The 72,089-nt window shown below is 33.6% G+C and overlaps 3 protein-coding genes and 1 pseudogene across 4 annotated transcripts; all 4 read right to left on the reverse strand.

Annotated features, from left to right (window-relative positions):
- Positions 1-8,517: 8,517 nt before the first annotated feature.
- On the reverse strand, positions 8,518-16,471 carry LOC100305858 (uncharacterized). 2 transcript variants are annotated; one of them, NM_001250827.2, is given in 5 exon segments: positions 8,518-8,974; positions 14,777-14,835; positions 14,944-15,049; positions 16,070-16,119; positions 16,223-16,471. In NM_001250827.2, coding segments are annotated over 5 exon segments (363 nt in total). In that variant the 5' UTR covers positions 16,319-16,471; the 3' UTR covers positions 8,518-8,922.
- Positions 16,472-17,558: 1,087 nt separating this feature from the next.
- LOC100526914 (uncharacterized) lies at positions 17,559-20,122 on the reverse strand. The gene is made up of 4 exons (NM_001248981.2): positions 19,992-20,122; positions 18,487-18,613; positions 18,298-18,370; positions 17,559-18,058 (listed from the first exon to the last, which is right to left on the reverse strand). Exons 1-4 carry the CDS (start codon positions 20,017-20,019, stop codon positions 17,786-17,788), a joined length of 501 nt encoding a protein of 166 aa, NP_001235910.1. The 5' UTR covers positions 20,020-20,122; the 3' UTR covers positions 17,559-17,785.
- A 3,883-nt stretch (positions 20,123-24,005) lies between these two features.
- LOC100782930 (uncharacterized) lies at positions 24,006-26,832 on the reverse strand. Its single transcript, XM_003520329.5, has 4 exons — positions 26,677-26,832; positions 25,430-25,553; positions 25,253-25,325; positions 24,006-24,489 (listed from the first exon to the last, which is right to left on the reverse strand). Exons 1-4 carry the CDS (start codon positions 26,723-26,725, stop codon positions 24,226-24,228), a joined length of 510 nt encoding a protein of 169 aa, XP_003520377.2. The 5' UTR covers positions 26,726-26,832; the 3' UTR covers positions 24,006-24,225.
- Positions 26,833-27,983: 1,151 nt separating this feature from the next.
- Positions 27,984-38,014, reverse strand: LOC100811276 (2-alkenal reductase (NADP(+)-dependent)-like; annotated as a pseudogene).
- Positions 38,015-72,089: the final 34,075 nt, after the last annotated feature.

Below are 72,089 nucleotides of genomic sequence, written 5' to 3' on the forward strand. Positions count from 1 at the left end.
AGTGAAATTATCTTGAGAAAAGTGAAATTGATGTGACATTATTTGTGTTGTAAGCTGTGAATTGTACAATAACCCGACTAGTGTTATCTTGAGAAAAGTGCAAATGCGCAGTGTTAAAGAGAAAGTGTAGGTTTCCTAGTTAGGAACCAGTGTTAAAGAGAAAGCGTAGGTTTCCTATTTAGGAACCAGTGTTAAATTGTAGCACAATATGTTGTACGTGTTTAAAACACGAGTGTGAGGTCGTGGGTATTGTATAATTCACGAGCAGTGTCTGTGTGCTAAAATGATTTTAGGGGTTGGACCTGAATCAGGAGGGAGAGGCCTTGACGGACTCTTCGAGTGTAGGCCTTGGGGGTCACCGGGTTTGAGTGCTCCTTTAAGCCTATGCTAATCCCATATGGTTGGAGCATTCTCGCAAAACATCGTGATCCTGACTGGTCTCCCTATGACCTTACTTAGTGAGAGTGACTTGACAAACCTATTGTGTGGTGTGTCTTGTTATGTACTCCTAAGCGCCATAGGGTAGTTTTTCACTGACATGGTACCACATTGCATATAGGCTTGAGTCTTAGCATAACTGTCTCATGCGCTTACTAATTGTTTATTATGAAATTGATGTGTTATTATGTCTTGATCAAAGCGTGTGATTCTTGTGTAATGTGATTGATGATTGAAAAGTGTGGTTGATGGATGAAAAGTGAACTTTGAATGACAAAGTGGTGGAATTACGTGAATTACGTGTAAGTAAGTTTTATTTGGTTTATATGATATGTATATCTAGTTGTCTTGTTTCTCTATTAGTTAGGAATGTGATAACTCACTCCCCGTGTGTTGTTTGTGTTTGAATCATGTGATGATCTTGAACTTTGTGTTCGGGGGAGCAGATGACTAGCTGAATTGCTTTAAGGAACCTTGTGCTGAAGGACGTCGAGACACAACGCTCTGATAGGATGTGGTATTGGGGTATAGGGTTTTATATTAATTGTATGAAGTTTTAGACGATCTTGTTTGAACCGAGATGACTTTATTATTTATTTGGACAAGTTTGAATATGATGTAGAAGAAAGTGAATGTGAACCTTTTATCCCTTTGAAAGACTTGTATTTAAAAATGTAAAAAAAAAATACTTTTAATTAATATTTGAATTTTTATTCCTTTGTTAGTATATATGTGAGGGGTAGAGGGTGTTACATTTAGTGGTATCAGAGTAGGTCGAACCTTTCGGCCAGTGTATTATGTGCTTACCATATTATGGTGTGCATTCTGTGTGGTTACTTATGAGTACTTTTGTTGAGCATGCTTGAATTATTATTTGTATTTTCTCCTACATGATTAAATGAGACTTAATAATAATGCTTGTATGTGCCTTGCATCCTTAATGTCTGCTATACCATAAATCCACTGTTGAGTCATAAGTTATGAGACTGGCCATCTCTATAATTTGCGAAGTGCGGTTGGGCATTATGGCAAGCCATTGGGTGATGCAAGTAGTCTTGATATTGATTGATAATGTGTTAATGAACCTTTATCATCCTATGTGTATGTTGTTAGTTAGCTTATTTCTTCCTTGATGCGTGGATTAGTGTTGCAAGAACCTTTTGGACCATATATATATCTTGGATGAGTGTGTCTTTCTTGATGTGTAAACGCATGACTACTTAACTCCCTTTATTTTGTGTGTAATTGTGAATGTAGTTATTGAAGCTTGTGATTCCTTAATACATCCTTATTAATTGTTTAATTCTTACTTCTTAAATGTATGTTATATACTTGTTATAGGAACCTTATAATTCTAAGTATATATAGTTGTAGTATGGTGTTCTGCCTTAATTGCATAGATAGTATGGTTGTTTGTGATTTCTTGTTCTTAGTGATGCTAATAATCTATAGTTGGATGACTCATATCAAGTTATATTTCATAAGGAATACTCTTTTGATCGTACCTTCTAATTCTAGTGCAACCTATTCTTTGTGTTGTGTGCTTAAGTCTAATAAATTGATTACACTTGAAAGCTTGAGTATAATTAATTCTTTATGTTATGAGCCTACATCAAACAATTGGATTACTGATGTTTCTGTCACAATCAAGCAATTGTTAATGTCTTCATATGGGTGTACATTGTGGTCATGTCTTTGTTTCTAGAATTCATTGAAATATTGTTGTTGATTCTGAATAAGTGATCATTTTTTTATTCAAAATTATTATCTCCTAATCAATCGAGCCTACATAATTTTTTTATATATATTAAGTATTTTTTAAATTTTAAATGATTCTAAATTATAAAAGTCAAACTTAATTTTTAATGCAAAATTAAGATTAGCATTTCACATTAATAATTTATGGTGTGCGATTTCAATTGTTAATGACATTAATTTTGAATAGATTGAAAGATCATTTTGAACCATATTAAAAATATAAAAAATTAAAATGAATCTTTTAATAGATAAAGAACCAAGAAGATCAAAGCTAACACATAGGCCCGAAGGCAATGAGGCCCAATAAATTGCATCAGGACCAATAGCATAACACCAACAACATTTATATGTTGCACCCTTATTTCACATCTTGCACCTCCCAAAAGATTCCAACGGACAAAAATATCTCTTTTCTAAAATGGTTTTTGATTTGTCATTGTCTTTATACTACGTGATTTGCTCTAAGCTATGAGGGTATTTTCTCGCTTTTACTTCACTTCACCATTTTTCAGTTTAAATAAAGGTTTTGTTTGCATGTGCCTGATGATATCATCACATTAGATTTTTTCCTTTGTCATTTTCTTTTGTTTGGTATTTATTTTTACATATTTTGTTCTTTCTTTTCACAAATGGTATGTGATGGCTGAAACCAATTAAAACTTGTGAGATGTAAAATCTAATGTGAGAAGGGTGCAAGGGCTTTGCAAAGTACAAAGGAAAGAGGGTGAAGGAGGTGACACAAAGGTGGAGAAAGAGGCATGAGGATGAAGGAGGGCTTCGCAAGGCTGCCATTGCGCTTCTTTGGTTTGGGAGGTGGAGAATGGGGTGTTAGGGTTGGGGAAGGAATGTGCTATCATTAAGGGTATTTTAGTCTTTAATTAATTGCTTGGGAGGTGCAGGTTTCAAATAACGGAGTGCAAGATTCAAATGCCAACAACAACCTTAGCTCAGAAAGGTTCCCTAGTGTACATAAAGACTGATCCAAGTGCAAAACATTAGAGATTATAATCAGTATCCATAAACAATGAGCACTTAAAATCATGAGATTCCACATGAGTGCACTCCTCATGCCAAAAGGCTGATATAAGCAAAGCATGAATTACACTTAGTTATGGACATTCTAAAATTTACTTACTTTTGTCATCTCTTGCAAAATTAGAAAGTTAAGAGTCTTTGCAAGTTCACATTGAAATTCAGTTTGCAGAATCCCTATAGAGATTCCAACTTCTTTATACCAAATATTCCATTCTCTTGGGCCAATATTGAACATTATCAGATGTCCAATTTTTTTTTATGAAATAAATTAAACTAGGAGTGAGTCTCATGCAAATGCATGGATTTTTAAGTGACAAAAGGCAAAAAAAAGAGAAAAAGAGAATAAAATGTAAAATAAAGGTAAAACTGTTTGGTCATTGGCACGTGACGACGACTGGACAAATTTTATATAGATATAGATAACTAACTTTTCATGTAACTATAATAGCATAACATATCATACATAACAAAAAGAATAAATTAATACATGGTATCAAAATAAGAAGGCAACAACAACCAAAGAATCTTAATGTATATCAAGCGAACCCACAACATGGACAACCAAATCGAGACAAGAACAAAATTTGGGGCTTAAGAATTCTTTGCAGCAAACCAGACTACCTTGTTCATCAAATTTGTAACATCCCATTTTTCGTAAATAAATTAAAAAGGATTTTGAGTAAAAAAAATGAAGTTTTAGAAAATGGTAAGATTTTTATAACTAAATAAATAAAGAGAAATAACTGTATTGAAATAATGATTTGAAGAAAAAAATATATTTAATTTATTCATTTGATAGGAAATAAAATAAAGTTCATTTTCATAAAATAATAATAAAAATAAATAGAGTAAATAATAGATTATGAGTACCCTATCTATAAATAGAGGCATCTTAGGGCAATTTTCAGACTGACGATACTCTCTACGCCTCCTCTTCCTCTCAATTTCGTTTTCCCTTCTCCTCCTCCCAAAATCTTCTCATTTTTCCGCATATCACCAAACCTGTATCAGAAAAATGATGATTTTGGACTCATTCTCCGTTGGATCGTTGTGAAATTTGAGCACCAGGTTCGGAACGCATTTCCGAACATTCTCACTGTTGGGAATTAAAAAAAATGTCTGAGTTAAGAGAAATACCCTTTGCATCATAGCTTTTTCTTTTCTTGTAGAAACTCAAAACTTTCTCAGTAAAACCACGATCCCGGACTCGTTAACCGTTGGATTGTAGTGAAATTTTGATATGTGGTTCGCGTTTCACTTACACATATCTTCACCGTTGGGATTTGCAAAATAATATATGTGGATGGAGCAATACTCATCGCACGTAGATAGTGGAATGGAGGCTTCAATCTCTTCTTCTTCTCTCTAATGTTTGGGAACCCTATCAGAGCAGTCAGAGGAAAAACTTGAGTAATATCAGGAAACTGCTAGAGATGACGCTATTGCTGTCACAATACACACATGAGTCCGCTTAGAGGTAAGGGATGAGTTTATCGCAATTAGGGTTAGAATGAACATGTGTAGGGATCCTTAGAGGATTAAATTGAATTTATTTTGGAATGTATATTGAATTATAATTTTTCCTTTATGATTATAAATACAATATTGTTGTGTTTTACGCACCAATTGATGTTCTGATAAGAATTGATTGTTAAATTTAAGTGCTCTTGATGTTTTTGTGTTTTGACCCATGATTTTGATTAATTGATTTTGATATAATTGTGTGAAATTATTTGAGGGGTTTTACTCCCCATATTTTGATAAACCTTTTGTATAAATTGTTATGTTGAGATTATGAAATGGTGATTCAAATTGTGAGTATGTGATAAATTAAACCTGTGATGAATGGTGAAATACATGTGTATTGAGATGAAATGTGTGTATCGAGTTGTGAGCTATGAATTATGCAATCACACAATTGTAAGACCTTTTAAGGACGATGAGTATTGTGATGGGATCTACTGTGGGAACCCGACGAGTTTAATCACAAGCGTGACGAGTTAAAATGACTTTGAAAACAATTGAAGAGTTGTGTGTATTGCATAGTTCATGGGTAAAGTGTATATAATTCATAAGGTGTGATAACATGTTAAATTGGGATTATACCATTGTGATTAAGACCAAGTGTATGTGATAAATTGAGTATGTATTGACTTGTAATATATATGTGCATTGAGATATTGTGTGCATTGAGTTATGAGCTATGAATTGTACAATCACACGACTATACGACCCTTTAAGGACAACAAGTTAATGGTAAGACCCTTTAAGGGCGACGAGTTAATGCACAACGAGTATTGTGATGGGAACCACTATGGGGACTCGACAAGTTTAATCACAAGTGCGACGAGATAAAACTATTTTGAGAATAATTGAGGAGTCGTGTGTTTTGTACAGTTCATAGATAGAGTCTGATGCAATCCTACCCCGCAAGGGCATTGGATAGAAAAACTCCAAGTAGATTGGGCCAGAGATGCAAGAGAAGGCCCTAGGGTTCTTATGAGCCTTAGGGTAGATTTCGGGCCCATGGGCTAAGTACGAGCCCGTTTATCTTTGTAAATATTAGATTAAGGTTTCATTATTTTTGGGCCTTGTATTTAGGGCTCCATAATGTAGGTAGGGTACCCTTGAAATATAGGATTTTTCAGCCCTTGTATTTTAGGGCACCTAGACTAGTTTTTGTATTAGGGGTAGTTTTGTAATTTCACATGCACTAAGTGGATATTTGATGTGTGTGGTTGGAAATAAATTTAATTGAATTGGTAGAAGCCCAATCCAATTAAATTTTAGAGGGGGAGGTGAGCATTTGCTTACTACACCCCATTGCCACATCATATAGTCACACTTTGTGCATGTCCTTCATGCTTTTCATGCCTCATGACACCTAAGCACACTTAGTGGAGAATCTTGGAATTGATCTTGGATTAGTGGGCTGAACCATAACTAAAATTCACTAATCATAATTAGTGAAATTTTGGCTCCAAAGTTTTACTCCACAAATTCAATTTCAAATTCAAGTGAAATTTGAATTTCCCTCCAATTTTGTGTGACACTTAGGCTATAAATAGAGGTCATGTGTGTGCATTTTTTTCAACTTTGATCATTTGAATATTAAACTTCAGATTTCAAAGCTCATTTGGAGCACAAAATTTCGTGCTCTTCTCTCCCTCTCCCTTCATTCATCTCCTTCTTCCTCCAAGCTCTTATCCATGGCCTCCTATGGTGGTGAGCTTCTTCTAGACTCATCTTCTCCTTGAAGTGGCGTCTCCTCTCTCTCTCCCTTTCTCCATTCTGCTGCCATTCATCTCCCAAGAAGCAAAGGAATCCATTGATGAAGAAGATCCTAGGCCTACAAGCTCCAATGGAGCTTGCATCAGAGTCTGTGTGCTAAAATGTTTTCTGGGTTGGACCTGAATCAGGATGGAGAGGTCCTGACAGACTCTTCAGAGTGTAGGCCTTGATGGTAAATACACCCGGTTTGAGTGCTCCTTTAAGCCTATGTTGATCCCATATGGTTGGAGCATTCTCGCAAAACATTGTGACCCTGACTAGTCTCCCTATGATTTTACCCAATGAGAGTGACCTGACTTGCTAGTGTGTGGTTTGTCTTGTCATGTACTCCTAGGCGCCCAACAAGGTTTTTCACTGACATGGTACCACATTGCATATAAGATTAAGTCTTAGTGTATATGTTGCATAACGCTTGTGCATTGATCAATATTGATTGACTTGATGACATTGTGTTTTGATCCTTGAGTACGTGAATATTGTGAAAATGAATGAAATGTGTTGTGTGATGATGTGATGATGTGATGTTGGATGACAAAGTGGTGAAATGATGTGAGCTATGTTTAAGTAAGTTTTATTTTGTTTTTATGATATTTATACCTACATGTAGTATCGTTACTCTTCATTAGTTAGAAATATGATAACTCACTCCCAGTGTGCTATTTGTGTTTGAATCCTGTGATTATCTTAAACCTTGTGTTCATGAGAGCAGATGAATAGGTGGATGACTATGAAGAACCTCATGCTAGATGACACAGGAACACAATGCTCTGATAGGATGTGACATTAGGGTATAGGTTCTATATTAATTGCATGAAGCCTTGGACGACTTTGTTTTGAGCCGAGATGATTTATTATTTATTTGGACAAGTTTTATTATGATGTTAGAAAAGTGAATGTGAGCCTTTTACCCTTTTGAAAGACTTGTATTTAAATGCGTTTTAAAAACTTTTAATTAATTTTGATTTCTTACTTCTTTTATTATTAGTACATATATGTGAGAGGTAGAGAACGTCACAAAATTCAAAGACCCTTTTCCCTTCTTTAAATTTTAATTGATAAGCATTGATGGATTTTAGGGTAATTTATGGATAGAATGAAAACTAGCATTTATTGATTTGGGAATTCCCCTTCTAAACAATTTAGATTTGCATAGGACATGCAACATGACAAACTAACTACCTTGGTTACTTAGCCAAAACTAAAGAAACATTTTATTTTATTTTTTAAAATTTCCCCAACAAAAGTCAAGTGTTATTTGGCATGTGGGTTGCCACGTAGAACTAGGTTGATACTTAACACCATGGTTATCAAACTCTCAAGTTAACTCACTAACTCTTACGAGTTTACGAATTCACTTATCCTCTGCGAATTAACTCTTGAATAAACTCTTTTTTTAGTAGACTCTAAGTAAACTCTATAAACTCTAAGTAAACTCAGTAGATTCTCGAATTTATCACCGAGTCAATGAGTTAGCAAGTTAAAAAAATTAGACCAAAATGTAAGTCATTTTTTTTTATTGTTTTCCATGTGTTTAACATTCAACATATCTTCATTCAGCATGCTATTCTCAAATACAAAATTCTCACCTTTAATAATATCAAACTCTTGTTCTCTAATAACATCAAACTCTCGATGAGAATGATCTACCACTACTATAACATCTACAAGTTATTGTCTACTAGTGATCTATTATTACTAGACTTGATTATTTAAATATTCTAAACTTTATGATTTACTGTTTTGTTTTATTATATTGTAGAAATATTTAATTAATATGTTATTTATAAATATTTTGTTATTATTTTTATATGAAGTAGACTCTTTCGAGTCTACTAGTCGAGTCTATGGAACTGTCACGAGTCTGCGTAAATTCTCGAGTTTGATAACCTTGCATAACACTTCATTGGAGGTAATTGACACATTAATATCATGATCTAAATTGATAATTTGATAATGATGACTAAATTCAGAGGATATTTTTTTACTTGTAATTTTGGAGTTAAAGACCATATTATTATTTTTTTTTTAAGGAAATTGGTATTTAAAGATCTTCAAATGCATCAACTTCTCGCCCATCCCAATATCCCATCTCAAATATTTGGGGGAATATTAGTATCTCTATCTAAACTCAAACCCTTTACACTAATTGCTCAAAATGCTAATAATAGAGTCTTAAAGGGCTAAAAAACTAAGGCACTCACCTTTAGAGAAGCATTGTTCTGTTCTAGATTGTACTGGATTTCTAAGAGCATATACTTGTATCTGGTTCATTTATAATTAATTACTTGAAAGAAAAAAAATACTCTCAAGACTCTCTTGGACATTTTCTTTAATCTACATTTAACAGGGCATATATAAATTCACCATACTTCCACCTCCAATTCAGAATTTTCGTGTTGATTAGTTGCTAAAGGCACCCTTAACACCCTCAAGGCTCTCTCCCATGGACAACCTGCAAGGTAAACAAAAAAATAATGCTGAGGATAAAAGCTTCATCTACACAAACCATGTTGCTCTCTCAATATATTAAGGTCCAGTTATAATAAATTTCTCAACATGTACATATAGAAATTGATTTTTTTTTTTTTAAAACAATAGCGAGACCGGTAGGCAAAAAAAGAAAAGGAAAATAAAATGAATAAAAAAGGTAAACTAAATCAAACTTTTCTTATAAATTCAACTTATGCACCTTGGCATCTTTCAAAAGCTCTTTTTTATCTTCAAATCCTAACAGTTCATACTTAATGTAAATCTAATAGCTTTCTTGTTTGTCACCCAACAACCAATATCAACACTACAACTAGAACCAATGTCAACTTCAAATTTCTGTCCTGTATCTATTTTACCCAAAACAGCACTGTGAAAACCCATAAAATTTTCTAGCCTAAAGCTTTGGATGAATGAAATAATATCTACTGTAAGCATATTGAAATCCATTATTTCCACTCGAACAAAACATTCCAGTTCTCAGTGACAACCTAACAAAAATCTTAAATTTCTGTTATACATTTGAAGTTAATATTTATTATAACAATTATATCACATATATATTGGTACTTTGCTATTACTAATTAGGCATCGACCTAGGATAAACTTCTTGACAAATACTTGTAGGAGAAGAAAATAAAAAAAGAAGTTAAATTAACTTATGCACCTTAACATTTTTAGAAGCTTTCACATCTAACTTCTCCAAAAGTTGAACTGCATAACTTGATTTTATGTTGTGGGAGAAGCTTTATTTATTTTACCTCCCCCCCTATTTCTTCTCCTATAAGGGCTTGTAGAATGTACAAAGTTTATATAAATTGGACTATTACTTTGCTTATTCAATAAGTTTAGATTTTATATAATTGCTAGATAGTCTATTAAAAAGTAATATTTCGCGATGTTTTAGATTATTGAGCTTAGTCTCGTAGCATTTTATATCTAGAGCTTTCTGATCCTTTTTCATGGCTTCCGTAGAATCTGGTGCAACACCAGTGACCCGATGCCGGCAAACAACTCTAGTGAGACTCTGATTCACACAGTTCCAATGAAGCAAGATGTTTCTTCTTTGTTGTTCCCTACAACAAATTTTTCCCATCAAATCACAGAAAAGCTAAATGATAAGAACTTCTTGCTGTGGTGACAGCAAATCGAGCCAGCGATCACTGCGCTTGGATTCAATCACTTTGTTGCGAGTCCTCAAATCCCTCCGTGATACCTTTCCGACGAAGATCGCGACAATCCTCTTTTCTTGATGTGGCAGAAACAAGATCAATTTCTCCTTGTTTGGCTTTAGTCTACGTTTCAAGCTCGATGCTTGCTTGAGTTCTTGGATCGACACACTCGTATCAGGTATGAGACAAAATACACACGTATTTTCATCACTAGACGCAAGCATAGGCGTGACAGCTCCGATCAGAGCTCTGTCACACGACGCTGGAAAACCGTACAGTTTCCGATTTCCTCTCTCGGATAAAAGCATTTATTGATGTGCCTGCTTTGGTAGCTGATGCTGCTACCTATCGCAAGCATATGGATGGGATTCAGGAAGGACTTCCTAGGGATTTTGACTCGACCATTGCCTCTAATTGAAAGTCGTCTACCACACATCACCATTGAAGAAGCTAAAGGATACATTCTTGCACAGGAGCTACGGCTTCGCAAATACACCAGACTTGAATCTTCAAGTAATTGCTTCATGCCAACAGTAAATCTCACTCAAGTATGTACGTCACACTCCATTGAGAGTGAAAACTCAAATTTGTACTCCGACACTAATATTTTGTATACGAATCAGTATTCTTCAGATTCACGAGGCTCTGGTGGCCGTAGCGGAGGTGGTTTCATGCTTGAGTTGGGTCTCTCTCTTCTCAGCCATGCATCCCTTCCTCTTTCCTTTTGGGATCATGCTTTTCAAATTGTTGTGTATCTTATAAACTGATTTCCCTCAGCTTCTCTTAAGTTTGATATCCCTTATACTGTTCTTTTTCAAACTGAACCTGATTATCAGTTTTTAAGAGTGTTTGGTTGCTCTTGCTTTCCTTTCTTGCACCCTTTCCATTCTCATAAACTTGAGTTCAGGTCCTCTGAATGTGTGTTTTTGGGTTACTCACCCAGTCACAAGAGCTACAAGTGCTTGTCTTCTTCTGGTAGAATTTTTATTTCAAAAGATGCCATTTTTAATGAACATCAATTTCCTTATACAAAACTGTTTGCTACCTTCTTCCAATTCTGTTCCTACTGCATCCTTTTCTACTGTCTTAACTATCATTGAGTCTCTTTCTCATCCTCCTCCCTCTTCAAATTCATCTCCACCTCAAAGTCAGATTTCCTCACCCTCTATTGAGTCTCCCAGTTCTGACATTGCTGTCTCACAGTCACCTGATCCTGCACAGTCTCCTAGTAAATTTGCCACCATAGCTTGAGGAGGCCTAGAATTAGAGTTCTGAAGTTGTGATTCTGATTTTTCTGTGAATTCCAATTGGAAGCAGAAGAATTGCTCCAGTTGTTTTGGTTCAGATTCTGACCCCAATTTTGATTCTGATTCTGATTGTGAGACCAGTTATTATGATTTTCGTTATTCCCATAATTGCCATTGTTGTTGTTCCCATAATTGCTATTGTTACCACCATTGGCAGCTTGATACTGAGGGTTGAATCTATTGTAGCAAGTCAGAGCCGTGTGATTATGATTGACTAACTTGACACAGGACTGAGCTCCGACCGCCACGACCACCACCACGGTTGAAACTGCCTCCGCCACGGCCATTATGGCCACTAGAACCTCGCGAATCTGAAGAATACTGATTCGTATACACAACATTGGTGTCGGAGTATGAATGCAAGTTGTCACTCTCAGTGGAGTGTCACAAACTCGGTTGAGTGAGATTTACTGTTGGCGTGAAGAAGTTACTTCAAGATTCAAGTCTGGTGTATTTGCAAAGACATAGCTCCCACTCAAGAATCTATCCTTCAACTTCTTCAACGGTGATGTGTGGTAGATGACTTTCAATTAGAGTGATGGTCAAGTCAAAATCCCTAGGAAGTCTGTCCAGAATCGAATCCATATGCTCGCGATAGGTAGCAGCATCACCTACTGACGCAAGCGCATCAATAAGCGCTTTTATCCAAGAGAGGAAATCGGAAACTGGACGGTAGTCCAGCATCGTGTGACGGAGCTCTGATCAGAGTTGTCGTGCCTTTGTTCGCATCTGGTGATGAAAATACGCGTGAATTTTGTCCCATACCTGATACGAGTGTTTCGATCCAAGAACTCAAGCAAGCATTGAGCTCGAAAGCATAGACTGAAGCCAAACAAGGAGAAACTGATCTTGTTTCTGCCACATTGAGAAAAGAGGATTGACGCAATCAAGATTGCGATCTTCATCAGAAAGGTATTGCAGAAGAATGAGGACTCGCAACGAAGTGATTGAGTCCGAGCGCAATGATCGCTGGCTCGATTTCTTGTCGCCACAACAAGAAGTTCTTATCATCTAGCTTTCATGCGATTTGATGCGAAAAATTTGTCGTAGGGAACAACATAGAAGAAACATCTTGATTCATCAGAACTGTGTGAATTGGAGTTGGAATCGGGCCACTGGTGTTAACTAGAGTTGCGCCAGAATTTGTGGAAGCCATGAAAAAGGATCAGAGAACTCTAGATGCCATGTAGAAACTCTAGAGACGAGAAAAGGGATTTGTATATTGCATTTAGAGTTACAGAAGCCACTGAGATCTCTTAGAAGAGCAGTATTTATACTTCTGAAATTTAGTTGTAACTGAAATCTAACTAAAGCTAACTGTCAACCAACTACCGTTATAAAGCTAACCAGAGTTAGTTACTCATAGACTTACACATTATGAAATGAAAATTCTTTTTGAACCTTTTGTTTTAATCATCTAATATTATTATTACAATTTGGGATCAAATTACCCAGTTTTAAATTGAAGAGACGACACGCAACATATGTGGATACTAGGACATTTTAGAAGAGACTAAGTCCAGTATACTTTTGTTAATATTACCTTTTTGAACTTTCTAAACATTTCATAAAAATGATACAAGGAATAGGAAATTGCACCAATTTTCGGCGGGGAGACAACCAGGAACTTAGTGATAAATCATGTGGTAAGCATCTAGGACTTTTCAACATTATAACCTAACAAAAGAAGGTTCGCGTCTTGATAAAGTTTACTCCACCATCAGTCCACCACTTAGTAGAAAGGCAGAAAAGAAAATCAAGGGGATTATCAAGATAAATGAACCAAGAACAAAATTGTCTTGCATCAGCAGCAAACATTTTAGTTCATCACTGTTAGAATATTGGACTTAATAATGATTCAGGAGTCTCGTTAAGTTAATAGTTTTATTGGGTTGGGTTGTACTAGTGGTTGAACTAACCATTACTTGACCTATTAGTGTTAGTATGCATCTCAAATCATCACACTAATAATATCTCTCTCTGCACCATAATTTCAACATGGAATCAAAGAAGTATATTAGTCAATGCATGAAGCCTCATTTTGCTGTGTTTTCTCTCCAACAGTGTTTGGAATAGCTTTTACATTCAGTGGTTTATGAGGCCAATATTAAAGTAAGAAAAGTGTCAGTTGAAAATCAGAATTAATATTCTGATTCTATTAATAATTACAGTTTATAGGGACATTATCTTTGATTTAGAGGAAACATAAAATCCTCTAATTATGTACAATTAATGTAATTATCTTATATAAACACGCATCTGATGTGTACTCTGACACATGGTTTCACTCAATTATCCCTCTGTTTCTCCTATTTTAACAGTGCCTTTATTTGTAACAAACTATGATGTTAGAAATCTTCAGTTTAAGGCAAGTCTTAGAATATTTAGATTCTTATGGTTTTAGGAGTCTTTTTATGTTTGTAGTTTTATAGCTCAAGGTCAGTACTATGTTCTGGGTCCTGGGACACTCCAACAGGCAGATACTTTCCTTCCTTTTGGACTTTTCATGTGCCATATAAAAGTGACACAGTTAGTGACTTGGTCATTAGTACAACATCAAAACTCAGGATATTAAACCCTTGGATGACACCCAGGATATAAACAATTAAACCCTTGGATGCAAGATGCACAAGTAGCAGCCAGCAATGAGAAACCTTCTACTATCAGGTAAATGCTCAAACACCCTCCATCAAGGTCCCTTATCAAACTGGTCTTTCCTAGCAACTATAATTCCCTCTGGCTGTACACACTACACAAACAACTCGGGGTCCTTTAATTTATAGTAATTCTCCAGAACCAGACAAAAGTAATGATAGGTGACTTTCCTAAGAAACAACGAACTTGTGAAATCCATTTCTCTCTCTCTCTCTCTCTCTATTTTCATCAATCAATGTATCAACACATGAATCCCAACCAAACACTGATTCATGTTGCAACATATTTGCTTCCCTGGGCCTGACGTTGATTAACTTAATCTCTGACACCAGATGTCAAATATCGCTAAAAAAATACTCATATTGGTCAAGGTATTGGTTATCTACTAAACTGCTATCTTGGGTATTTATCTTTTTCTACTTCATTTTTTAATTTCAATCATACATAGAAAATTATGAGTGTCCCTTTACAGCATCAGGTATTCAATCATTACTTCATTAGTCACAATAACGGAAAAAGAACGGAAAAAGAACCACAACTCAATGTAAAATTGAAGTTCGTGCATTGCAAAACATCAACTCTCTGCTAATGTCATAAAAATTCTGAGCATCAAGTTGCAGAAACTATACATACTTGTGCATGCAGTATTTGTACTCTTGGCTTCGAATAAAGTCCTTTTCTCCCTCTTCGAGCTACAAGAAAAAAATGCAACTCAATTGAGCATGACCAAAACGCAAGAAAAATAAAACACTATTAATCTGAAATCCGTTGAAAAAGGTATCACACAGAGATTGCCTCACCGGGTCACTCTCGTAGATGAGCTCGTAACAAGCTGGTGAAAGGCATCTTAGAGCACAATTCTCCCTTGCTATCATCGTTGATTTGCATGACCAACCCCACAACCCACTGGATACCAAAAAAGAAAAATCATAAATGTGAATCAACAATTTCCAAATATCATACAGACTCTACAACCCAATTAAATTTCCAAGGAGAAAAAGAAAAACAAGAACACTGAACACCAACCAACATCAACATAGCACATAGCACTGGACTAGAAGCAAAAATAGTTCACTTATAATGGTAAAAAAAGAGTCGACAACAACAAATTTGTATCGACAACAGTTGCCGAATACCACTAACATTCTACAACCCAATTAAAAATTTCCAAGAAAAGAAATAAGAACCAGACCCAGAAACTGTAAAACCAAGAACGCCTAGCTAAACATATGAATATAGCTACCGGAGGCAAATATCTTTCAATTATAACAGTAAATTGGTTGATAAAAAAATGTCTTAAATATACAAATCAGTACCTAAAAGATGTTACTTGCTATGGTCCTCCAAAGTTTCCGTCTAAACAAATTAGTCCTCAAAAGTGTGAACTTTCTATCAAATTCATTTCACTCTATACAGTCTACATGAATTCTCAACTAGCTATCAAACTCACTCTACCCAAATCCTCAACTTGCTATATATATTCACTCTATCCAAATTGTCAACTTGCTATCAAATCCACTCTACCTAAATCCGCAATTTTCTATACAAATTCGCTCTACCCAAATTGTCAACCTGATAAGAAAATCCACTCTACCTAAATCCTCAAATTTCTATACAAATTCACTCTACCCAAATTGTCAACTTGCTATCAAATCCACTCCACCCAAATCCTCACTTTTCTATACAAATTCAGTCTACCCAAATTGTCAACCTGCTATCAAAATCACTCTACCCAAATTCTCAACTTTCTATCAAATTCAACCCAAAATCTCAACTTGCTATAAATTCACTCTCCCCAATTCTCAACTTGCCAAAGTTCATCCCTTTGGATACTAATTTGTATAGACAAAACTTTTGGGACCAATACTAACATCATTAAGCATCAAATTCAATCACATTCTACAACTCAATTCATAATTTAAGAACCTGTCAATATCAGCATAGCACTGAAGCTTGTTCTTCCTGACTTGAGCATCCTGCTTGATACCCAGAAGTGGAAATCAATAGAAACACGGAAAGGGTAACTGAAAACACAACACAAACCAGAAAAAAAAAAGAGGGAGATTGATGGATGCGTACGGAGATTGGGTGAGAAGACTTGGCAAGGAGTGTTGTGCAAAAAAGTGAGGATATTAAGATAAGAGATATGAAGGAATTTCTTGTAGCAATCACCATTGTGAAAGAGATTGCTATGTGAAGAAAATCAAAGAACAATTAAACAATTCCAACGAACGTAGATGGAAACCAGCAAACCTAATCAATCACGCAGTGAAAGTGAGTGAATGCGCTTTTGCTCAAACCAGGCTTGATAAATATATTTTTTCCCTCAAAAGATTTTTAAATTAATTGCAGTTCTTATAAACATTTAACATATTTTTAATTTCCAAAAGAAACATGTTTTTAGTCTCTAATAAAGGATTAAAAAAACCATGTCACGTTTAGTAAATATAGAAACTATGTTCTCTAAGTACTAAAACTAATATTTAAAATATTTTAATGATCTTAAAATATATTTAATTCTATTTTTTCTAAGCTGTAATATGATATCTACATCTTGAAGAGTGAACTTTCGCTCTTCTCTGCTCTTCTAATTAGTGGATTTTAATGTCATATTCTCTTTTCTTGTAAAATGCATTTTATAAAGTTTTTTTTAATTAGTTAAAAAAATATATTTCAATTATTTAAATTACTTTTTATTAGCTTCATTTGTATATTTATTTTTTCTAGCTGTCAATATATTTTAATTTAAAAATAATTTTGTATCACGATTTAAAATTTTTTATCCATAGGATTTAAATTATTTATTATTTTAAATTTAAAATATAATTTATGTATTTAAAAGTATTTATTAATTATGAGCTCGAATTATATAATAATTTAAAATATTTATTTATTATAAATTATAATTATATAAAAATTAGTAATTATCATGTGTATTGCATAAGTTAAAATATTATTTATTGCTTTAAAATATGATGAACTAAATCATTTAAAATAAAAATAATTAAAATTGAAACTAATATACATAATTAATTTAAGTAATGTTTGAGGAACATATATTTAATACCGTAAAAAAAGGAACATGTATTAAAACAGAATAAGATATTTAAGATTATTAAAAGATTTATATTTGTTTTTAAATTTTTTTGTAACGTTTAACAAAAAAACTGTTTGAGTATCTATTTTTTGACAGATAATAAATAATTGATTAAGCCATTAAGGAATCAATTTATTCTCAACACAATGTATTTTAACTTTTTTTATGTGCACAAAGAATAGATAACTTTTAATTCAGAAAAAAATAGATAATTTTTCTTATCTATCCTTTTGAGGAACAGACATTATAAAAATAAATTGTGTCTCCGGATAAATTAGTTTGATGACTTTAGGTAAATTGATAATAATGTCAGAAAATAATGGAAAGGAAATAATTTCATATAATAAATTGTATACAATTTTTATTGAAGACAGTTTATTTACATGCATAGCATAACTGGACAGAAAAATCAAGAGTTGGTCTTTTGTCCAAAATGTAAAACACAACAATTGTTTTTTTATCAACTAATATGGAAACAGTTTCAATCCTATGTGTACAATCAAGAGAATTCTATCTTTCTGTGTGAAACACATGATGAGCAATGGCTACAGTGGAGAACTCTGAGCCTTTTTTTGGAACCACACAGCTGCAATTGTCACGAGGGAAGCATAAACTGAATTCGGTATCTTTTGCACCAGTCTCCCAACACCTGGAACACCTTCAGTAGCTTTCTTTGTTGCCACTGCAACTGTTGGTGCTACAACCAATGTGAGAATAAGTTTTTGGCTAACAATAGTGAATGTATCAGCTGTCATTATCAGGATGAAATCATAAAATTCATCACGGTCAATATCACCATCGAGGTTGATATCACAGCTCTACAAATTGTGGTAAGAATCACACTTAGTTCCAATAGACCAATAATTATAATATTCAGAAGAAGAAAAAAATCAATGTAGCCGAAGTAAATGATAATTTGTGTTGGTCTGAACAAAGTTGTAAGAGAAAGATGATTTTGAGAAAATGAAAATGTGCCTCTCAACTCCTGGCATGTGATTTAATTTTCCCTCGTTGATTAGAGTACTTAGTTTGATCTCATTGTGTCACAATAAAGTACCTGTTTGACTTCTCTGACTTTGTCTTTTGATGGAGGGTCAAAATGGGGACCAGGTATATACTTGTTGATATCACTATAGCGTAGAAACAGATCAGTTTTAGAAGAAATATTTCAATTTATTCAGTAGTTCAAAAACATATTAGCAAGGCCACCAAAATGTTGAATACAATAAAGAAGCAGGCTTCTTACTTGTACACAAGTAAAACAGCAATATACAGATCTTCAAAACTCAAGTTATCAGTTTCTATTTGATTCTTTACTTTGTCAAAAACTCGATCTGTTATCTTCCTTATTTGCCTTTGCCTCCACTCCTTACCTGTGTAAAGGGCAAAGCTGTTAAACACAAGCAAGGGCATTGAGCACTACAACTTGACCACTCAACTGTACGCCATGTTTAATATGCAAGAATGTCATGATGTCCAGTTCATGAAGGCATAAAAACTACATTACCATTAAATCTAGTTACCCCAAGTTCCGGAGGAATGAAATAAGAATGTTTTCAACAATCAAGGAAGTGAGTTATTGAAATACCAGTTATGCTGAACAGAATCATTAATAATGTAGGGTTACTCTTTACAGCTAAATTTAGAAAATTCTTTAAGTAATTGTATTAAATTAATTTCTCCTGCCTGAATCTAGGCTATTTGATTTTAATATATGATAAATAAGTTAGCATACCTTATTATAGTAGAACTCAAACTATCTTTGTCATAAACCTCTTTGAAACAATCAATTAGTGAATTCTTGGATGGAGCTACTATAATTACAGCAACTGTTTGTGACTTTGTGATCTAATACTTTCTCTTTCTTATCCTTTTGGCCATGATTCCCATCTATCATTTTTCTCCTTGTTCTCTCTTTAATTGGTTTTTCTTCTATTCTACATCTCAAGTTGACTCACATAACCAAATCCAAATATTTATTTGGTCTTCTCCCACTGTGATCTCTCTTGAGCTTTGTCCTCCCATTTCACATATCAAAGCAATTAAACTCTAAGCTTTACATATTCTGGCCCTCAAATCAAAGGATTTGTTTCATACACGGAACAAATGATGTCACTGGCCACAACTTACCTCAAAATGGCATGACTATAGACTTCAAAATCACACCATCAAGCACATCCAAAAGATGATTCAATAATAAACAAACAAACCCTGTAAAGGGATTTACAGTTTTACACAGCTTCCCAATTTAAAAGCAAACACAGATTAATTTCCAGCAGAAATCAAACAAACAAGTTGAACAGCTCTTTTATTACTACTTTCCAAGAATTATCACTTTCAAATTTAATTCATACTTCATAGTTCCACAACCCAAAAAAAAAAACAATTTTTTCATTCCAAAAAAACATATTTTGATATTTGTTACAGCATAGAACCCAACTTCCCCAGATTTCATAATTTTCATGCACAACATGGTAATAAATTCAATCACAGTTTAGCCAATACTCACCCAGGAGATAAATGGGCTTATATATATATATATATGTTAAAGTTTTATGTATTTGATTTATTATTATTATTATTTGGTCCTTTATTTGGTTGTCGGCACAAAAGGGCAATTCCAAAACAGGAAAAAAATGAAGTAGAGAACAAATGAAAGAATGAAAAGGGTGCAGGAACTGAAAATCAGAAAATGGAAGAAACAAGAGAGAAGAAATGAATGAAGAATTGAGAAGGGAAATGAGGAAATACCCTCTAACTTGTCAAAGACTTGTCCCATGGTATGATACCAACCAACTGAAACAAGGTTGCCTCTGTCTCTGTCTTTTAACTTCCAAGCTTCGGAGTGAGCCTTGTCTCTCTCTACTCTCTATAGTGTGGTCATAGATTTATCATTTAAGGCATAATATATAAAAAAATCTAACTTTGGGTTCTGAAATCTGAATCGTAGGCTTACATTACTCTTTTGAAAGTATCCACGCCGGATATGTCATGTTATTTTGTTTTTCTTTTCTTTTTTTTTTCAATTAAAATTTTGGCTCCATTAAAAAATGTAAATTTAAGGCAAAAATATCTTTTCAGTTTTATTTTTTTTACCATAATTATACAAAGTATGTATATGTGCTGACAATTAACTTTTGTCATAAAATTTAACTTAGTGAAAACTTTAATTTCAATTATGTTTTTTTTCCCACAATACAACTTATTTTATGGAGTTTAGTTTCACTATACATTTTTTAGATTTATTTTAATCTTTTAAGCTTTTTTTATAGTCTTTTAAGTCTAATAAATTTATTTGATTTCTTAAAATATTTTTGTTAAATTAAATTAATCATTTTATCAATTTTCTTAGACTAACAGTTAATTTTGTCTATACATCTCTAAACACATTATTACAAATTACAATCTCATATTATCAAAGTTAACTAAGTTAACGTGGTAAATTGAAAAAGTACTAGTTTAACATAATAGATATTTTAAAAGATCAAATATTTTATTAGCAATTTTCCAATATTAATTCTAAAAAAATTATATTCGCAGCCATATTTGTGACTTAAAAGGTAAATATCAACCGTTCTTATGAGGAAAAAAATAGGCCTACTTTATTTGATGACTATATATATTTTTAAATAATTAAAAACATTTAATATGATGTTTTATTTTTAATCAATATTGAAAAATTAAAGATTAAACTTTACACAGATTGATATAATGACATCAAATTAAAGATTTTTTTTTAATTGAGTTATATGGTTGTAACTTGCACGGGACGATAGTTGTTCTTTGCTAATTAGACTTCACTTATAAAATAGACATATGATGTGACAATCAAAAGAAAAGTGATGCTGATTGGTGAAAGTAACGGATACCATTTTTTTTTTTTTTTTAAATTCTCGTTTTAGACAATGGAATCATGCAAGTGTGGAACTGGAACACAACCTGCATTGCACGGTTTATATATATAATATTATTTAATTCAGATTATCATTATTTAATTATATTATGATTAAAAAAAATAAATGTATCAATATAATGTGATACGAAATTAGAACTTGATTTTGAAGTTTATATATATATATATATATATATATTATATAATATTTGTTGAAAAAGATTGCTTTTTAAAAATAAATTTTAGTATTTTGAGAAATTAATTTCTATTTTTTTATTGAAAATACTTTGGATTCATAAAAAAGTATTTCATTATAAAGTATATTTTAATATATTAAAATAAAAATTTAATTAAAATATATTATCATTATAAAGTTTTTTTTGTTATGTATATCATATAATCTAATAACAATTTTGGCACTAACATAAAAATTAAACACTTAAAATAAATTACATTCTTACAAAATAATATTAAACACTATACTACTTAAGTAAGGTTATCAAACTCGAGAATTTACACAGACTCATGATAGTTTTATAGACTTGACATGTAAACTCAACTAGTAGACTCATAAAAATAATAACAAAATATCTATAAATAACATACTAATTAACCATTTCAACAATATAATAAAATAAAACATTAAATCATAAAGTTCGAAATATTTAAATAACCAAGTCTAGTAATAATACATCACTAGTAAATAACTTGTAGAGATTAGAGTAGTGGTAGATGATGTTCTTAGAGAATAAGAGTTTGGTATTATTAAAGGTGAGAATTTTGTATTGGAGAATAACATACTAAATGAAAATACGTTGAATGTTAAACACATAGAAAACAATAAAAAAAATGACTTACATTTTGGTCTAATTTTTTAATTTTTTTTTAAGTTGCTAACTCGTTGACTCGATGGTAAACTCCTGAGTCTACCGAATTTATTTAGAGTTTATAGAGTTTACCCGGAGTATACTAAAAAAAAATTTACTCAAGAATCAACTCGCATAAGACAAGTGGACTCGTGAAGTCGTAAGAATTAGCAATTCGAGAGTTTGATAATCATGGTACTAAATGCTAACACTTCATTAAAGACGACAAAAGAAAACACTTCTTAAAGATTCAAAAGCATAAACACTTCCTTAAAGATTATAAAAAAGAAATTGTTTTTTCTTTTGTTAAAATGAATTTTCCTTTTCAATCCAGGTCTAACAATTGATGTTTTTTTTTTGTTAGAAAACATAATTAGTTCTCTAAACAAGTTAAATTATGACACGTATATTTATTTTTTTGGAAAGGTTTCTAATTTTTTTTGGTAAGGAGGCACGTATATTTATTTAAACCCATGTTATCTTTAAAAATATTCAGAATTTATAAAAGTATTTTATCTCCTAAAAATAATGATACCACAAAACCAGGTATGAAGTAAAAGATATAAGTGTAATCATTTTTTTTAGAGTACACTGTAGTCATTCATATTATTTTTGGATAAATCAGGTATCTTTTATCCTTTAACCAAAAGTTAAGATTAATCTCTCATTAACCTCTCTTTAAGAGATGTTTTTTTCATTCACGTAACATATGTATGGACTTGTGATCAAATAGGATAGCATTACGGTTCATGTTTGACACTTCAAACTCTACAAGACAATTTGTGTGTCAGATACAAGAAAATGAAGTTAATATCATTCCACATCACTAGTTATTCACAACCAGGGAATACCATGTCATATTTCTCTTTCTCAAATAACAAAAGTTCATATAATAACTACTAGTGGCCATTGATAATGATTATACATTGCAAATTAAATTACCTTGGCAAGTAGTCTCTCATTAACTCTTGAGAAAACTATTTCAACCATTTGTTTCCAAGATTTTCATTCCATTTGCAATATTAACTTCATTTTCCACGGTTCTGGCCAATTCAACCGATGCTCCAATGTAAGTATCCGGTGGTAACTTTAATAGATCCATCAATTTGCTTCTTTTGGAATATCTAATAAGCCTTCAATGAAGTCTCTAATGCTCTTTTTGTTGACAGCTTTCCCTCTAGTTAACTCCTTTGACTCTTGTAAGGCTCAAAAACAACATATCCATGCAATACCTAAATATATAGATTTGCAAACAATTTGTGCTAAATTTTGAAAGGGAATGAAAAGCAACATCAAGAGTAGTATGCATAAAAGAATCTTGGCTCCGAATAAAGTCATTTCCTTCCTCTTTAAGGCACAAGAGAAAAATGCAACCCAATTGAGCACAGCCAAGCTACAACCCACTTTCCACCAAAAATTAAAATAGTAAAACCAAGAACACCAGCTAAAATCAAAATAGCACTAAACTGGAAGCAAAAATACTTATCAATTGTAAATTTGTAATGGTAAAAAAAATGAGTCAATAGACAATAGAGTCCGAAGCTTCTTATTCCTTACTTGAGCAAGAAACATTGAGGGAGTGTGTGAAGCAAGAAAATAAAATGCAGGAATATGAAAATCTACTTTACCTTTCTTACAAAGCAAATTCCAAATAATTGAGGAAAGAAAATTTAGAAGACGAAATTAGCTTCATTTAAATTAGCCATACCAAATATCCCCTGCAGTCAGAATTTTTCAAGGGCATCACATACTGATGATAATCTTATCCATCTATCACAACTGGGCACCTCTGATGTTACTCCATCGATACATATGCACCAATCAACTCCTAATGCATGTTATTCCTACCATGCTACAAGAAAAGTAAAATTTATACAATGTAAGGTATGAAAACTATTAAGAAGACAGTCTTCAGCCAGATGAGCTCCTGTGAGGTTTCATTTGAGTATTTGACATATTTATCAGTTAGATCAAAGTAATGATAGAAATCATAAAGACATGAGTCAAGGAAAAGAAATAATTTGCAATTTCATTGAAGACAGTTCATTACATGTGTAGCATATCCTTTGACAGAAAAATCAAGATTTGGACTTTCTTCGAAAATACCATACGGAACCAATTGTTTCTATCAACTGCCATTTTTTAAACAACATGGAAACAGTGTCCATCCAATGAGTACAATCAAGAGAATTATATCATTCTGCATAAAAAAACATGTGCGAAGTGGCTAGTGTGCAGAATCCTCTTGGTACAACACAGCTGCAATTGTCATAAGGAAAGCATAAACTGCTTTGGGTAACCATTGCACCAGTTTCCCAACAACTGGGACTCGTTCAGTAGCTTTCTTTGTTACTGCAGCAACTGTTGGTGTTGCAACCAAAGTGGCAACAAGTTTTCTACGAACAACATTGAATGTTTCGGGTGCCATTTGCTCGAAGAAACCAAAAAATTCGTCACGGTTAATTTGGCCATCCTCATTGTCATCACAGAACTGCAAATTTGTTATGAATCACACTAAATTCCAACATACCATTAATTATAATATGCAGGAAAAAAAATTCAATATAGTTGAAGCAATTGACAAATTCTGTTGGCCTTAACAAAGTTGTACATATAGCTTATCTTAGGAGAGTTGAATTTTAACATAGGTAAGCACAAAGAGAAAGAAGATTTATAGAAAAATGAAAATGAGCCTTTCAACTTGCACAATAAAAAATTTCCATGTTGATTCCGATTGAAAAGAATGATAAGGCCTCGTATATAGATCGCAACAGCTAGCTTGTTGAAGGTATAATAAAGCTCTAATGGAAAGTACAGAACACCTTTGATTATTTGTGCAATGGCATGCTCAGTCTAATTTTGGCTTGCATCTCAGAAATTAACAAACTAGCATGCATTATGCAATTTCTACAAAATAGAAGAATTTCTGCATCCAAATTTCCAAAATGAACCCAAAACTATGTCTCAAATTTTCCATGTTGACACAACTATCTATCAAATGAACCCAAAACTCTACCATAAACAAGTTAATAGATGAACAACCAGGATTGCTTCTCATATTCAAACTCTCCATTGCCATTAAATTGAAGTAAACGAATTAGTAACCTATTATTAAAGAGATGAAAACTGTATATAGTGTATTACAAGGTTAAAACAGAAAACACTATTGCATAGATTTATTTCCAGTGTAAAATTTTCATACTTTTAAGTAGATAGAATACTTAGTTTGATCCCATTATGACACATTAAATTACCGTGATGACTTGTTTTATTCTGTCTTTTGACGGAGGATCAAAATGGGGGCCGGGAATATACTTGTTGATATCACTACAATGTAAAACAGATCACTTTTAGAAGGGCTAATCAAATTTATTCAGCATTTCAGAAACATATTATCAATGTCACCAAAATGTAAAACACAGGCTTCTTACTTGTACACAAGTAAAATAGCAATATACAGATCTCCAAATCTCAAATTATTTTGTGCTGGATTCTTTACTCGGTCAAAAACTCGATCTGTTATCTTTCTTATTTGCCTTTTCCTCCACTCCTTACCTGTGTAAACACAAGCAAAGGCATTGAGCACTACAACTTGACCACTCAACTGTATGCTATGTTTAATATGCTGTATCTTACATTTACATATGCAAGAATGTCATGTCCAGTTAATGAAGGCATAAAACCTAAGTTACCATTAAATCCAGTAACCTCATATTCAGGAAGAATGTTTTCAACCATCAAGGAAGTGAGTTTATTGAAATACCAATTATGCATAACAAAATCCATTAATAATTTAAGGGTTAGTCTGAAAAGTTAAAATTGAAGTATTTAAACTCTAAGGGATTTGATTCCTCTAAAGTGATCAACTCATTTTACAGAATAAATTAAAGTAGTCTCGGTCCTTGTTGAGAAAATTAAGGGTTGATTAATCGGATCCAACTATAAGCTTCTTACATTCTGGCATTGAAATCACAGGCAATGCAGTGTTTATGGAATGGAAGTGAAGGAACAAATTATTATACCACAATTTATCTCAAAATGGCACGAGTTTAGACTTCAAGAGTACAAACATCCAAAAGACGATTCAATAAACAAACAAATCCTGTAAAGGGATTTATGCAACTTCCCAATTTAAAAGCAAACTCAAAGCTCAATCTCCAGCAGAAATCAAACATACGAATTGAACATCTCTCTTATTATTAGTATTTTACCAAAGTTGGATTCTCTAGAGCTTAAAATTGATATGTAGCTCATGAAGCTATAATCCAAAGGTGCATAAGTTTTTAAAATCAACATGATGCTTTATTTAATTTAAAAAAAAAAATTAAGGTTAAAGATCTTTGCAGTTAATTAACATACATTTTAACTGTAGAGAATCTTGATCTGAAGAAGAGAAGAAATGAAGGAAGTGGAAGAATGAAAAGGGTGCAGGAACTGAAGATCAGGTAATGAAACAACAGAGCAAAAGGCAACAAAGATAAAGGCATGAAAGAGGAAAGTGATCAATAAGCACTGATCGGCAGCTTAAACCAAACTGCATGAAATCTTAACAGCGAAAAAAAATGTTATATTTTGTACTAAAATAACAACAAAAAAACGTAACAAAGATAAAGGCATAGGATGAATAATTAACTGCACAAGGGTGCAGTTTTTTTAGAAGCAACAACAATAATAATACCTTGTAACTTGATGAAGAATCGTCCCATCCATGATAGGATACCAAACATATCTCACTCCAACTAGCTTGTGTTGTGTTCTGTGTGAGTTTCATGAGTTAGCTTTGAACTTAAGACTTGATGATGATGGTCGATATTCTTGTTTTCAGCTAACAAGTCACCCGGGAAACCCGCAACACCAAACATCTCAACCAAGGTTACTTTTTTAAAAATAAAAGAGAAAAAAGAAAAAAAATAGCTAAAGAAAGTAGAAATTAATAGTTACATTTTAAAGGTTTAAAAAGAAATAAAAATAATTATATATATTGAAAGATTATTTAAGAATATGAAATATGTACACCAAGTAATTATCTTTATTAATGATAATAGTAATTAAATATGTTTTATTTCTGGTAATACATTTACTTTTTTTTATTTTAGTCTTTATAATTTTTTTTTGAAAATGTTACTTGGAAATTTATTTATTTTTTGTTTTGATTCTTATTTTTTTTTAATTCTTATATTATATTATTATTCTTTTATTTTAGTTCCTATAATATTTTGTTTAATTTATTTCGAATTAGCTTCTTAAAAAATATTTGATAAAGATTAAAAATAAACGATTTATATATTATAAGGTCAGAAATGAGATAATACATATATCATAAGGACCAAGACAAAACAACAAGGACCGAAGCTAAAATAAAAATAAAAATTAGAAGGACTATTTAAAAAACAAAAAATTTACAAGCATCAAAATAAAAAAAATAGTATATTACAATGACAAAAACTCCCATAAGATAATTGTGCTCTTGATTTTCTGCCTCACAAGGGGTGCCAATATCATGCCTCTGTTTACTTCCTCTATAGATTGACCATGTTGTCTAAGATAGATGTAGTGTTGTTTTATGTTCATTTGAGTTATTTTAAGCCTCGTTTCTTCCTTCGAGGCTTCAACAGTTGAACCCTTGCAACATGTAAAGTAGTGTATTTCTGTTACCATATTATAACAGATTTCACTAGGGTTAATTTTATGTGATGAGGGTAGAGTGTTCTTTGAGTGTCAGTTTACCAAACCTGGAAAAGGGTGAATGTTGCTATTTGCTCATAAAAATTACTTTCTATTATCATCTTCATGACATGAAATTCAGAAGTATTAATATTGCATACACAAAAGGCTTTGTCATAAAATGTTACCAAAGGGAATTACATTTCAATTTTCAACTAAAATTTGCCCACAAGACTAACACAAACACCAGAAATGAGTAAGATGACTGCTAGGGCCATACTCATTATTCAACACAAAAACAACAAACAAAAGCATTTGCATTCATTCCTGAGCAAAAATAAGCACTTGTTTACCAACATTGCAGTCGCTAAAGAGGCCAACCAACGCTGCAGGTCCATTCTCAAGGCCCTCACAATGCCTTCCACATACACAACCTTCCCTTCTCTAATATGAGTCTGGACAAACTCCAAGAATTTTGGATATAAATGATAGAAATCATTTACAAGGAGATCTTCCATTTTCACTCGCTTAAATATGAGATTTGCCAAATTTGTTACACCATCTAATTGAGTAGGATTGTACTGTGAGATCATTCCACACACAGGTATTCTGCCATGGACTCTCATGTTCAAGAGCACAGCATCGATTGTCTTGCCCCCAACATTCTCAAAGTAAATGTCAATGCCTTCTGGAAAGTACCTGATTTGTTAATTGATATTCACTGTCACTTGTGTGTATCATGTTACTATGTGTAGTGACTAAACTTTTAAAGGCGATAAACAATGCAAATGAAATTTTCCCTGCCACAAACTGTTAAATACCAACCTTTTCAAAGTAGCATTGAGGTCTAGTTCTTCTTTGTAGTTGAAAGCTTCATCAAATCCAAATTTATTCAAGAGATCCACCTTGGTGCAATAGATATACATTTAATGAGAGAACGATTGAGGGATTGGCTGAGCTGATTTTACAGAGATTTATTCATGATTTCAAAAACTATAAACAACTTTTGAAAATAGAAATCAAACATGGCCTACATATTTTTTGCTGGTCTCCAAATCTTAAACAGGATGGATTTCTGGCCTTTTTAATCATACCCTTTTCTAAGAAAACATGTTCCTATTCCAAAATTGATGAGAAGGTGCAAGTACTTTCGTTAGTCTCGGTTAAATTTCTGATCATAAACTCATTGTTTATTGGTAATATATTGGAAGAGTTGGAGTTCGATAGTTAGAGTAGTACTTTGCATATAAACAAGAACACAGATCCACCAAGTAATGCAAATTTCTGTATTATAATAAAACATCAGAGTGTAACTTTTGATTTATGGCATAAATCATAATATGCTCCTTTTTTCAAAAGAAAATTATGTACTTTAATTCTACCTACAATCTTGGAAAATCCCAAAATTATGAAGCATGTCTCAGTTTGCATTGTCAAGGGACTTCATAATCAAGAGAACAAATTCCCAAAGCTTGGAATTTTGAAAGAGTATTTCTGTAACATACATAGCCTAATTCAAACCCTCCTAGTGGAAAACACTTTGACCATTATTATTGTAAATACACTAATTCAAAATATATAGTACTTTAAACACCAGACGAAATATCAAAGGTACATAACATTTTATGCTAATTTATCATTTATGCAGGCACCTATGACATTAAAAATTTGAGAAATACCTTCTCTTTACTTCCAGCACTTCCAACAACATAACAACCAGTCCATTTAGCAAACTGCCCCACAAGTTGACTGATAAGAATAGATAAAAATGAAACAGATTTGAAAAGATAGAACAAAAATTTATAGATAATTTGAGATATTTTATTACACAGGTTTTCGAGAGCCTGTCTCTCCACAATTCAGATTCTTCCTAATTCCCCGAGTGCCTTGCCCATTCTGGTTTACTTCTATTTATTACATCTAATGGACACAACTATTATGAATGGTTGTGATTGTTCCCAAGGGTCATGCCCCCTTGATTCGCATCTCCTGACCTTGCACCCCTTGGGCGGATCATAATGGTTGGTTGTGACTGTTCCCAAGGGTCATGTCCCCTTGATTCACATCTTCTAACCTTGCACCCCTTGGGTGAATCGTAACTATTGGGTGGTTTACACCTTTTGGGTGGGTTGTAACTATTGGGTGGTTTGCACCCCTTGGGTGTTTGCGGGTGTACACCTTGGTGATGTGTGGCTTATGCTTATGCTTATCAATAGCCCCGCCTAAAAGACTCACCTTGTCCTCAAGGTGATAAGTTGGAAAAACCTCTTGTAATTTAGCCACAGAGTCCCAACTATTTTCACTAGGAGGGAGATTTTGCCATTGAATTAAAACTTTCACGTTGTCAGGTTGTAATTCATGAATATCTAAAATAGAATCTGGATAAGCTTGTAATTCCTGATCCTCAGATAACATAGGTGGTAAAGGTTGGGACTGGAACGAGTCACCAATGGCTTTCTTGAGGAGAGAGACATGAAAGACCGAATGAATTTTACTGTGAGATGGAAGATCCAACTTATAAGCAACAACAACCACGTTATTTAACACCTGGAAAGGACCATAAAACCGAGGGGAGAGTTTTTCATTAATCCTTTTAGCCGAGGATCTTTTCCTGTAAGGTTGTATCTTCAAGAACACCCAATCACCGACTGCATATTCTATGTCCCGACGGCGTTTGTTGGTATTTGCTTGCATGATATCTTGAGACTTCAACAAATTTTCTCTTAGAGTAGCCAATAATTCATCCCGAGCAATTGTTAGTTTATTGACTTCTTCAAGGCAGGAAGGAATGGTGGATCCCTTGAGAATGTGAGGGGGATCATGTCCATACAAAGCTTTGAAAGGAGATATCTTGCTTGAAGCGTTATAATTAGTGTTAAACAAAAATTCTGCTCATGGAAGACAAGAAGCCCATTTATTAGGCTTTGTTCCAGTTAAGCACCATAAATAAACTTCCAAGCATTGGTTGACAACTTTTGTCTGCCCGTCAATTTGGGGATGATATGCTGAACTGAACATAAGTTGTGTACCTGCTGCTGTAAAAAGGGCATTCCAGAAGTTGCTTAAAAATAAAGGGTCACGATCTGAAACAATGGAAGACGAAAATCCATGCAATCTTACAATTTCCTGTAGAAAAACTCCAACTACTTCGGTAGCGGTGAAAGGATGTCCTAATGGTATGAAGTGGGCATACTTAGTGAGTCGGTCAACCACCACCAGGATTGTATCCTTCCCCTTGGATTTGGGCAGTCCTCCAATAAAATCCATAGAAATATTTGTCCATACTTGAGTAGGAATGGGTAATGGCTATAGCAATCCTGCTAGAGACAAGTTGTCGCTTTTGTTTCTTTGACAGACTTTGCAAGCAGCAATGAAATTCTTGATATCGGTTTTCATGCCTTCCCAATACACTATACTTGCTATTCTTTTGTAAGTTCTGAAGATACCTGAATGTCCTCCTACCAATGATGAATGAAATTATTTCAAAATGATTGGAATCCGGGAGGAAGATTTGGATAGCACCAATTTCTCCTTGTAAAATAACTTTTGATCCCTCAAAGTATAGCCTATATGAGATGCGGGATCAATAATCAGGTCTTGCATGATTTTTTGTAACTTGCCATCTGGTTTGATCTCTTCTGTCCATTCCTTGAAATCTGGAATTTGTAAGACTGTCATGGCACAATAAGAACTTCTCCTGGAAAGGGCATCGGCAGTAGAATTTTCCTTCCCTGGCTTGTACTGTATTTCAAAATCATATCCTGCCAATTTGGAAATCCATTTGTATTGTTCCTCACTGAGCATCCTCTGTTCTGTCAAAAATTTCAAACTTTTTTGGTCAGTTTTGATGATAAAATGGTTTCCGAGTAAGTAGTGTTGCCATTTTTGGACCGCTTTCACTATTGCCATCAGTTCGCGATCATACACCGATTTCCTTTGGTTTCTTTTGGATATGGTAGTGCTCCAAAAGGCTAAGGGCCTTTCTTCTTGCATTAGAACCACTCCTAATCCAGTTCCACAAGCATCAGTTTCAACCATAAAAGGCTTTGAAAAGTCAGGTACTGTTAATGTAGGCGAACTGGTCATGGCTTGCTTAAGTTGTTTGAAGGCAATTTGTGCCTCTGGACTCCATTGGAAGGCATTTTTCTTCAACAGGTTGGTCAATGGCCTTGCTATTTTTCCATAATTATGAACAAACCTCCTATAATAGCCAGTAAGGCCTAAGAATCCCCTTAAGCTGGTGACATTCTTAGGCATAGGCCATAATGTCATTGCTTCCAACTTCAGAGGATCTACGGATACACCTCCAGCGGAAATAACATGTCCTAGATATTCCAAGTTTGCTTGGCCGAAGGAGCATTTCTTGTCGTTGATCTTTAATTCACTTTGTTGCAACAATGTCAATACATTTCGTAGGTGTTGCTTATGTTCTTCCATGGAAGGGCTATATATTAGGATATCATCAAAGAATACTAAAACGTATTTTTGAAGTACTGGCCTTAAAACTTCATTCGTTAATGATTGAAAAGAAGATGGTGTGTTAGTAAGTCCAAAGGGAAGTACCATAAATTCATAGTGGCCTTCATGTGTGCGGAAAGCGGTTTTTGCAATGTATCTTCCTTCATTCTGATTTGGTGGTATCCAGATCTTAAATCCAGCTTTGAAAATATGCTAGCCCCTCCTATCTCGTCCAACAACTCTTAAATTACTGGGATGGGAAATTTGTCGAGAATGGTGATTTTGTTCAAAGCTCTGTAATCTACACAAAATCGCCAATTGCTGTCTTTTTTTTTCTGACTAATATGACAAGACTGGAATAAGGACTCGTGGACGGTTGAAGATTCCTGCTTCTAACTTTTCAGCAACCAATTTTTCAATTTCTGCTTTCTGATAGTGAGGATACCTGTATGGTCTGATAGTTGCTATTTGGGCTCCTTCTTTAAGGTGAATGACATGGTCCTGACGTCGTTGCGGAGGAAGTCCTTTTGTAGGTTCAAAGATAGAGGGGAAATCATGTAGCACCTTTTTTTAATTTTGGTGGAATTGTATCCTTCTAATCTATCTTTGTTTGAATGTGGTGATAGTCGATAAGGAACCCTTTTCCCTGATGCAAAGCTTTCAACATAGATTTAAGTGAGACGTCTTTCTTTAAAAGTTCAGGTTCTCCCTTTATAATCACCTTTCTGCCATCAATCTTGAGGACCAACGTTTGTTCTTCAAAGTTAGCTCTAATCTCTCCTAAGCTTGCTAACCAATCCGTACCTAAAACCATATCTATGCCTTCGAGGCCAAACAAGAAGAATTGCTGCTGTACCGGTACTTCTTGCACTTTCAGGCGAACTTCTCTACATACTCCCTTGCATTTAATTTTGTGTCCATCTCCAACTTCTACCACGTATGACGGAGTGTCATCCACCTTTAATTGTAATTTTTCCACCAGTTCCTTGGAAATGAAGTTATGGGTGGCACCGCAATCTATCAATACTTTAACTTTGTGATCATCAATATTTCCCCAAACCTTTAAGGATTGTCGAGAAGTAAATCCCACAATACTATTCATGGATAATTGGGGTGTTTCTCCAATTTCTGGTTTGGGTTCCTTTTCGGAGTCTTCAGCATCATCTTTATCTGTTACTAACATTATTTGAAGTTGTTTATTTCTGCATACATGAGAGGTGCTCCATTTTTCGTTACAGCGGAAACATCCCCCTTTCTTCCTCTTCTCTTGAAGCTCTGCTTCGATTAATCGTTGAAATCCTTTGGGTCGGTTGCTGTTTTCTGGTGTGTTCACGGATGTACTGCTAGTGAAAGAATTAGAAGGGCCATTACTTTTTCCTCCACCTTTCTGACTCATACCATAAGTATCAGTCTTCGTATAGGATGGATTTCGGTAAGAGGTATTTATTGACTTTTGAAATTGAGTTTGAAGCAACATTTGGTCCCACCTTCCAAATTGCTCTATTCTTCTGCTCGGTCAGTAATGCCTTCTTGACCATGATTGATAAAGTGGGGGGTTCGTAGAGTTTGATTTCTGCCCCAATGTCTTCCTTCAATCTGTTCACAAAAATGTTCTTTAAATGTTTTTCACCAACATTTTTTAGCATTCCTGCAAACTTTTCGAATTTCTCAATGTACTCTTCCACCATTTCTTCTTGTTTAAGTGCAAGGAGGGCGAAAAAAGGGTTGAGAGTGGCTGAAGTTTGGAATCTTTCAAGAATGGAAACTTTGAAATCGCCCCATCCAATATCAGAATTGCAAGTCTCCCACCATTGGAACCAAGATAGTGCCTTTCCATCTAGCGCCACCATTATTGCTTGAATTTTCTCTTCTTCCAGTATATCTCTCATTTGAAAGAAGTGTTCCAATTTATTTATCCAACTATAAGCATCATATGTCCCATCATATATGGGGATTTCCAATTTTCTCCATCGTTCTATTTTTCCTTCACCGGCATGGTTTTTGGATGTCTCTTCTCTATTGATGGAACCTTTGGGTGTGCCATCATCTGAATGCTTGGACAAATTTTCCATCATGGCTTCTAGGCCCGCAAATCATGTTTTGAGTTGTTGTCGTTTTGCAACTTGATTTTGTCGGTCCGCCATTAACATCTCCAAAATTCTCTCCATTGTGTCTGGATTTTCAAAATTAAATCGAGCTGTCACCATTGTTGGAAACAAGCACCGGATCAGTGCTCTGATACCAACTTGATAAGAATAGGTAAAAATGGGACAGATTTGAAAAGATGAAACATAAATTTATAGATAATTTGAGATATTTTATTACACAGGTTTTCGAGAGCCTGTCTCTCCACAATTCAGATTCTTCCTAATTCCCCGAGTGCCTTGCCCATTCTGGTTTACTTCTATTATACTACATCTAATGGACACAACTATTCTGAATGGTTGTGAATGATCCCAAGGGTCATGCCCCCTTGATTTGCATCTCCTGACCTTGCACCCCTTGGGTGGATCATAATGGTTGGTTGTGACTGTTCCTAAGGGTCATGTCCCCTTGATTCACATTTTTTCGATTGGTTGTGACTGTTCTCAAGGGTCATGTCCCCTTTCGGTTGGTTGTGACTGTTCCCAAGGGTCATGTCCCCTTGATTCACATCTTCTGACCTTGCACCCTTTGGGTGGGTTGTAACTGTTGGGTGGTTTGCACCCCTTGGGTGTTTGCAGGTGAACACCTTGGTGATGTGTGGCTTATACTTATGCTTATCATTGACCAACTGCTCCAGAGGTAGCTGAAATGAAAACACTTTCCTTTCTTGGGAGAACCTACTTCAAAGAAACCGACATAAGCAGTCATCCAAGCCATACATGTGTTCAAAGAAGAAAATAACATGGATCATAAGCCATACCAAAAAGACAAAACTATGAGCCTAACATCCATAAGTTTGCTAAGATTTTTTGTGAATAAACAGAATGTATGCTAAAACAACAAATATAATATAGTACAATATAAATGCCATAACTAGAGGAGTTTATCACTTTATCATAGACATGACGGTAAAAGATATTAAAGGACTAGTATGCTATCTGTCCAAATGAATACAAAGGTCATTTAATTTTGATTTCCAATCCAAAGATGGTTAAGCAGATATTTTAATGAATAAGGTATAAAATAAGTCTCCTCGGTGCCAACAGGGATTGGACTTTTTTACGAAAAAAGGTAAAAATAAAAAACTATTTACATAAAAGGTGTAGTTTGAAAACTATTGGCAGGACATAGCAGATTTATTTTGACTTTTTACATTCGTTGTAATATAATTCATGTAAAACATCAATATCACCCATGTTTCCTAAATAGTTTTTAAACTACACCTTTTATGTGGATAGTTTCATATTTTTACCTATTTTCGAAAAAAAAGTTTAGGGATTTACACATATGGTCGAGTTCTCCCCTCACACTAGCTGTGACTTTAGTTCGAATCTCAAATCAGGCGATATGTAAATTCCACTATAAACCTTCGCTGAGGTTAGTGGTCTAGGCTTGTAAAAGGGTGTGCCTTTCACTAATCTATACTTCCATGCACCAAAAAAGTAAGTCTCTACTATGAAGACATACCAAGAATTCCACTATATCTTAATGATATAGACAAAGAAAGGAGCCATTTATCACATCAAGATCAGGCTTAGCTAAGAATCAATATAAGTTGAAATTGTTGAATACATACCAAGAATTTCAGTATAGTAGGAAAGTGAGACATCAGTGTGCTCAATTTTAAAAAGTATTTGAGTTGAGGAGACTAAGCTGTACTCTTCCCATTTAGTAATCCCCCACTCTAAATCATTCTTGTAATCTGGGTGTCCAGATTCTAGGACTTTAGACACACCATATCCTGTTAATGGCTGCGATTATTCAACACTTAGTGGCTACATTTATTTATGGTTAAAATGTACTTTTGGAAGGAAAAAAATGTATTTTCAATAATGCAAATTCCTTGATTGATTGCAATTTTGATCAAACTGTGTTATACAAACCATTGTAGTTTCACAAAACAGCAAAACCCTTTAAACCTCGGCGTTCTCATTTCTGTCTTTCTGATACTGAATTGTTTTAAAAAAATACAAAAGTTTATTTATTTTTCACCTGTTTGGGCCTATGAAAAATTGAAATGTTAAAATCATATTTTTCAATACACCATCCGCACAGTACAACAACACGAAAATATTAAAGAATTTAATTAGTGAAAATATTTCTTTATGCAATTCTTTAGAAATAATTAGGAATAAAGTTAAAATAATAAAATATTTTTGAAATTTTTAGTGAAAACAGAAAGGAAAAAAAACACATAAAAAACCTTCTTGAACCAAATAAACCCGTATAATCAAGACAGCACAGAAACTATAAAATAGTAGTTGGCAAACACTTGTCTTGATGCATTTTCATGTGAGACACTTAGGTCTGTTAGGTATAGTGAAAAGAAATGAAGATAACGCACATTAAAATAAAAGTTTTGAATTAAAGTAGAAGATGAAAGTGTAAATCTAACATTATTTTACTGTTTATTTATATTTTTTTCCGCTCTCTTTTCCCTCAAAAGAACGAATCCTAGTATGCAGAGAACGAAATCGGGGTATTGAGTTACTCTAGAAAGTAAAGTTACTCTTTTTAATATTTTTTATACATTAAATATCATTAAGCCAATCATTTAATATTTTGATAATATATAAATCAACATATCAGAAGTCGCTAAATATATAATAAAATGTCATGAATAAATTGTGTATAAAATGTGAATATGTGAATGTTATTCGATCCTTAATCGTCATATATATTATATAATTATTTTATTATAATTATTTTATTGACTTTTATAATTATTATTTTCAAAGTTATATCTAATATTTTTTATTAGTTGAGAATGTAAATTTTGTTTACATTAAATAAAACAAAAAATAGATATGTTGCAAGAACTAAACAAAATAAGAATAACCAAAATAAAAAGAAATTACTATGGCTATTATACATTTTTATTTTTTTTATTTTTGTCTTTTTATTTTTTAGTCTTTCTAATATTGTTTTTTTGGCTTCTGTTCTTGTAAAAGAAATTTTTTATAACTATTTAAAATAATAATTTTATAAATGTCAAAACATAAAAAACTAATATATTAAGAATAAAAAATATATTTAAGTAAAATAATAATAGGGTTTATTAATTTTTTGGTTCCTAATTCTTTTTAAATTTTTTTATTTTAGTTCCTAATCTAAATTTGACTGCATCAAAGTACTTGAACTTTTTCTCTCATTTTAGTCCTTATTATTAAGTAAGAGAGTTAATCATTAATCAGGTTAGAATGTTAATTAATGAGTAATGATTTAATAGTGACATTGATAATTCCATGATAGACAACCAAGGTAAACTATTTTTTTATAAGGGATTAAAAATTTAATTTTTTTTAACAAAAATTACACATAATTATATTATCAAACTTTTCAATAACATAACAATTTACTTGGTTGTTAACAAATTTTAACATCATCATTGTTACTTAACAAAAAAAAATAAAAGTGATAACGGAAAAGTTCAAATACTTAGTCAAAATTTAGTTTAGGAGCTAAAATTACAAATTTGAAAATAATAATAATAATAATAATAATAATTTTCATGACTTACAAAGCCAGGGGTGCAGGCTCCTAATTTTGCGTCAGTAGTGTCCTTGGTCATGATAGGTCGCATGTATGGATCACAAGACAAATAGATAGAGATTTTTTAGCAGAACCTCGTTAGAATCTTTAGGAAGCTTTAAAGTTATGACACTTTCAACAACGTTCATGTCTGATTCTTTGGGAAAACCAGTGGCATAGTCCCTTAGAAGCCCTTGCTTGTTCCTCACTTGTGTCATCCTAGTTACTCAACTGGGTTGTTGAGTCTTAATTCAGTTCAATTTATAGACAAAAGGATAAGCCAACTTCATGTACCATAAAATTAACAGAAAAATTAATTAAAACTTAAAAAGTTATCTAGAGGAAAGTTGATAATAAGTAGTTAGAAGTTAAAACATTAACTTATTAAATGTTCAGTAAAATTAATGTTAAAATAATTAAAAAGTATAACATGACAAAAAATAAATTCATAATTTATTTAAAAAAGATAATTATGAAATTTGTTAAATATATTAAAGATAAAAATGTAAGAAAAAAAAACTAGAAAGTAAAAACTAGTATTTTAAAAAATATTATTGCAAGTAGTGTTTAAAAAATGACTACTAAAAAAATATATTCATCCAATAATTAATTAAATAAATTTTTTAACTAATAAAAAAATTTAAAAATTAACTGAATTCTCCTGTGGAATAAAATCTAAACGGTAAAAGTGGTCCCAAACTGAAAATGACAATAGCAATAATAACTTTGCCCATTTATAGGAAAATAATAATAACAAAAACGTTGTCCACAAAAAATAAAAATAAGTTGTCCCCGAGTCTTCTTTTCTTCCTATATCTGCTCTTGCTAACATGTTTTTTTGCTTCTTATTTTGTCTTACAATAATTATACTGAGATTACAATCTATAACTTTATGTACTATTCCAACCATCACCACTAGGCTTAATTTAATTTAATAAAGGGTAGGGCATTAATTAGTGGGTGGTTATTTCACACTGTTTGAATAACTAATGGTATGCTTAAATGAAAAGAAAAAAAAAATAAAGAGAAAAAGAATGATGCATTTTCTTCTATTTAGTTACTCAACTGGGTTGTTGAGTCTCAATTTCAATTTATAGACACGAGAATCAACTAAATCGTCAAAGTAATCCCAAACTGCAAATGACAATAGCAATAATAAGTAACCATGATTTTGTTTTTTTATATTAACAAATATTGATTGTTATTTTAAAAAAAAAAATGTTAACCGAGATATTAAAATTCATGATTTTTTTTCTTCTTCTTTCTTCAATTATTTAGACCATCTCATAACTCCTAACGTGATTTTTATTTCATTATTTATTTCATACTATATATTCCGAAGTATATATAGTATACCTTTGTTATTTCCTTATAATATATTATTTCAATGTGAACAATCGTGAATCGTGTCCACCCGCGGATCTACATGGTGGATAATGAAAACAATTACTCTCACAAAGAAAATTATTTTACTTGAATATATTGAATAAATATTTCTTTTACCCATAAAAAATAAACCTTGCTTCATAAGATAATTTTTTAATAAAATAAATGTAAATAATTATAAAATATAAAAGAGAGAATAAATTGATACTAATTTTATTCATTTTATCCTTTTAAATGTTATTATTTTTAATTTTTATTATCATTTTTAATAAAATTTATATAATTTTTTGTTTGAGAAAATATTAAACTATTTTTTATTCCCACTGAAAAATAATTTTGGATCCGAGACGGTGTCAAAGATGATTTATATTTTTTTTATCAGTGAAAGTCGAAATTAAATGTTAAAATATTTATAATAATTTATCCATTTTATTCCATTAATTAAATTGTATCGATTAATTTTGTTAGGGTGATAAATATAAAAAATCTCAGGTCAGTTATAAAAAAAGAAAAAAAAAGTTGCCGTCATGTGCTTGTGTATGTGATTACGATGCTGTCGGTGTAATCATCGTGAGCCACATGTTTTTAGTGTTTTTACATAGGTATTCTTCGAATTTCATGTGGAGTCCACGCCATGTGTTACATCACTGCCTCTTCCAAACACATTGGAAAAGAAATTTTGACTGAGAAATCATTCCTTACATTTTCTTTCTTCTTCAAATCAATTAAAACATAGAAGGCGATGAGGTTGAAGACAATAAAAAGAAAGAAACGAAAAAAACTAAATGCAATTTATAATAAATTCTATTTGCATACAGAGAATGATAAAGATTCAATTAAGTCGGCAAATTTGTATTTTGTTATCACTTTAGCTTGCTAAAACTTTTGGTTTTTATGCCCGACAATTTTATTATCAGTAAATTTGTATTTTTGTTTGGTACAATTCCAAAATTTAATATAATCCCATCTCTCTTTTCTCTTCGTTTTTCTCATGTTGCATTGTACCTTCTCGTCGTTGTCACTATCCCTTTTCATTTGTCTTTGTATCACTAACATGTAAAAATATACATATATTAATTTAAACATGCAAATCAATTTAAATAACATATTCGGATCAAACAACAGAAATTAAAAATATTACGAGCGTACCTCCGGCCATTGCAAATCGAACGCGAAACGGCACACACACAAATCTGAAAGGCAGTTTTGTTCTTCCAGACATTTACTCACTCTGAATAGATGATGTATTTTTCTGAATAGAGAAGTGAGTTTGGTGATACAAAACTGAGAGCACCTCATCCTATTTATAGAGTCTGTCCATCACAGAGCTCTCAACTTGTTATCAGAACGTGAGATAGGAAGTTATCAGTACGTGAGATAAGAAGTTATTAGTGCGTGAGATAAAGGATGGGTACGTGATTTGTTACTGAAGGTGGTTGCAAATATATTTGCAAAGATATGGGTTGAATGTGGATGAAAAATGGACCAGATTCAGAAATAACTAAATTTTCCAAAATAATAAAATATAAAAAGAACGTGGAACGTGAATGCAATGTGGGCTTCCAACATTCTCCCACTTGGTCCATTTAACTCAACATCAACCATAACAAGAAACATAATATATGAGTCATGGCGATAGGTCCTCTGATGATGAGTAGTATCTTCCATGTACCACAATATATCAAGTCTCTCAACACTAGCTCTCAACTTAATGAATAAACCATATGTTTATTCTATATCTAAACCGAATGATTTTTCTCGAAATAAATAAATATGTGCACAAAACCATATGAGAAAATATTTAACTGAATAAGAGTTTCATTGAAAATAACAAATGTACGTACAATGAAATTACATCATGGAACCAAGTCCCATTCGTACTACATGATCCTTAAAATTCTTTGGTGGCATGCCTTTAGTAAGGATCAGCAATCATCAACTCAGTGTCGACGTGTTCAATGATCACTTTCTTTTCTTTAACACGTTCTCTTATGGCTAAGTACTTAATGTCGATGTGCTTACTTCAACTTTCACTTTTGTTATTTTTAGCCATAAACACCGCAACAAAGTTGTCACAATACAACTTTAACGGCCTAGAAATAGAGTCCACAACTCTAAGGCCAGATATGAAACTCTTCAACCATACACCATGCGAGGTAGCCTCAAAACAAAAAACGAACTCAGCCTCCATAGTGGAAGTAGCAATCAAGGTTTGTTTGGCACTTCTCCAAGATACAGCTCCACTGGCTAACATAAAAATATAACCAGATGTTGATCTTCGTGAATCAACGCAACCAGCAAAGTCTGAGTCGGAGTAGCCAATCACTTCCAAACAATCAGTTTGTCTGTACATGAGCATGTAATCCTTTGTTCCTTGAAGATATCTCATCACTTTCTTTGCAGCTTTCCAGTGGTCAATACCTGGATTACTTTGATATCTTCCCAAGACTCCAACAGCGAATGCAATATCAGGTCTAGTGCAAACCTGGGCATACATAAGGCTTCCAACTGCTGAAGCATATGGAATATTTTTCATGTGTTCCCGCTCAAAATCATTTTTGGGGCATTGACTCAAAGCAAGTTTGTCACCCTTCACAATGGGAGCTACACTTGGTGAACAATCTTTCATATTAAATCTCTCTAAAACTTTGTTGATATAGGTTTCTTGAGACAAGCCTAAAATGCCTCGAGATCTTTCTCTATGGATCTTTATGCCTATGACATAAGATGTCTCTCCCATATCCTTCATATCAAAGTTCTTTGAGAGAAATTGTTTCACCTCATATAGCATACCCTTATCATTAGTCGCAAGCAGAATATCATCTACGCATAATACAAGGAAACAAATCTTACTCCCACTGACCTTCTAGTATATACAGTGATCCATGACATTCTCTTCAAAGCTGAATGAAGAAATGACCTCATGAAATTTTAAATACCACTCGCGGGAGGCTTGTTTCAATCCATAGATGGACTTATTAAGATTGCAGACTAAGTGCTCACCAACACTAGATAAGAATCCCTCAGGTTGTTTCATGTAAACCTCTTCTTCTAGATCACCATTCAGGAACGTCGTTTTCACATCCATTTGATGTAGCTCAAGATCAAAATGAGCTACTAATGCCAAAATTACTCGAAGAGAGTCTGTCTTAGATACAGGGGAAAAGGTCTCTCTGTAATCGATTCCTTCTCTTTGAGTGAATCCTTTAGCAACAAGTCTTGCCTTATGTCTCTCAATGTTGCCTTCTGAGTCTTTCTTTGTTTTGAAGACCCATCTACATCTGATGGCTTTTACACCAACAGGCAACTCAACGAGATCCCAAACTTGGTTAGATGCCATAGAATCCATCTCATCCCTCATAGCATTATACCATAAATTTGATTCCTTAGAACTCATGGCTTGTGAAAATGTCTCAGGATCATTTTCGACTCCAATGTTGTAGTCTAATTCTTGTAGGTACACTACATAATCACTAGGAATTGCTGTCTTTTTTACTCTAGTAGATCTTCTTAATGTTGTTTGGTCATCTTGCTGAGGAACTTGTTCAACTGGTTCTTCACCAGTTTGTTCAATATCATCATGTTGTTCCTCACAAACAACTCGATCTACATGATCACTTTCAACAGCTTGTGGAACTTCAATCACTGGTTGCCTAACACCCATTTTAACTTGAGGGGTGGGAATGACTACCAACCTATTACTTGTCCCAGAAGGTTCAGCTTCATAGTGATCCATTTCAGAAGAAATGTTCCGAAATTGATCACTCCCACTGATCAAGTCATTTTCAAGAAACTTTGCATTCCTTGATTCCACAATCCTAGTGTTGTGGGATGGACAATAGAACCTATACCCTTTAGACCTTTCAGCATATCCAATGAAATACCCAGTAATAGTCTTAGGGTCTAGTTTCTTCTCTTGTGGATTATAAATTCTTACTTCAGACGGGCATCCCCAAACGCGTATATGTCGCAAACTTGGTTTCCAACCCTTGAATAACTCAAAAGGTGTCTTTGAGATAGCCTTGGTTGGAACTCGATTTAAGATATACGCAGCCGTCTTAAGAGCATCAATCCACAAAAATTGAGGAAGCTTTACATTACTCCTCATGCTTCTCACCATGTCTAATAAGGTTCGATTTCTTCGTTCTGCCACACCATTCTGATCCGGAGAACCAGGCATAGAGTATTGGGCAACAATCCCATGTTCTTGAAGAAATTTCGCAAATGAACCTGGTGCTTGTCCATCCTCTGTGTATCTACCATAGTACTCCCCACCTCTATCTAATCTCACGATCTTAATTTGTTTTCCACATTGTTTCTCAACTTCAGCCTTAAAAACTTTAAAGGCACCTAAAGCTTCATTCTTCGAATGAAGTAAGTAGAGATACATATATCGTGAATAATCATCTATAAAGGTTATGAAGTATTTCGGACTATTTGCATCCATGTCTGGACAACATATGTCTGTATGTATGATTTCTAATAAATTAGAACTCCTCTTTGCACCCTTTTTAGACTTGTTAGTTTGCTTACCCTTAATGCAATCTACACAAGTCTCAAAATCAGCGAAATCCAAAGTACTAAGTACTCCTTCATTTACTAATCGCATGATTCTCTCAATAGAGATATGTTCTAATCTCCGGTGCCACAACATAGAGGATTCTTCATTCACAATACATCGTTTTAACCCAACAGAAACATGCATAGAAGTAGCGTCATTTTTCAATTCAATCGAATAAAGACCATCAACCAATTGACCACAACCAATAATTTCAGATTTATTTAGTAAATTAAAACCAAAGTCTGTAAAATTAAAATAAAATCCCAAAGGTGCAAGTTTAGAAACAAAAATTAAGTTTTTATAGAAACTAGGAACATAAAAAACTTTCTCCAAATATAATTTAAAGCCACTACTTAAAACTAAGACGCACATTCCAATGGCCTCTACATGCGAGCTCATCTTACTCCCTGAGTAGATGCACTGCTCACTTCCCACTGGCTTCCTTAGGCTTTCCATACCTTGCAAGGTATTAGAAACATGGATTGTAGAACCAGAGTCAATCCACCATGTATTATGATTCACATTAATCATATTAGATCCATAACAAACGAAAGTCAATGGTGTACCTTTCTTCTCAAACCAACTTTTAAATTTGGGGCAGTCCTTCTTCATGTGTCCTTTCTTTTTACAGAAGAAACACTTTGACTCCTTTTTAATTGTTGGTTGATTCGGAATCCTTCCTTTATTGGTGCCTACAGACTTCTTCCTATCCTTTCCAGAAGTAGAAGTAGTCAAATTTACCTTCTCACCCTCTTTCATTATCAATCTCTCCTCTTCTTGAACACACATGGTCATCAATTCATTAATAGACCATTTATCCTTATGTGTGTTGTATGAGATTTTGAAGGGTGTATACTGTTGAGGTAGGGTGCACAAAATGAAATATACCAGGAAGGATTCAGACATGGTAACTTCCAGGGTTTTCAACTGTGCCACTATGTCCCTTAAGCGCATGATATGTTCACGCACACCCCTCGTTCCAGTAAGCTTAATTGAAGAGAATTGCATAATGAGTGTGCTAGTAAGCGACTTCTCAGAGGTTGTAAACTGTTCATCAATGGCTTTCAACAGATCTCTGACCTTATCATGCTAGTCAACTGAACCCCGGATACTAGATGATATGTTGGTTTTTATGAACATAACGGAGAGACGATTAGATCTTTCCCACTTTTCATAAAGATCAACAACATCAAGTTCGCTAGTTTCAGTAATAGTCGGTGGCTCATCCTTCCTTATAGCATAGTCGATATCCATCTAGCCCAAATGAAGGAGAACTCTTTCCTGCCAAACCTTATAATTATCACCTTTCAAAATGGGAAGGTCACAAGAAATATTCATAGATTGTGAAACTGCAAACAAACACACATGCTCATTAAGAAAATTTGAGACTAAACAAATGCCATGTTTTGCCAATGCAAATCATGTCTCAATATATGAATCTAGTGACACAAAACTTGCCTGTGGGCTAAAGTCATACTCAATTAGATTCATCATGCAACTTTATGATAAAACTATTAAATCATGTTCTTTTCCTTAATTCCTGTGGGTAAATTAAGAAATATAATTTAATATTTTATCCTAATTAATCATACAAATATAACAAAATTCCTGTGGGTAGATTTCATCACATTACATATGATTAATCACAATTAATATTTCTAATGTGATTATAAATTTAGCATATAATTTTACTCAATTAAAGATGTTGTGGCTATTCTCTAATTTAATAAAATTATATTAATCACTTAACATTAAAAAATAATCCTTGCATAAACATACTTAATAATGCAAATGTGCTCAATATTGAATCATAAAAATTACATGTATACCAATTCAAAATAACATTGCACGTATATTCATTCAACATGTAATAAACTTTAAAGGATTAAATCCAATTAATACCAGTATTTAACATAATATTGCATGTTCAGCATAACATAGAGACACACAATTTTAAACAGTCTGTGCATAAATGATTTATCCTTCAGAAGTTATAAATATACGTGAACTGCACTTGATAAACTATTAAATTGCAGTAGCCTAGTGGCAAAGGGAGTCATTTCATGCTTGCAGGGCAAGGGTTCAAAACAGCACACAACATTTTCGCGTTCCTTTTAATTAATTAAAAACGAAAACAAGGAAGGAAAAACTTCCACTGAGATTTGAACCCAGAACAGAGAGGTAATATACATCGCATCTACCACTGGACCAACTCATGCTTTGTTTAATATCGTTAATTTAAAATGTACATTAACAATTCCAAGACAGTAAACAAAACCCACAAGACTTCGTCTTCAACCTCCAGCGGGGGTAAAAAAAAAAGTTATTATTACCTCGATTTAGAAAAGCCCACATCATTATATGTATTTTAGACACCCAAAAATACATTTTAAATCATAGAAAAATTAGAAAACTTATATCATTCCTAATTTTAATGTTATTTTGAATTAAGGAGGCTTAAAACATAACCCCCATATACTCTAAAAATAAACTCCGCATAATAGGTACGACCCAATAATCAAGACAGAGGTACAAATAGGCTCTGATACCAAATGTAAAAATATACATATACTGATCTAAACATGCAAATCAATTTAAATAGTATATTCAGATCAAACAACGGAAATTAAAAATATTACGAGCGTACCTCCAGCCATTGCAAATCGAACGCGAAGTGGCACACACACGAACCTGGAAGGCAGTTTTGTTCTTCCAGACCCTTACTCACTTTGAATAGATGATGTATTTTTCTGAATAGAGAAGTGGGTTTGGTGATACAAAACTGAGAGCACCCCATCCTATTTATAGAGTCTGTCTATCACAGAGCTCTCAACTTGTTATCAGAACGTGAGATAGGAAGTTATCAGTACGTGAGATAAGAAGTTATCTGTACGTGAGATAAAGGATGGGTACGTGATTTGTTACTGAAGGTGGTTGCAAATATATTTGTAAAGATATGGGTTGAATGTGGATGAAAAATGGACCAGATTCATAAATAACTAAATTTTCCAAAATAATAAAATATAAAAAGAACGTGGAACGTGAATGCAACGTGGACTTCCAACATGACATAGTCTCATCATCCTTCAAATTAGAGATTCTGAATAACAGTTTCATAATTCTAAATTAAAGAATCGGAAATACATTTATATTTTGGGTTATTCAATTTAAAGTATATTTGTATGTATTATAGATTGAGCAATCCATAATACATACAATTATATTTCGAATTAAGTAATTTTGAGTAATTAAAAAAACAAATGATTTTAGAGTACTCAATCACAAACACATTTTTATTATTACATATTTAATTATTCATAATACATAATTACTAATTGAATAATTCATAATACAAATACATTTCGAATATGTAATCCATAATTATGAAACCATAACTCCAATTCCTAAATTTGAAGGTGAGGAGGTTGTATGGGCAATGTAGAGGCGCAAAGGAAAGGACTAGTGGTGGCAATAAGAAGCTACTATGCGGTGAAGAGGGAGATAGAGAGAAGATGAGAGTAAGTAAGGGGAGAAGGATAAAATAAGGACTTTAAAATTTTTGGGATGCACCAAGTAAAATATGAGATGCATAGAGAAATTTCCTTTAAGGCACCCTATTTTTTGCTTGGTGCACCTCCTAAATTTATAAAGTCCTCATCTTATCCTTCTCACCTCACTCACTTTCTTCTTCTCTCCATCTTTCTTATAATTATGGGCAACACCATCACCAAAAGGAGCATGTCCATGACCATCACACACCACCCGAGATTGTTCTCGACAATGTTATTGGCTTCACATAGAATGATGCTGCCAGACTGGTAGCTGTGACGGAAGAGCATGAGGTGGTTGACCTTTGACTTGAGTCCGAAGAGCTTGGTGAGATAGTGGTTGAGGTTGGAAACAACAAGAAGTGATATGTATCACAGATTAAGTAATCTATAATACAAATGTAATATCTATAATGCATACAAATGCTTTATGGATTAAGTAATCCACAATACCTTATATTACAAATTATTTAATCCATAATATATACAAATGAAAACAAAATCATTATAGAACACTATCAATCACCATTAAGATTATTGTTATATTTATGTATAACAATAGTAATGATAAAAGGATTTGATTGGGAAAAAAAATAATACAAGTATTGTATATTGTATATGAAGCAAATTTATTGTTAAAATTATGCTAATAATTTTCTTAATAGTAATTATACATTAATATATAATCTTTTAGTATAATGTTTATATGAATTAATGACTTTCACTTTGTTAGCATTTGATGAAGGAAAACTTATCCAAATAATCTAGTTCCATTTGTAAAATTTTAAGGATTTTCTAGATTAACAATTATAGGAAATCAATAGGATTTTGAAACATATGATTCTCACAAATAATAAATGAACAATGCATATCTTTCTCCATAGTGAGACTTATCTCCAGTCACTAATTACACTTTCAACATCGGTTATTTAGGGCATTCTACATCAACTCTAAAATCGATGTTGAAAGTGACGATGTTGAATGTATCATCGTTAACATCGGTTTTCAAAAACCGATGTTAACATAAATATGATAACATCGGTTTTCTAAATAACTAATGTTAAACACAAAGAACTACAACAAAAAAAGTGTATGCATGATGAAAGTTGACATCGGTTTTGTAGTAAAACCGATGTTAATGTTATATATTAACATCGATTCTTTAGAAGACCCGATGTTAATTTAATATATTAACATTGGTTTTCTACGAAAACTGATGTTAATATATGACATTAACATCGGTTTCAGTAGAAAACCGATGTCAACGTTGATGATGCATATACTTATTTGTTGTACGTCTTTGTATATAACATTGGCTATTCATAGAAAACCGATGTTAATGTACCACTTTAACATCGATTATTTATAGATAACCGATGTTAACATTTGTACATTAACATCAGTTATGTATAGATAATCGATGTTAACTTATGTACATTAACATTGGTTATTTATAAATAACCGATGCTAATATATAAACGTTAACATCGGTTATGTACGAATAACCGATGTTAATGTACAAAAGTTAACATCGGTTTTGTGTATGACCGATGTTAAGGTTCATGCCGACATCAGTTTTTGTAAATAATCAATGTTGTTTACCATATTAACATCGGTTTTTGTTAATAATCGATGTTGTTTTCAAGTATTTTTATATATATATACTTTCTGTTTTTACAGTAAACCCAAAATTGTACCTGTCAAATGCAATTTCAAGCCCAATTCACAGCAAATAAACATTTTATTCTGCTTTGAAGTAGTTTTAATGATAATAAACATCAAACAATTGATTTATCATAAAGAACAATCATCAAATGAATTCAATGTTCATATTACATAGAAAATGTCAAAAATGTTAAACCAAAGTAAACTAAAGCTAAAGATAATGTCCCTAAATCCTAGGCCTGATCTCTAACTCGGAGATAAAACTGTGTCCACTGGATCCGCAATGCCTTTAATCTCTTTGGCTCCAATGGTCTAGGATCGTTAAAATACTGCATGATGTAATAAATCATAATAAGTTAATAATGTAATACAAATTATAAATAAATCGATTTTGTTTGAAATAAACTTACCACTTTCCAATTATTCCTAAAAGTTCCTAAAATGATGGTGGACATCCAGTGCATCACATAGTAGCCGCACTCAGTACTTCCTTTTTGTCTCCCCACACTAAATACATAATGAAATTTGGATATTAATTAAACAACTAGTGTACAGACACATAAAGAAATATATATAAGTGGAAGTTTTATGTAAATGACGTACCTTGACAACAATCCACCTAGCAGGAGCCTTTGATTTAGGCTGTGGAGCATCATCAAGACCTTTTAAAGCACTGTTCCAGATGAGTAACGATTAAAAATTGGTGTTGTATGTTGAGGTATTTCAATGCAAATGTATTGAAAAGAACACTAACCTATTAATAATCCCCTTAAGGTAGTTGTCTGGCCTGTTATGCAATGAACAAAACCAGACAACTAGGTGTTCCTTGGGCAAGATGACCACCATCTGCCAGTGTCTGCTGCAGTGGAACCTAAAATGGGTTAGTACATTAGTAAACATTGATTAAATTCAGTTATTTTGTGACTTACCCATTTAGGTAGGCTCCAAGATAGACATCACGTTGTGAACTCTGCATCCAACTATTTATGTAACTTTCAGACTCAAACTGCGATTGCCCAGACCTCTGAATGGACTGTGGCTCGAGGAATCCATAAATATCAGAATTCCCCGCTCGCATACATGTTTCAGTGAGATGCCTGTTTATGTTAAGTCAAAGTTAAATATTTATGAATTGAAAGCAATAACTTAGGTAATTAAAAGTAATATAAAATGACTTACAGAATCCACAACTGTAACACTGATATGCTGAGACATTGACCACCGTGTGCAATTTCGGAGAGGTCTTCGTGCTTTATGTAGAGGCGGAAATCTGAATTAAAGACCCCGAACACGGTGGCATCCCATCTAACCTGATAAGGCCTCAAGAAAAGCCCTGGGATGGTCAATGTCATTAGATAAAGCGGATCATCGACCTCCGGATCGGGCTTTGGAGGTGGTTTTGCCAGAGACACAGCTACCTGTTCATGAAACAAAGTTAAATAGCCTAATTTGAGGCACGCTTAATGAATTAATTTAAAAAGAAGAAACATATAGTAAGGACAATAAGTACCTACTGTGATAAAGACTTGACCAGATGTGTCGGCCAAGCAAGGAAGGTGTGAAGTGTCTGCCCCACTAAGGAAACCTCATCAGTGGGTACAGGAACTAGAGCATATGCATTTGTAACCTCCTCCACACTCACCTTTACTTGGCCAGACAACAAATAAGTGTTATGAACAACAGTGGATCCCTCATAAACTCTCCCCATGGCAACCAGGCGGACAGGATCTGCTTCTATGTACAAGCCGCACCTGTCAGAGTCACCCGTCTCGGGATCGTTTCCTGAGGGATCAACACAACTCCCCTTTGTGCTCACTCGAGGACCGAAGGGACCAACCAAAGGGTCAGGAGGCACTGCAAGTCCCTGAGATTGCATCTGCGACTGAAGCTGGGACTGCATCTGGCTGAAGGATGCCATGACCTGCCGCGTCACTCTCTCTATGATGGACTCCTCTAGTTGGTGCCTAATTTGTTGGGTCAACTGCTGCAATTCTTCAGGAGGTAGGGAGGAAGAGTTGCGGGATGTCCGTGGAGCCGATCCAAAGTATTTCTTGATGGTGACACCGGCTCCAGCAGCACGGACACGTCTAGGGTGCTCTGGACGTCCAATAGCAGCGGCGAGAACATCCTGACGTCCATGGGGGACGAAGGATCCCTGTGTGGCCTGCTCCTCAAAGGAATCCAGCACAGAAAACACACAGTGGTACATGACATTCACAAAATATTGAAATATAATTGTAATGGTTAGTTGAAAATGACTTACAATCTTCTCAGCGATTTCCTTTGCGGCCTCAGTCGTCAATCTGGTGATGGTGGTGAGACACTTAATTACCTGAAAGCTGCTGGTGATGGAAACTGAACTAGCCAGGGAGAATGGTAAAAGTTTCCTTGGCCCTTAGCCGTTTATTGAGTTAATTAGGAGAATTAGGCAGTGGAGATTAAGTAGGGAAGGGAAGGAGGAAAGGGAAAAGTTGCTGCTTAGATATCTTGTTTGTTAAACTTGTGCTAAGGGCAAACTGCCTTAACGTTTCTGTAGTACTAGTATTTTCTGTGTGTGGTTGTGTGTGTGTGTGTGTGTGTGTGGATGTATATGTGTGTGTGTGTGTGTGTGTGTGTGTGTGATGAGTTTCTTGGTGACGCTGCGATGCACTGTGTGTTTGCATAGGATACTGTCTTCCATTGTGTTCCTTATTCTAATGACTGTGCTGCGAAGAAAAATAGGGAATGAAAAGAGAGAATCGTGAAGAGGAAGGTTAAACCGAAATCTTCCAAAAGGTTAAAAAAAGAAGAAAGATAGAAAGAAATATTAACACATGGTCAGGACTGATGATAGGAATAAAGAGAAAATAACAACTTTTGACATCATGGGGGTGTGTGACAGAGAGAAAGAAAAAAGGGAATTATTCAGATGATGGTGATTCCAATAGTGTTGAGAAGGTAGTAGCTATGTGGGAGAGGAGACTTTCATTGAAACTTCTGCTTGCTGCCTTGAATGGAAAGGATTCTGCAGTAGCTATGTGCAGATTCTGCAGGCTCATGGGTACTACCACTGTTGAGCTGTTGTTGAATCGGTAAAGAAGAACAAGAGTTCAGTTTCTGCTGATAAGTCCCTAACACTGATTTCCCTGTTTTATAGGTTTAAGGATACTTGGGTGTGGGGAGCTGCATGTAATGGGATCTTCTCTACCAAAAGTTCAATAAAAAAACATATATATAGATAATACAAGAGAGAGAGAAGGGCAGTGGCAATCACAACATATATATATAGAGAAGGGCAGTAGATAAAATTACAAAAACATTCAACACTAACAATTAACAAGTTCTGAGAGTTAAAATCACAGTAAATACTTCAAAGATATCAGTCCAATGAAAGAAAGGTCATGTAGAGAGGCATGAACATATCAGTCCAATGAAAGAAAGGTCATGTAGAGAGGCATAACATAAGTTACAAATATACCAATAATGCATACAACAACAATTTCAAAATTAGTTTTTGAATCAAAGATATAAGTACCTGAGTTCGAGGCTTCAGCACAATTGACTTTCTAGCAATGACCGCTGGATTAGTTTGAATTTTGAAACAGCAATGACCACAGGATCAACAATGGCTAAAATCGCTCCTAATGGAATCTGAAAATAGTATGGCAGCATAATTTAGTGTTTAGCAAATTAAATAAAAAAGGCTAAATGACATTATAAATAATATATTTGATTCTGTCCTGCATCCATTTCCTTCCCTCTATCTAGTTTGGACTCTTATACTCAAATTACTTGCTGACTTTCTTCTATATTCACTCTTGCATTTCTGGGAGCTTGTGATTATGCTTAGTCATGTTAATTTCAGTGACTAAGACTTGTGTATGATTGTGCTAGAAACTAGGCCTCAGTCTCCATTATTCCCTTGCTTTCAGTTTTTTTATTTTTCATGTAATGAATATTGTTCATTGTTTTTTCTTTTCCATCCACCTTTATGTTTCTGAATATGTATGCAAGTTGCAAGTCTAAATCTTAAGTTTAACAACACTTTGCAGGGAATGCATAGACAAGAAGTTAATAGATGAGAAATTAAACCATTGTCCAATATGCAATAGAGACTTGGGTTGTTCTCCACTTGATAAATTAAGGTAGTCTCAATGAACATGACTCTACTTTCAGAAATGATCGACAGATTAGTCTATAATTCTCTTTACTGCAGTTAACTGGTCTCATATGACTTTATCATACTATTATATGCTTCTGTGCATGCACCACCGGGAAAAATTGATGTGATCAGTTCTGCTTTTTTCCTGTTCTTATTTCTTTGTGATGGTTGAAATTTTTCATTTCTTTATTTTTCCCCCTATCGCTGGAGTTTTCCTGAATTTTGCCTGACTTCTATATTGTTTTGGAAATGAACTGGTCAGATCCTTGTCTGCAAGATTTGAGGGATAAAATTTTCCCATTTGAAGAACAAAATGCTTCAGTCAAATTGAACATCTACAGAAAGAAGAATTTCTCTCAGAACATTAAGATCAGTGGAACGATTCATCCACAGATGGCTGGTGCAAAAGGATCTTCATGTGCAATTCTTGGTTGTGATTCTAAGGTGATGAGCGATGAACGTGGTGTTGATATTCTTCCATGTGAGTGTGATTTTAAGATATGCAGAGATTGTTATATAAATGCAGTAAAAATAGGAGGTGGGATATGCCCAGGATGCAAGGAGCCATATAAGAACACAAAACTAGATGAAGTGGCTGTAGATAATGGGCGTCCCCTTCCACTTCCTCCACCAAGTGGAATGTCTAAAATGGAGAGGAGATTGTCCATGATGAAGTCAACGAAGTCAGCACTGGTGAGGAGCCAAACTGGAGATTTTAATCATAATAGGTGGCTCTTTGAAACAAAGGGAACCTATGGCTACAACAATGCTATATGGCCAAAGGAAGGTAGTTTTGGAAATGAAAAAGAGGATGATTTTGTTCAGCCAAATGAATTGATGAACAAACCCTAGAGTCCACTTACTCGGAAACTAAAGATACCTGCTGCCGTTTTGAGCCCATATCGGTATAAAGCTTTAGTCTTAAATGCTGTTTTTTTTTCTTTTCTAAAATATCATTTTTGTTTTGTTTCTTTTCTAATTATACCAACTTAAACAATGTTGTTCCCCATTATTCTGAATGGCAATTTGGCATTAGCATGTATTCCCATGTTCATGCCCAAAATAGATAATAGTTTATATTAATATGTTTGCGATTTAAGATTTGATAGATTAATAAGCTTACATATGAGTATGGCAATTTATCAATATTGACTTGGTCCTATTCCTTTCTTCAAGCATTCCAACACCAACTTAGAATACAAGTGAGGCTTATCAATTATTTACTAGCCCAATCCTTTTTCTTTATATTGTGTATGTATTTTTAGTCTTCGCAGTTAGACTTTTAAAACTAATTTTCTCTTCACATTTTTTAGTTCTTGCTTGTTTGTTTATCCTACAATTATATCATGTATACTAGTCCTGCACTTAAAAAGTAATGTGCACCGCATCAATAATCTACATCATCTGACAATTTCCTTCTTCCTTTTATGTCATTTTGTACAGTCTTATCATTTTTATTCGTTTGGTTGTCTTGGCACTGTTCTTGGCGTGGAGGATCAAACACCAAAATACTGATGCAGTCTGGCTATGGGGCATGTTTGTTGTTTGTGAGATATGGTTTGCCTTTTCCTGGCTGCTGGATCAACTGCCCAAACTATGCCCAGTGAATCGTTCCATTGATCTTAATGTCCTTGGGGATTTCAATAGCATTAGAAGCCAGGATGAAAGAACAGGCTCATCTCAAAGGAGTGTGGGCACATATGATAGTTCTGGTTTCAATGATTGGATATCAGACATGGAAATTCAGGAAATTAAAAGCTTTGGTAGAAGATTTACTTGCTGTAAGCCAAATGGATATGTGAGGAGTAGGCTCGATAGATGCTTGGTTTCAGAATAGTGGCTACTTAAATGGCCTGATTCTTCAGAACAAGTACTCCACAGGGATTATTCTGATCACTGTCCAATTATTTTGAAAACAAAGCTGGTGGATAGGGGCCCTAAGCCATTTAGGGTGATGGACTGTTGGGTTAAAAATAAAGAGTATCAAAGACTGGTTAAAGAAGTGTGGTGTAGTCACCAGCAACTTGGATGGGGGAGTATTGTGCTTAAAAACAAATCGAGGAACCTAAAATCCAGCTTAAAACAATGGAGTATAGAGAATGGGGATGTCAATAACAACAAAATTCAGCAACTGATCTACTTGAGTAGTATTTTTATCTATTCCTGATTTTTCTTATCAAGTGCATTAGTCAAAACAAACATGTCTAAGTTTAAAGATTATTTCAGAGGGCAGGAGCTAATTATTGCTTTTTGTGTGTTCTAAATTCTAATTACATCAAAGGAGCTACAGTGAACAACACCAAATCTAATTATGAGGAGCTCAAAGCTATTGGCAATTGGCACAGGATTGAGGAAACCATTTCTTAAAGCATTCTCAGTGTAAGAAATTGATTTCAGCAAGCATGAATCAATCTTCAGCAATAAACTAATCTTCAGTGACACCGGACTTAAGAAGTTTAAGGGCAAGAGAAACCAGGTTGAGAAGGGAAAGCTTTTTCCATTCTTCTACTTAGAAAGATGCATCATTAGTTGTCACTTCTCATAGCCGCAAGGGCAATCTATGAGTTGTTTTGGTTATGTAAATATGTCAATTGCATTGATAGAACTACCTTATCAACAGATCTAAAATTGGTTGCATATCAGAAATAGCCATAGAGGGGGATAAGGAGAAGGATTTGCCTCTTGAGGTAATTCTGCCTCACAACAACAATTCGAATATAAAGAAGAAAAATAGGGTCAATGTTCCCTTTGGTCAATATGACTTAAAGGTAGCAAGTGAGGAAGTGGGCCAGCCGATAAGTGGCCCAACTCATTCTACCACAAAGGTTTATGTGAGAAGAAAGGAGGTGTTGAGAAGTAATGGAAAGGCCCAACAATTTAAGGAACCAGCTGTGGACTCAAACTCAGTTTCTAAAACTGATTCCATGCCTTCAATACAACAGGACCCAATAGAGATGCAATGCGCTCTTTTAAAGGAAATGGGCTTGACTTATGGGGAAGATGCCAATAAGGTTAAGGGGCTTATATTGGATATGGAAAATAGAGATGATATGATGGCAACTGAGAGGGGAATTAAAAAACATCAATCATGATCATCCTATCTTATAATTCCAGAGGTTTGGGGAGGGGGATTAAGTGGGCTGCCATTAGAAGGCTCATTTTAAAGCACAAAGTGGACCTTGTCTGTATACCAAAAGAGAGAATTTTAATAAGAGTATTTGTCAGGCCATTTGGGGGGACTCGGCTGCTTATTGGGATAGTGTTCCTTCTTTACAGGTTGCTGGTGGTCTGTTATGTATGTGGAATAACTCCATTTTTGAGGTGGATAAGAGGGAGAAAGGAAGAAGCTTTTTATTGCTTGAAGGGAGATGTATCAGTAATAATCAGAGGCTGATGATTGTTAATGTCTATGCTCCTTGTGACCTTGCTGGGAAGAGAGTCTTATGGGATGATCTGAATCAGCTGAAGGCCTCTAATCCTAATGGCTTATGGTGTTTTCTTGGGGACTTTAACAACATTAGAAGTCCAGAGGAAAAAATCAGCTTATCTCAAAGAAGTACAGATTCATAAGACATCTCAGCTTTCAGTCAATGGATTTCTGACATGGAGCTTCAGGAAATTAAGTGTGTTGGCAGCAGTTCTACTTGGATTAGGCCCAATGGTTGTGTGAAAAGCAAGCTTGATAGATTCCTGGTCTCGGAGCAATTGTTATCTCTTTGGCCTGAGAGTTGTCAACATGTCCTTCAAAGGGATTTTTCAGATCATTGCCCAACTATCTTGCAAACTAACATGGTGGATTGGGGCCCTATGCCCTTTCGGGTGGCTTCATAAAAAAGGGTATCAAAAAATGGTGAGGGAGGCTTGGAGTAATGACCAACAGGGGGGCTGGGGGGGTATTGTGCTAAAAAAATAAGCTGAGAAATTTAAAAACTGTTATAAAGCAGTGGAGCAAAGTAGAAGGGAATATTAATGCTAAGAAGATTCATAGCATTCAGCAGAAGTTAAATGAGGTGGAGAATTTAGCCTCCCATAGAATTTTGTCTAAACAAGAGGTTAAGGCTAAGAATTCCCTTCAGCAGAAGTTATGGGATGCTTCAAATGCCTTTGAATCTCTATTGAAGCAGAAATCTAGGGCCATAGCTGGTTGAAGGAAGGGGACTGCAACACTGCTTATTTTCACAAACTCATAAATTTCAGGAGAACCTACAATGCTATTCCAGGTATACTTGGAGAACGTGTTTGTCTTCCCATTTGTACAAGACTGACTTCTCTCTCTCTCTCTAATAGATTATGCTACAGTGGTCACTACTGGACTTCTGATGTCGGGCCATTAGAGGCCTTTAAGAGGTTTGGAAAGAATCTTGAAGACATTGAAAACAAGCTTATAGAGAAGAACAATGATGACATTGCAGGCCTTTAAGAACAATGGGTTGTAGGCAGACATTCCACACTTTGCTAGAATAAGTGACCCTAAAGAAGGGACAAATAAGAGCAATCACACCTTCCACTCTAAAGTCTAGTAATAGTTTCATACCAATAGAAAACCAAAAAGTTTTTTCAAGCATTGTGTTGTTGCAAATTACAAATAAAGTATTAGGGATGACAGGGGTATTCTATAATACCTGTAACCACTTAATTTTAGACACTGGAAGAAAAAGATATCACAATCTTTTCCAATGAAAGCAAATCATTCAATTAATATGAACATCACTAAATTTTTATAGAAAAAATGAAGAAAAGTATACTAATTCATTTTCAATCTATGCTAGAAATCTACCAAAACATGCAGACAAAATTTGGTTGAAAACAAAAATCCAAGCCTCCAAACAACAAAAACTGGATACAAACTTAAACCAACAAAAACTGGATACAGAAAGAACACTGTACTTACCTAGGATCAGCTCCAGACAAGGATAGATAAATCCACCCAGTTGGCTTCACGAGTTCCACGGTCTTAATCTCCTAAAAATGTTCCCAAAGTCAACACCAAATAATTAACCATAATCATCCCAATCAAACCAAAACCAATAAAATAAAAATTTACCTTCAAGTTATGAAAACCATCACCGGCACGGATGGAAACTTTGCTTGGCGTGTAACTCTCGTCAAGCTTGAAAACCACATAAAGCACAATCAACTGCCACAACAAAATGAAACCCCACATTACAATTCTTATTGATACTTTTATATGGTTAGCCAAGTGGATAAAATGACCCAATAATTTGATAAGAACCTTCGGACAATGCCACCGCACTGATTAAGAACTTACTAAGAAGAACAACAAACTAAGGTAGAGCTCATACCTTGTTAACTGGCAGCGTAGAAAGCTTTGAGCACCCACGACTGTTCCAAGAGCAGTGTAGGGTTTTCTTCGACCCACAATTCCAACAGCAGTGTAGGGTTTTCTTCGACTTTTCTTTGATAGAAGGTTCTGTGGGTTCCAGCGAGCGGTTTCCGACAATATTGAAATCAATGTGGGGCAATATGGGTGTCGACCGAGCGGTTTCCGGCATATTTCAGGTGGGAGGAGAAAGAGAAGAGAGAGTGCAGCAGGGTTTTCGAGCGCGCAAGTTATGAAATTTCAACACGTTTTAACTTATTAACATAACAACATCGGTTTTTTAAGGATAACCGATGTTAAGATGAATCTGTTAACATCGGTTTTCTAAAAACCGATGTTAACATCAACAAGGTAACATCGGTTTCTCAAAAAACCGATGTTTAGTTCAACTCCTTAACATCGGTTTTGTGAGAATTTGTAAATAAATGGAGTTACTTAACATCGGTTTTATAAAAAACCGATGTTAACATATTCATCTTAACATCATGTTAACATCGGTTTTTATAAAACCGATGTTAAGTAACTCCATTTATTTACAAAAATGTCACCGCGCTTTCGTTAGCATCAGTTTTTGCAATAACCGATGTTAATTGAGCGATGTAGAAAGCCTTTTTTTTAGTAGTGAGTGTACTTTGATTTCTTGGAAGATGAGAAAAATAAGATTTCACTCTCTTAACTATTCATTTTGTCTCTTTACGATTTGATGACTAGAAATTAGAGAGAACATTTTTTTGTCAGCAAGGGGACCTTATTTCACATTAGTGGGTATTAATCCCTTTTATAACCACTACTCCCATCAAGTGGCAGTTATCTTTAGAAACTTCTCCTATTTAACATAATTACAATTTAGTCCCTAATTATTAATTATTTATTTATTAGTCCCTATATAAGTCACATGCCTCTCACATGAGACATTAATTCTAACATTCTCTCACTTGGCTCATGTGACATTACTAAAAATTATGGACTAAATAAATAAATAGATTAAACTAACATAATACGCATTAAAATGACTAAACCATTCTATACATTGGGTACATCATAATTTCATGATTAAGAATAAAAACCAATTCGAGTATGGCGGTAGTACATCACTTAATCGACATAGTCCCTTCCATGTACTACAAATTAGTTTTCTCCTTAATATGACTATTAGTTAGGAGTACATAATTGGTCCAACATAATGTCTTTATTCAAGACAAAACCTGTTAACATTACTCTAATACAAATACGCATGCAAACATAAAGAACATGTAATAAAAAAACATATCATAAATGAACTCAGAGTGTCACTAAAATGCATAAGGTAAATTACACTTAATGATTATCAATAACAATAATGTACATACTTTCAACATGTTTTATAAATGTCTTGGGCGTTAACGCCTTTGTCTTAAGGTCAACTATCATAAAGTTTGTGCTAATATGTTCTATTGACACTCTTTGTTTCTGAACTTCTTCCTTCACGACAAAGTACTTCAATTCCATATGCTTAACACCCTTAGAATACTTGTCATTCTTAGAAAAAATACTATTGCGAATACATTTTCAGCGGTCTAACAATACTATTGACAATTACAAGCCCTGAAATGAAGTTCCATAGCCAATTAGCCTAAATTGTAGCCTCAAAACATGCTAGAAATTCAGCTTTCATGATAGATGCAACAACAATTGATGCATACAAAATTGCTTCCATTTGTTTTCGTTCCATATCATTTACAGGACATTGTGCGAGACAAAATTTTTCTCCTTTCTAAATTGGAATAAGTGATGTTGAACATCTTTCCATCCTGAATCTTTCTAGTACTTTATTGATATATGCTTTCTGAGATAAGCCTAACAATCCTTATGATCTATTATAGAATATTTTTATCCCTATCACATAGCTTACCTCACCCATATCTTTCACTTCAAAGTTGCTAGAGAGAAACTTCTTAGTTTCATGAAGAAGACCAAGATCATTAATTGCAATCAAGATATCATCAACGTATAGGATTAGAAAAATAACCTTACTCTCATTGACCTTCAGATATATACACTGATCAACAGTATTTTCCTTAAATCCAAAGGAAACAATGGTATCATTAAACTTCAAATACTATTGGAGGGAAGCTTGCTTAAGACTATATATTGATTTCCTTAATTTGCATACCATGTTTTCCTTTCCTTCAACTGAAAATCCCATTGGTTGGTCCATATAAACATTCTCCTCTAAATTTCCATTAAGAAAGACAGTTTTCTCATCCATCTGATGTAGCTCCAAGTCATAATGAGCTACTAATGTCATGGTAATCCTGATAGAATCCTTTCTTGAGACTGGTGAAAACGTCTCTTTATAATCAATGTCATCTTTCTGAGTAAATCCCTTAGAAACATGTCTAGCCTTGTAACATTTAAGGTTGCCATAAGAGTCACGTTTAGTCTTGAAAACCCACTTACAACCAACTCTCTTACAACCCTTTGGTAATTCTACAAGGTCTTAAACACCATTATGTTTCATGGAATTTATCTTTTCTTTCATATCATTTAACCACTTCTCAGAATTATCACAACTTACAACTTGTGAAAATGAAACTAGATCATTATCATTAATGCTTAAGTCTGTTTCTGTTTCATGTAGGTATACCACATAATCATTCAAAATAGTTGGTCTTCTTTCTCTGAGATCTTTTTAATACTACTTCTTGTGATTCTTCCATAATAGGTTTATTATGTATCATGAGTTCATTATTGTGTTGATCTTATTCATTATTGTTTGGAACAACAACTAAAGTAGAAATCACCTTACTGCTAGAGGCACAAGCTAAAGGGACTTGCACTCTAACTTTTTTAATTTCCACATCTCGTGGAACTGTACTCCCACTAATTTCACTATTTTCAATAAACCTTACATTTTCAGTTTCGACAATTATCATACCGTGATTAGGACAATAAAACATATATCCCTTTGACTTTTTTGGATAACCAATGAAATATCCACTAATTGTTCTTGCATCTAATTTTCTTTCTTGTAGATTATAAATCCTTATTTTTGCTCGGCAACCCCAAACATGCAGGTGCCTTATACTAGGTGTCATATTCGTCCATAGTTCAAAAGGTGTCTTTGAAACTACCTTACTAGGAACCCTATTCATAAAATACATAGCAGTTTTCAATGCATACATCTACAAAATACAGGTAATGTTGAATTTCTTAACATACTCCTAATCATATCCATTAAAGTTCTATTACGCCTTTCTGATACACCATTTTGTTGTGGTGTACCGGGCATTGTGTATTGCGCACAAATGTCACATTTCTAAAGGAGTATAGAAAATGGACCCGGGTGTTGTCCAATTTCATCATATCTTTCGCAATACTCACCACCTCTATCAAACCTAACTACTTTAACTTTTCTGTCTAATTGTCTTTCTACTTCATTCAAGTAAATTTCTAAGGCATCCACTGCTTGAGATTTCTCATGCAGTAAGTAAACATAACCGTAACGTGAATAATCATTAATAAAGGTGATGAAATATATTTCCTTTCCGAAAGAATTAACATCAAAAGGTCCACAAATATCAGTATGCACAATTTCAATAAGCTAAGTGCTTCTTGTAGCTCATTTCTTTGTATGTTTTGTTTGTTTTCCCTTAATACAATCAACACAAATATTTAGATCCATAAAATCTAGATCAAGAAGAATTTCATTCTTTATTAATCTTTCCATCATTTCTCTAGAAATATGACCTAAGCATTTATGCCACCAAAAAGAAAATCGTTCATTCACTAAACTACTTTTAGTGCCAACATTATGATGCAAAGTTAAAATGGTTTCAGCATACAAACCATCTAATTTCAATTTATATAAACCATCACAAAGAACACTAGTACCAATGAGATGATTATGCTTAAATAAATTGAAACATCCATTACCAAAATTAAAATAGTATCCAATAACATCAAGTTTAGATAATGAAACTAAATTCCTAGATAAACTAGGTACATAAGGAGTTTCCAGTAAATCTAAATGATGTCCAGTGTCGAGTTTTAAATGACAAGTCCTGACTACTTCCACTAGAGCTTTCACTCTATTCCGCATGAAGATGAACTTCTCATTTGGGCTTATGGTTTGGATTGTAAGGAATCCCTGCATAGTATTAGAAACATGAGTTGCACATCCATAATCAATCCATCATGTATTATGGGGAGCTTCAGTTAAGTTTGATTCAAAATATACATAAGCATTAAGCTCACATTTCTTCTCGAACCAAGACTTACGCTTTAGGAAATCCTTTTGGAAGTGTCCAAATTTCCCACAAAATTGGCAATTATTGTCCTTTTATACCTTCTTCTAGATTTGCAAAGAGTCATCATTGATCTTTAATGATCCTTTGCCTTTATCATGCTTCTTCATAAATTTCTTTTCAGCTCCTTGATTCCCTTGGTGGCTGACATAATAGACTGAGTGACTTCCTTGATTCTTAAGCCCTGTCTCTTCCTGAACTAACATACTATGCAATTCATGCACATTCCATTTATCTTTCATGCACATTCCATTTATTTTTCATTGTATTATAGCTCATATGGAACGGGTCATACTTAGACGATAATGAGTTAAACATAAACTGAACAAGGAAGTTCTCATTCACAGTCATTCCCAAGGTCTTAAGTCTTGATGCAATGTTTGTCATCTCAATGACATGTTCATGCATAGTACGTAAACCATCAAACTTTATGGTGGTCAATATACTCATTAATGTCCCAGCAAGAGACTTATCATCTGTTTGAGAGCTCTCTCCCACTAACCCCATAAACTCTTTAGCATTATCGGTATTAGGGAGAGATGTCTTAATACTGTCTGCAACAGTCATTCTCATGAACATTAGGCTGAATTTGTTAGATATTTCCCAAGCTTCACAATGGACTTTCGCTTCATAATAAAATTCACGTAAGTGTTTTGAGACATAAAACACATGTCATACATATGATTCGTTCAAATAACAGTCAATGTATATTGATGCTATCCTTTGAGTGATACACCAACACACAACAAACAAACATTATGATGTTAATAAAATTCTTAACATTATTTGACAATTAAATATGCACCAATTAGTAATACCTATTACCTTTGGGTATATAAATAAAACCAATAATACACAAAAATCGCCTACAATTATATTCATTAATTATAAGAACAACTAATCAACCTTTGGGTGATCCATAAATGTCTTATAACAATGAATTTTAATTACCCATAAACCAATAATCATATAATTTAGCATTCATTATTTTATGAGTAATTGAAATAATAATTAATTTAGAATTAAATAACCTTATAAATTTGGTCACTTTGGTGACTAACAAATTCATCATACATTTAATTCCAATCAAATATATGGTCTGCACATAGTTATTGCTATTAACAATTCATAGTCATTTTATTAATTTCATTCCAGGCCAAATAAATACCATACATTCATATTATAACCAATAAAATAATACAAATTCAATCAAATTGAAGAAAATGTATAGCATATACATATTTACTGCTACCAATAATTTTAAAGCATTCACATTAATTTAATAGCAGGACATAAACTTTCAATCCTTTAATCATGTTTAATAATAATTTTCAGAAAAAAAAAAATGAGCAAATGGGATTGAGAATAGCAAAAAGTGGGTTGAAAATAACAATTCCAAAGAATTCCTTCATTAAATATTGAATTTTTCACTCCAGGTCATGTTAATTAGATTAGTATTGCTGGTTTATGTCGCAATTCTCTTAAAAAAAAAGCTCAAAGGCTCATTTTTGGATCAAGTTGAAGGGTAAGTGTTGGATTGGATACATAACATGATACATTTTCAAGCAATCTTCAAAATAGTAATTCTTTAAACAACAAAGTAAATAGGATATTTCATTCAAGCAAACATGTATAATAACAATAATAGAAGAATACCTTCTCTTTACTTCCATCACTTCCAACCACATAACAACAAGTCAATTTAGCAAATTGATCAACAAGTTGACCAACAACACCAAAACATTGTCTCCTTTCTTGGGAGAGCCTACTTCAAAGAAACATGCATAAACAATCATTCCCTGCATACCTGTGTACAAAGAAGAAACTAACATGGGTCATAAGGCATAATAAAATTTGAGAAAAAAATGCAACAAGCATCCATAAATTTGTTTGCATGCTTTCTAAGATTCATTTTGAGGAAGCATAATATATAGTAAGAAAATGAAATAGAAAAATAATCCAACATAAAATTTGTCTTGCACATCATATTGACATGAGGGGCATATATGATTGAACTCAAATGAACATAATTAAATTGAATTTAATCTAGTGGGTGTAGCTCAATCAATTGGCAACATACGTTGAGTTTGTGGGAGATGATTAGTTTCTAATACAAAGTTGAATGAACATAAACCTAGGATTAGTCATATAGTTGTGTAGAGTTTCAAGCCAAAAGATAAGGTTCATGCATATTGGGAATTGGATTTTTATCATTAAGGTTTAGGTGGCTTAAATGCAAAGTGGAAGATTACATTTTACTAAATGAACCTTAGTTGAATGGATCCATTAGAAGTTGTTTTTGTTTCAACTTCCAAGAGAACTTATTTATTATAGTTGGTGACAATCTTCACTATAAATAAAGAAGAGATTTAGTGGAGAAACAACATGAAGAGAGAGTGTGTGAGAAGAGAGATTTTGAACCAAAGTCACTTTGTTGAGAGAAAAGTGTTTTTGTGTGAGAGTGTTATCATTTCTTGTAACCATTGAGTGGGGTACTCGGGTTTGTAAAGTGATACACTATTTGAGGTGAGTTACAATCTTGTAATCATTCTTGTGATGGTGAAAATATTTTTTGAGACAGTTCCGTGGGCGTAGGCAAGAGGTGCTGAACCATGTTAAATTTTTATGTTTGTTATTATTTTTTTTATGGTGTAATTTTTTTGTGTGTTCTCACGATCCTTTATGGTGTGAGTAATTTTATTTGTGGGAGTGTTGATTATCCAACAAGTTGGTCCAAAGGATTAAAACTTGTAGAAATACCTCATTTCACAAAGAAGTCAAACACCCTAATTATGGAGATTAAAAAAAAGTGTTAAAGGAATACATACCAAGGATACTACTATAATATGAGAGAGGGACATCGGTGTTCTCAATTTTGAAAAGTATTACAGACGAGGGGACCAAGCTGAATTCTTCCCATTTAGCAATTCCAAATACCAAATCACCCTTCTTGTAATCCAAGTGTCAAAACTTCTTGTAAATCACCCTTCTTTTTTGAATTTAAAATTAATTTATTTGTTCTAATTTTTTGGAAATGGTAATAAGAAAAAAATAAAGCATTTAAGGGTATTTTTCATATCCACAACTGACTAATTTCCGTTGGGAAACCTAACTGATCACTTTTAGTGAGATCTCTTCTTCCAATCACCTCTATTTCATCCACAAGATTTTTTTATCAGAAAACCTCGCTAACCACCTTTAGTGGGGTCTCTCTTCCCAATCACATTTTTTCATCCACCAAACTCTTTGTCGAAGAACCTGACTAACCACCTTTAGTGGGATCTCTCCTCCCAACAAATTTTTTATCATCCACAAGACTTGAACTCGATACCTTGATTAAGGTGATCGAGTCTAGAACCACTCGAACTGAAAAATGACTTGTTGGTTAAGAGAAGTTTTGTTTTTTTTAATTATTTTATTTTTATAACAATACTTATGGAGAAGTTTATATGCATATGAAATGCCTTGCCACGTTATTTTTTTTATTTGGTAAAGTGTTTTATTTTTTTTTACTTAGATTATACATAAGTAAAAACTGCATTTTACACAAGTTTTTATATTTGTTGTCGAGGTCAGCATTTGATGTTTTTAATGGTTGTTGGTGTGCGTTTGGAATCCGTATAACGCATATTGATTGGGTAATCCGTGTAACTCATGCAGACTACACAATCCATATATGTTATACGAATTGGTTAATCCGTATGACTCGTACGGATTGGGTAATCCATATGAGTTATCCGGATTAATCAATCCATATGTTTTTTTAAATTATAAATAAATTATTTTTATTTTTAAATAGTTATTTTTTTAATTATAGATATATTATCTTGATTTTTGTTTTTAAATAGTTATTTTTTTATAATTATAAATATATTACTTTGATTTTTTTTAAATAGTTATTTTTTTAAATTATAAATATATTATTTGATTTTTCTTTTTAAATAGTTATTTTAAAAAAAATTATAAATATATTAATATATTTCTTTTTTATTAGTTTTTTTGTAAAAAAAATAGGCAAGGAGACATATTTTTTGTTATTTTAATTAATTAATTATAGTTTTTATGTTGATTTTTAATAAAGAAGTTAATTTGATTATATAAAACTAATAAAAAATATATTTAATTTTTTTATATATGAATTATTAAATAGTAATTAATTGAAGTATTGTTTGAATTTTGACATAAATTGTTATGATTGTTTAAATGTGCAGATTATGGTTAGAACCAGAGGTTTGGGTTGAGTTTTAGGCAGGGTTATAGGAAGAGTGTTGAGGAGATAAGTAAATCGTGATTCAGATGAAGCTCCCCAATGACGAAGGCCCAAAGCATCTACACGTAGGCAACAAGCAGTTGCCTCTGTTGCTGAGGATGTTCAACACATGGATCACGCAATTGATGAGGTCCACGAACAGCCTGAAGAAGCAACTGTTGATGATGAAGTTGCTGATGTTGAGGGTTTTCCAGGCGAACCGCATGACACATCAGTTCTGACTAGTTATGTTGGTCATGTTCAATGATTGTTTGGAATGGAGAAGTATTTATATTTTTAAATAAAATATATTTTAATAAGTATTTGTTATTATTGTTAAAGTGATTTAAATTTTTATTTTTAGGAACGTCCTTAGTTGAAGTTATCCTCCCATGGAAAGAAGGTTCAAAAATTCGGCAGGCTTGCTCTAGAGATTGAAGGCTTAGTTGCTACCTCAAGATTAAGTCCTCTGTCCGCATGTTCCTTGGATATTGGGGATTGGGGACTTATATTGGCTATTGCGGAGAGGTGACATAAGGAAATTAGTAGTTTCCATCTTCCCGTAGGAGAGGTGACTATCACCCTCGATGATGTGTCATCGTTGCTTCATCTGTCCATCACAGGCGTCTTCCATAGCTTCGAGGCTCTTCATATGGAAGAATCGGTATTGCTGTTAGTTGAATTACTTGAGGTGAGCGCAGATGAAGCAAGAACTAAGATAGTACAATGCCATGGGTCATATGTTCGGCTATAATGGCTACGAGACATTTATTGTAGCAAATGTGATGCCGCACAGCGAACGCTAGCAACTCGAGCTTATCAGTTGCATTTGGTAGGTTGCACTCTTTTTGCTAACAAGAGTGCAACGTAGGTGCATGTGGTATTCTTGGACGCCTTTTGTGACCTCATCTAGAGTGGAAGCTATGCATAGGGAGCTACCACCCTAGTCCATATGTACGACAATTTGAATGATGCATCTAAGAGCAGTGCCAGACAACTTGTAGGATATATCATACTATTACAGGTAATTATAATTGAATTGATTTTTTTTTGTTGATCTTTTGATGTTGAATATTGTGTTGATTTTATTTTTTTGTTTTCAAAATATGTGTAGTGTTGGATTTATGAACATTTTCCTTTTGTTGATGAGGCTATTGTTGCTGAAGATTATCATGAGAGAAAATAACGTACCTAACGCTAGAAGTTTGGGAAGGCATTACCATTGTCGACGTATCAGAAGCGTCTAGATAGATTGACGTCTGATAGTGTTTGTTGGATGCCTTATGGTGACCACCGTGCAATTAGAGACTTCAAGCTGATTTTTTTGTTTTTCGGACATATCCGATGGGTCCAGTTGTTGTCATACATCGACTAGAGAGGGTTGTGCGACAGTTTGGGTAGGTTCAGACCATTTCTCCATATGTCCAACCACATGTGTACTTATCCCAAAATATGCCTTAATTTTAGTGTGTTACACCGTGATCATGTTGTTCATGGCTTCCCAAACACTACATAGGTTTCTATGACTATTTTGTAGTAGTCTTTTTAAAGCCCAATGAGTAGATTCAACCCTGCATATGAAATACACAAAAAACAATAAACAAATGCAAGTATTTTTATCCATTAAGTCCTAAACCCTAATAAAAAAATGACAATTTTCATACTTGTTTGTTGTTGTGTTCCCTAAGTGCATAATCTCATTCATCCCGGCTTTAACAAATTTTTCTTTGTGGGGGATTATCCATGTTTGATTGACATAGTCAACAAACATTGGTCATGGTGAACAAGCAATTTCAAACTTCTTAACGCAATCATCGAACTGATCCTTAGAAGGACAATCAACCAAACTCCTCTAGGCATCCATCACATAATCCCATGCATTTTTTTGACCAACCAGGGATTTACACTTTGCCTTGCCATTCTTGTTAATGTGAAACCTACAAAAAAAGTTGGTACACTCAGGGAATACAGTTTTCACTGCATTCATAATTGCTAGATCTCTATCAGTAACAATAACTCCAGGGAGGACATCACGTCTGAGAAAAAAACCTCAAAACCGTTCTAGAGCCTAAACCACATTATTTAGACATTCTCCCTCCAAATAGGCAAAACCAACAGAGAATGTCATTCCCATTGGTGTCACACCAGCAAAGTCAAGTAACGGGAGCCTATAGCTGTTTGTTTTGTAGGTACTATTTATCAAAAATACCACATTACAGGCATTGCATAACTTCACTGCATCAGGATGACACCAGAAGATATCACTATAACATCTTCATCCTATAATCTATGCCAATGAATATATTGATCCCGTTCAAGAAGTTTCGTTAGTTGTTGCATTTCAGTATCATTGCCAGTTATCGAAGAACGATATGCACTTCTTGCAATGTATATTTGTTTGATTGTTGTACAACTATTGGCTTTGTGCTCCTTCAGCGTTAGCAAAATAATTATTGGTTTCACCATTGACTTTGTCATATCAACAATAATTATGTTTTCATCCTCAGTCAATCGACTAGCGTATGAATGTCCAACTAATGACTTTGTCATTTCATGATTGTGACTCCTACACATTAACTTCAACATCCATCATTGACTTTCAACCACTGGTTTCCCACACAGTTTAAAAGGACACCCATATTTTCAACTGCCAGTATCTCTTCTTACCAAATCTTTCTTCCTGGACCTATACTGACCACTCATATCACAACCAATTAAGATAAATGACGTCCTTCCTCTCATACTAGTGTTTGTGTCTGACCTCATAATGACTGCCACAAAACCAATTTCATAAGCAACAACTCAAGCCCAATTTGTTGGATCAAGTGGCCTCGGAATAATTAAGAAGGAGGGGTTGAATTAATTATTAATGTGTCTTGATTAATTAAAAAATTATCTTTCTTAATATTACTAGATTCAATTAGACTTTACTACTAAGTTATGAGAAAGTAAAGAACAAAAACAATAACTTAGACAAAAGTAAAGTGGAAATAAAAAGAACACAGCGGAAAAGTAAAGAGTGTAGGGAAGAAGAAGACAAACACAAGATTTATACTGGTTCGACAACAACCCGTGCCTGCATCCAGTCCCCAAGCAACCATGGTTCTTGAGATTTCCAATAACCTTGTAGAATTCTTTACAAGCAAAGATCCACAAGGGATGTACCCTCCCTTGTTCTCTTTGAACAACCAAGTGGATGTACGCTCCACTTGAACTGATCCACAAGAGATGTACCCTCTCTTGTTCTGAGTATCACAACCCAAGTAGATGTACGCTCTACTTGTATCACAAAGGATGTACGCTCCAACGTGTTAAGACAAAGAATTCTTAGGCGGTTAGTCCCTTGAATCTTTGTAAGGGGAAACAAAAGATATCTCAGGCAGTTAGTCCTTTGAAATCTTTTGTTTAAGGGAAAGGGAAGAATCAAAAGAATTCTCAGGTGGTTAGTCCTTTGAATCTTTTGTCAAGAGGAGGAAGGGAGGATCAAAAGAATTCTCAGGCAGTTAGTCCTTTGAATCTTTTGGCAAGAGGGAGAAGGTATGAAAAGATAGCACACTTTTGTTTTCTGTAGAATTTCCACTTGTAGAAAAACAAAGTTTAGAAAGCTTTTTGGCAAAGAAAAAGCAATGGGCAATGGTTAGAAAAAGATTGTGAAAAATAATTGTTTGGAAGAATATCATATATATATTGAATGTGTGTCAAAGTCTTGCTTTTATAGACTCTTCATGTCTAGTCAAAGAAACCATTGGAAAAGTAATGACTTTTGAGAAAACCATGTTAAGAGTTATAACTCTTAACTTTTTCTTTAAAACTGTTCACTGGTAATCGATTATCACAAAGGTGTAATCAATTACACAATTCATTTTATGGAAAGTTGTGACTCTTCACAATTGGATTTGAATTCCAACGTTCAGATTCACTTGTAATCGATTACTAATATAGTGTAATCGATTACACTATTTGAAAATCATTTTGGAACGTTATAAACCATTTGAAAACATTTTGAAAACCAAACTGGTCATTGGTAATTGATTACTAATAACTGGTAATCGATTACCAGAGAGTAATCACTTTGGTAACTTAGAAAATTTGAGAAAATTCTTTTGTAAAACAAAACTGTGCTATTTGGTTTTTGAAAAAATCTTTTAATACTTATCCTATATGAAGTCTTGACTTGTTGCTTCTTGATTTCTTCTCTTGAATCTTGGATTGGATTCTTGATGTTTGATCTTGAAGTCTTGAATCAATTACTTGGGCTTTTGGCATCATCAAAATTATTTGGTTCATCATCATGAAGCTTGCTACTACAATTCAAAATATCATCACGGATAGCAAACACCTATAATGCAATCCAAACATCTTTACTTTTCAACAAACATTCAATAACTTATTTTAACAACAAAAAATCATATTAATACCTGAGAAGTATTGAACACACCAGAACAATCAACATGTTTTAATTTCGCACCAGCTTTGTCTTCATTTTGTTCATTCATATCAGCTTTGCCTTCATTTTGTTCATTCACTAATCTTCGTCCATTTTAACAACACATTCAAAAATTTCAATCACAAAAAAATGACCCCTAACCACACCATACACATATTATCACACAAAACCCTACGTATTTTTTTACTGCATTTAATAATATAAAACATTAAAATTGATAACCCTATATATTAAAAACCAACAAGATCAACTTTTTTGACTTAAAATTAATAACCATATAATACATAAAAAATTATAACTTAACCATATGTACTAAAATAAATTATATTATTGAACTTAATTCTAATTCATCAAATTATAAGGACAAAAATAATCAATTTTAGACCACAACGACTCAAATAAATTATAAACGTGAATTATTTTATAATTAATACCATTTCCAAAATATAAAAACAAATACTTACAAATTAATTATCAAAATATAGTTATTTAAAAATATTTAAAATAATAATACTAATTACATTTTAAATAAACAATAAAACAAATATTTTTTTACAAAATTAATTTTTATAACAAACATATTAATATATTTATTATTTTAAAAAATAAAAAAATATTTCTTTTAATTTTAAATTTATTTTTTTAAAAAAATACGTATAACGCATACAG

The sequence above is a fragment of the Glycine max genome, chromosome 3 (genome assembly GCF_000004515.6).
Source record: "Glycine max cultivar Williams 82 chromosome 3, Glycine_max_v4.0, whole genome shotgun sequence".
NCBI lineage: Eukaryota > Viridiplantae > Streptophyta > Magnoliopsida > Fabales > Fabaceae > Glycine > Glycine max.

Bases quoted from the DNA above. Each gene is read 5' to 3' on its own strand.
- LOC100305858 (XM_014773345.3), bottom strand. From the start codon at position 16,318: ATGGTGATTGCTACAAGAAATTCCTTCATATCTCTTATCTTAATATCC. The intron at 15,050-16,069 runs GTTCTTAAATTA...TTTGGTATCCAG, and splicing joins TGCTATGCTGATATTGACAG to TGGGTTGTGGGGTTGGTCAT. The intron at 14,836-14,943 runs GTGAGGCAATCT...TTTTTCTTGTAG, and splicing joins TCATCTACGAGAGTGACCCG to CTCGAAGAGGGAGAAAAGGA.
- LOC100526914 (NM_001248981.2), bottom strand. From the start codon at position 20,019: ATGGGACAAGTCTTTGACAAGTTAGAGG. The intron at 18,614-19,991 runs GTATTTCCTCAT...CCCTTTACACAG, and splicing joins AGTCTTTGACAAGTTAGAGG to GTAAGGAGTGGAGGCAAAGG. The intron at 18,059-18,297 runs GTACTTTATTGT...CACAATTTGTAG, and splicing joins AAGTCAGAGAAGTCAAACAG to AGCTGTGATATCAACCTCGA.
- LOC100782930 (XM_003520329.5), bottom strand. From the start codon at position 26,725: ATGTTTGGTATCCTATCATGGATGGGACGATTCTTCATCAAGTTACAA. The intron at 25,554-26,676 runs GTATTATTATTG...GTGTTTACACAG, and splicing joins ATTCTTCATCAAGTTACAAG to GTAAGGAGTGGAGGAAAAGG. The intron at 25,326-25,429 runs GTAAGAAGCCTG...TTTACATTGTAG, and splicing joins GCTATTTTACTTGTGTACAA to TGATATCAACAAGTATATTC.